The sequence below is a fragment of the Pavona decussata genome, unplaced genomic scaffold, assembly GCF_977016875.1.
Source record: "Pavona decussata unplaced genomic scaffold, jaPavDecu1.1 SCAFFOLD_16, whole genome shotgun sequence".
Lineage (NCBI taxonomy): Eukaryota > Metazoa > Cnidaria > Anthozoa > Scleractinia > Agariciidae > Pavona > Pavona decussata.
The window spans coordinates 76922-137869 of NW_028145439.1; the positions used below are offsets into that span (position 1 = coordinate 76922).

The following is a 60948-nucleotide window of genomic DNA, read 5'->3' on the forward strand; positions in this document are numbered from 1 at the left end:
TTCATGTGGTTTCATTTACTCCTTTTGGAGAAATCTTGTTGTCTACACCACAGGCGCAGTTATTGGAATACTTTCTCTATGTATCTCGTTACTCTCTTACTTGAAGATCTTTCTCACACTGCAACAACGTCAAGGCCAAGTTCAAAATCAAGCCCGGCATGAGCGAGCGAGAGGAGGGATACCACCCAACATAGCACGATACAAGAAAAGCGTTTTTAGTATTGCATGGTTGCAGTTGGCATTAGTTGTTTGGTATGTGCCATTTTATATCTCCGTTGTAATAATACTGGTGTCTGGATGGCGTAGTATGAGGGTGGATTTCATTGTGGCATGCTCAGGCACTCTTCTTTATTCCAACTCGTCTCTTAACCCGATTCTCTATTGTTGGAAGATCAAAGATGTGAGACGGGCAATGAAGATCACAGTCAGAAGCTTTGTATTGCTTCAGAGTTAGTTAGGCCACTTAGCCTTGCCAGAGATTCGTTTACAGTTTGATCAACCATGTGCGTAAATGACAGAACAAAAGTTTTCCGCACTGACTTTTATATTTATTACAATTTAGAGTTCTTCCCCTTATAAAATAGACTATCAAATGATACGTTTTTTTTTAACTGACGCATATCTTACCCAAGTGATTTTAAATTATGTCAGTGCTACCAATTTTAATGGTTTAGGAGCAAGAAAAGAAATTCTAGAATTATGCCGTAAAACCACACTTTAGTGGAATAAGGTATTAAAGCTGTTATCCACTAAGGATATCTCTCACTGTCATAGCCAAAGGAAGAAGAGATATTTAATATTCTTACTGTCCCACGGACAGGCTGATTAATACTTTCATCGTCCAACATTTAAATGAATATGCTATACAGTTATTTAATCGCTGGCTCTCTTAAGAGCGTTTATAGTATATAATAATCGATGATTTTAATTTCATCTCTAAATGTTTTTATTTTCTTTTTGCATTTTTTAAAGGTTCATAATCTGTAGGTAGTTATATTATACCACGATATGTCATTTATTTGTACCCACTACGATATATGGTGTTCATTTAAAGATTTAGCGGTCCATCTATCTATCTCCCTATCTGTTCTATATTACAGTAGTCATATTGGATTGTAATATAATATTTAAATTTAATTGAAAACGTTAAATGCGTTTTTAAGAGAGAGAAAGAGCTAAAAAGGCTAAGCTTCTGAGCATCAAGAAAATATTTGAATTATAAAATAGACCAACAAATGATACGTTTTTTTTTTTTTAACTGACGCAGATCTTACACAAGTGATTTTTAATAATGTCAGTGCTACCAATTTTAATGGTCTAGGAGCAAGAAAAGAAATTCAAGAATTATGCCGTAAAACCACACTTGAGTGGAATAAGGTATTAAAGCTGTTATCCACTAAGGATATCTCTCATTGTCATAGCCTAAGGAAGAAGAGATATTAAGAACGGTTTGCTGTAAGGACCGACTAAGCGTATACAAAATAGAAAAAAACCGATTTCCCCAAACTTTGCCAGAATAAAGGGCTTAGTGAACTACTTCTAAAAATATAAGTTTCGTTTTGTTTAGAGCTTTATTTATTTTGGGGGAATTTTTTTAAGATTTTACCCATGGAGGCGGGCTAAAATCACGCCAAAGTAGGCACTTTTGTAGAAGCTCCCTTTTATACAAGGAGCCTTTTCTAGAAAAGATTAACCCAACAGAAGGAACAATTTTATTTTCTTAGATGACTAGCGGCGTTAAAGTTAAATAAAACGTAAACATGAATTTTTGACCAATTTTTTTAAGTTGCGCCTTTTTACCGGTGATTATAACAACCTAATTTTGGCTAAATTCAAGGACAAAAAAAGCATTTTGGTACATCGCTTTGCCCCACGAAACTACACTCCGGGAAAACATAATCATTTCAACTAAACATTGATCGAATAAAAAATTGGGGTAAATTAAACAGCGAGTTCTCAGAGCGTTTTCAAGACATGTCACTTCAGCAATTAAGAGCGACCTTTGACCTTTTATATCGAGGGGAAATATAAACGAGAGCTCATAAACCTTGACTTTCCTTCACCGAAAGACGCTTATTTTTACTCTGCTGGCACATTTTGAGTAAAGGAAAACTACACATTTGCATTTGAAGTTATGTACTAGCTATGAAAGATAATTTGAAAAGTAAAATTAGCAATTCAATTCGACTTTGCGCAGGCGGTTCCGATTTGTTTACCATGAAATTGTTCCTTCTGTTGGGTTAATCTTTTCTAGAAAAGGCTCCTTGTATAAAAGGGAGCTTCTACAAAAGTGCCTATTGATTGCTGGAAATGGTTTTCCTACCTATACACGTCAGCATTTTCGCGCAGAAATTTTTAACTCTTGTACATGCGCATGAGCGCCTTTATATCGCATGAACGGTTTCGCTCACCGAGAGAAGGCCGCTTCTTAGACAGGCTTGCAACTTGCAACTGTTCATACTAATCGAGAAACTTTGTAAAGTAAAAAAGCAACTCAAATGTTTTCTGTCCACATTGGCATTTTGACATTTATATTGCGTGGTCCAGCACGTTTTGAAAACGAAACTTCTTCAGTCCAAGATTGGCCTTCGGTCTATAGTTGACCGACTGTTTTCTTAACTACATGCATACATACCGTCTTCTTTTGAATGGGATCATTTTGAAGTATGTTTAAATAATCAGATAATTAGATTATTCCTCTTAATTTTCTTCAAGCGATAAATAAATAATTGAAATTTGAGAATCGGCACGGAAGGAAACTATCTCTGAGACCTAAAGCTGATTAAAACTTCTTTAAAAATGTCTCCTCCGGCGATTATACAGACCAAGGTGACCCTTAGACAAATGATCGAAAGCTAAAGACATTGGTAGAAAAGATAAAATAAAAAATACAGCGATTAATTAAACATATATTTGATTATTTTCATTTTCAGGAATTGTTCACAATGGGGTTAGTGTGTGTGCAGCTTCTCATAATTGTTCTCGTCGCCATTTTGAATCAAACTACAGCCGTCATTGATGAGAGACACTGCTTCTTGAGACAGAACAGGACTTGCTACCAGTATTCACTCACAAGAAGGCAGAGCATGACCTGCTCCGTGACTGGAAATATATTCAAGAATTGCCAGCAAATCTGTAATGCGGGAAACTGCAATCTTACCTGCTCCTCACCAAATGCATGCAAACAACAATGCTATGGAAGCCTATGCAAGTCTCTTAAATGCAATGCTAAGAGTTGTAACCAATATTGTATTCGTGGGCGTTGTAACATGATGTGCACTTCTGAGGAATGCACCCAGACGTGCAACGTTGGTGGATGTGAAATGAAGAGTCCTGAAAATGCCAAACGTTGTATTCAGAAATGCACCCGAGGAAACTGCAAAATGCATTGTCCACCAGGAGTGCAATATTGCCAGCAAACATGCGAAATGGGACGATGCACGATGCTCTGTGAGGGTGGAGAATGCGCACGTACATGTCGGAGAAGCAAATGCATTTACAGTGCTAAACCTGAAAATACAACCGCTTTGACTGTCGTATCAACTTGCAATCAGGCAATAGCTCACAGGCAAAACATTTGCTATCAACACTGCATTAATGGGGATTGTGAAGTCGAGAGTGTTAAAAATTATTCAATGCAGAGTCAGGCATGTTATGGAGGTAACTGCAACCTTAGATGCAATGCAGGAGAAAAGTGCAGCCAGGTTTGCGTCGGACGACAATGCCAGCTGATCACTTGCACGTCGGACATTTGCATTCAAGAATGCATCGCTGGAGGATGCCACATGGAATGCTACTCAAGGATTTGCACTCAGATTTGCAGAGGGAGTAACTGCAAAATGGGCTGTTTATCATCCAGTTCAAAACTCTGTTACCAGACGTGTACCGGAGGAGGTTGTTTGACATCGTGTGAAGGAGAGAACTGCAATCCTAGATGTTTTGGCGGACAATGTAGTCACTCTGTTTACCAGCCCCCTGGTATAACAAGAAAATCATCTTGCGACAACATTGAGGATGAGACTTGCGTTCAAACGTGTCAATCGAAAGTGGGTTGTGCACTGGAAAACAGGCCTTCCAATCCTCTACAAATATCCAACCAGACTTGCAGCGATGGTTTCTGTCATTTGAGTTGCACGGGTTCTGACATTTGCCACCAGGATTGCTCCGGTAGGAAGTGTTACACGGCATCCTGCAATGCAAGGGAGTGTGAGCAGGTTTGCAATGGGGAAGATTGCGGCTTGATGGAGTGTGATGCAGATACGTGCACACAGAAGTGCTTTGGCTGGGGATGTCATCTAAAGTGCCACCCTTCTGTACAGGTCTGTAATCAGATCTGTATTGCTGAGAAAGGAAGGTGCTTTCTCGAGTGTTGGGCCCACCGATGTGTCACGACACTGCTATAACTTTTACATTAAAATCGCCGAAAATTGGAACTTGTATATAATTGTAATTGGAACTTATATATATGTTAAGGATCAGTTAAACCAGTGAAATTTGTTCAAAGAAGAGACATTGCATACACTAAGAAGTCAAGTTTCAGTTGGCTCAAGTTTCTTTTGAAGTGCGACCTTTTTCAATAGCTCTTCTTGGTGACTTCAATGATAGATGACTTCTTTGTCGTTGGTATCAAACGAAGAGGAAGAACAATATCCTCTATGAAAGATGGTTTACTGAACGCGCGTACAGGAGCATCTTGTAGCTCTTCGTTGTCCTATCAGTTATTATGCTCTGTTAGAGCTTACAAAAAGGGCAACGGCATTGCTATCGAACTCATTTAAACAGTAGGACTTAAGAGACATGGTGTATGTATTTGGTGGAGCTTCACGAAGTAGAATATAAGTTTTTATTTAAACCCTAAAGAAGAGAGTCACAAACTACACGCCATGTAATATTCCTCAGTTAACTCCTCGCAGTAGTGCAATAAAACTATCATATAACCTCTCTTCTTACATCATTGCTAGTTTGGGAATTCTGCACAGAATTTCTTGAATCAAATAACAGTTTGGCAATAAATTATAGTAGAAAGAAGAAAGAAAAGGTCACTTACAGTAAATAGGATAAGGCTGTTCGGATTTCAATGCCGCATGAGATGACCTAATAATAAAAAAAAAAAAAAAAAAAAGGAGAAGAAGAAGAAGAACACTTTTTGTTTTCTGTGTCAACTCTTTAAGCAATCAAAGACCTTCTATGTCGATATTAAAAATATCACAGCTTTCTTTGTTTTCTAAAAACTCTATTAAATCATCCAGTTCCTATCACAATAGGTTCATAGCTGAACTGGACGAGAAAGAAACTAAATTCGCCCCATTTTAAAGGAGACAAGAGCGACTTGGATTCCGGATTCCGCACCGCGGACACCGGGTTATAATGACTGGATTCCGGATTTCATAGTTTTACTTCAGATAGCAGTTCCTGCTTTTAATGTACGAAATTGTGTACCGTATATGATAAAATGGGGTTGACAGTACTGCGGGACTTACGCTGTTTGTCCATTGTGTTGATAAGAGACTTTATAGTTTTGCTTTAACAAGCATTACTTTGAGTGATTTTCCTTTTCTATAAGAGATCAAGGGAGGTTGTTTATATATCTCTCTGAGTACTGGTTGGTTTTGTATTAAATACTAAATACCATTTGTGCATTAGAATGTTTTCAAACATGCTAGTGATGGCTGAAATTGTGTCAGAAAGGGTAGAATATTTTCTTGTGCGTTTTCTGTTTTTGTGATAGAGCTTTCTATCTGCGAAGTGAACTTCTGAGAAGATTTTGCCCACTAGACTATCAGGATAACCTCACGAGATCAGGGGCGTTCTAAAGTCTTTAATGTTCCCCCGAAAAGTAACTCTAGAAGAGTTTTTCCTTAGAATCCCAAGAGCTTCTCCTTTCTCGAAGCCTTTTTTAACGCCCGCTAGGTGGCAACTGTTGTAGTTTGTGTACTGAAATGTTTCAGTATGTTTGTAATGTGTGCGTACGACGAGAATCTTTTCTCGAATCTCTCTTCGTTATAGACTGTTGTGTCCAAGAATATGTTGTTCCTAATTGTGAGACTTCAGCGATAAACTTTATAGTTGGATGGTAAGCATCTGCGTGGTCAATGAAATGTTTTATTTCTTCTTTGTTTCCGTCCCACAAGGAAAACACATCATGAACCTTTTCCACGTTAGTGTTTTTTTAAGGCACTGCAACTGAGATCTCCTTTTCTATTGATGACATATAGATATTGGCTAAAGCTTCGGCCATGTTCGTGCCCATGGCAGTTCTGTGTGTTCGGAGAAGTGAAGAAAATTCCTCAAGCCATTTTCTGCAGACAAAATTGATTAGCTTTTGTTTACGAGTCCTATATGTTTACGTTTTTTACAAGGGACGATTACCCAATTTTTGGGTACAGAGAAGGCAAGAATTTTTAACGTCGTCTTAAAATTGCCTTCGTCTCTATACAAGCCAAGGTGGTGGCCTTTGACAAATTGTGCTATTTTGCTGAAAGAAAAAAAAAGGCATTTGACTATTTTGATTTTTAAGGAATTGCCTACAATGCGGTTCCTGTACAGTTTCCCACCGTCGTCCTTGTTGCCATAGTTCTATATCGATCCCGAGTTTTTATAACCACAGCTACTTCTTCTTAAAAAGAACAGGATGTGCAATCAGTATTCATTTACAAGAACACAAACCATGACCTGCTCCGCGACTGGAAAGACAATCAAGTAATGCTAGCTGATCTGTAATACCGAGGACTGCAACTTCAAAAACACGGAAATGTGTGCTGAAATACAGAAGCCAAGCAATGAGAAGAATCAATCAATAGGATAGTTCGGTTTTAAAAGTGTTGACTCAAGCATCAGTATTTAACTAAAATTAATTAATTGTTTAAGAGAGTAATTTCTCGATATTCCCCCGTTATGGAGCGTATGCAGGTGACGTCGCCATGGTGGTGTACCGTCATGAAAGTTTCCCATTAGCTTATGGTAAACCAACATGGCTGCCACACAATTGGTCCATATGGCATGCTCCATTACAATGCGACGCGCCACCTAAAAAACAATGCCATTACAATGCGACGTAGCCACCCAAAAAACTTGTGTTACGTGTACTAGTTAGCTAATCAGGATACGCGAATTTGATTAACGGTCACCCCTCCTTGCAAAGTTCAACAGGCAAGTGACGCAACAACAAATTAGTAAAAAAAACATGTTTTGTATTTTATGAACAAGGAGGAAGATATCCTGATTGGCTAACTTGTAAAGAAAGTTTGTTGGGTGGCCACGGTAAGGTGCGTCGCACTCACTAAGATTTTGTTGTACATAGAAGAAATTGGTCTTAGTCATTGGAAACTCGACATTTAGGGAAAACATTATTTCTGCGAGTCGTCTTAATTACAAATGATTTATTGATACCTCGTCCGCTGCATGCATGTGAAGGCAGAATGTTGGACATTTCGTTTGGAAACTCAAAGGTCGCAAAAACCTTGAGTCACAAAAAGCGATTTCTTGCATAATAAAGTTCGAGAAATTCAAAAAATTAAATCAATGATATATATGATTTCTTGGCACGTCTCATATTCACGATACTTAATTGAATTGATAATTATATTATCTCGGTATTGTAAAATAAATATATATATATATAACTTTTTCGATGGTTTTTCCTATAATACGCGCGGAGATTTTGCGAGTTGTGTAGTATTTTTTCGAGTCCCGACGAGGCGAGGAAAAATACAAGCAATGAGCAAAATGTCTGCACGTATTATATGTAAAACCATTGCATAGGAGATTTATTATTCCACTACCAAAAAGATTTTGTTATTTTGGCTTCACTCATCTGGTAAGAGTGTTAAAATACACCCGGCTCTGTCCATCAGTATACGGCGTGTGCGAATGACGTAAACAACAGAGAAAGCGACTGAAATGGCTTTTTAAAATTTGATTGGTTCGTATTTCCTCTATGGTAAACCGGTCAAACCAGGACACTACAATGTATTGTGGTCTTAAATTTTGCGCTTTCTCTTGACCTTATTTGGTGAAATAAAAAAAAATAGTGGAATAATAAGAGGATTAGCCATCGTTATACTCCAATTCCTTCATTTTTCTTCGTTTTCAATATTATAGCTATGACTCAGTTTGATTTTTTTCTTAGGCCTTCTAACAGCAAACTCACATTTTACAATGACAACACTGCTCCAGCAGGTGATAATTTGAATATTCATTTCTGTCTTTCCTTTTAAATAATTTATGAGAACAAAAACGAAGAAGCCCTCATCACGAAAAGCGCAGCGGATGAATCATATTACGCGTTCTATCAACTGAGAACTTTTTGAGCTTAACTCCAAACGATGGCAACCGGCACCGACGGTCAAGACTACTGGGTGCCAGAATTAACAGCAGGGATAGCTATATTCCTCTCATCTTTAAACATTTTTCTTTCCATCACTGCAACCCTGGGCAATGCACTGATTCTAGTTGCTCTTCGTAATGTGTCTTCTGTTCATCCACCAACAAAAGTGTTGTTGCGATGCTTGGCAGTGACGGATCTGTGCGTCGGTCTAATTTCACAACCACTTTTTGTCAGCATTATCCTGAATTCTGTGACAAAGATTACCTTGAATATTTTACTTTCCAGTGTAATGTCCGTTTCAAGTTTTACTCTAAGTGTAGTATCCGTCTGCACACTGATGGCTCCTAGTGTTGACAGACTTTTCGCCCTGCTGTTGGGGCTAAGGTACAGACAAGTTGTAACTTTAAGGCGAGTTTTTGCAGCCATATGCTGTTTCTGGTTGATGGGTATTGCATGTGGTTTTATTTATTCATTTTGGAGCCACCTGTTTGTCTACATCACAGGCGCAGTTATTGGAATACTTTCTTTATGCGTCTCAATCTTCTGTTACACAAAGATCTTCCTCACACTGCGACAACGTCAAACCCAAGTTCAACTTGCGTGGGTGCAGTTAGCATTGGTTGTTTGGTATGCGCCATTTTATGTCTCGGTTGTAGTAATACAGTTGTCTGGATGGCGTGGTATAACATTGGATTTCGTTGGGGCATGTGCAACCACTCTTTTTTATTCCAACTCGTCCCTTAACCCGATTCTGTATTGCTGGAAAATCAAAGATGTGAGACGGGCAATGAAGGTTACAGTCAGGAGCTTGTTTTGCTTGCAAAGTTAGACTAAAGTTTACTTAGAATTGAACACTTAGCCTACCACAAATTTGCCGACATATGATAAATCATGTGGCTAAGTGACCGAACAAAAGTTTAACGGACTGCCCTGTATATTTATTATTAATGCCATCTCTTACACTCATTGCCTAAGCAACAAGAGAAATTTATTATTCTACCTTGTCATAGTGACAGGCTTATGAACTGGTTCATCATTCACAGTAATTTCATCTCTCCATCTTTTTTAAGTTTCATCACCTGTAATTATACCACCATATGTGATTCAGTCGTTCTGCTTCCAATATACGGCTTACAATTAACGGTTCATTGATCTACTATCCATCGATTCTTTATTAGTAATAAATGACTAATATGTAAATTTAATTCAGAACGTTAAATTTGCTTTTAAAAGGGCTAAATTAGTGATATGAGCAGAACCGAACCAACCTGGATTGTAAAACTTTTCTTACTTTACGAGTTTCGTTAGACTTTTGCTTACTTTCTCACGGAGTGTTTTACAAGCCCGGTTTACAAGGGATAGTTACATGCTTGTATATGGACACAGAACGTAAATCGTACAACTCGATTACGGATTTATAATTACGTAAATGTAAAAACTGACGTGCCTTTGTTTATGAAAGTATGCATCAATTTTGGGGATTTCCCAAAATTAAAAAGTACTTGTTAAAGAGTCATGTGGGAGTGTTTGTGTTTTCTTTGTTTTGTTTCTTTCTTTTTATATGTATATCAAAATCGTACACTAGTATAATTTCTCCATATTACCCAGTTATGGAGGGTATGCACGTAGCGCCATCGTCGCCATGTTGGTGTACCGTGTGTTAGCTTATAGTCATAAGCACTAAGTGTCCTTAACGTCTCCTCGCCACAGTTACAATCCGTTCTTTTGCGTTGTATAGGCGTAAAATTGTAACATGTAGGTCTGCCGTGTGACAAAATAAATAATAAATAATGATATAGAAAAAGACCATTTACTCATTAAAACCCAAGCATGGTTTATTTATCATTGGTGATTTAATGTATTTATTTTTCACAAAGTAAACAGGTACAGTGATTTTGGGTGTGACCCTTGGAATAAGAGACGAATAGGCATCATACTGCCTTAATGTTTTCATAGTTTTGACTATTTAACTATCGAATTTTTTTTTTCGTTCCATTTTTATTTCGATGAAGCACAACACCAGCAATAGAGCTACAGCAGGTGATAATTTAAATATTCATTATTGTCTTTTCCCTAAAATCAATTTACGAAGACAAAATTGAAGAAGCACTGATCACGCAAAGCGCAGCCGATCAAATATACCAAGTCCTATCAACGGAGAACTTTTGGGTTTAAAACTCCACAGGATGGCAACCGGTACCGACGGTCAAGACTATTGGGTAATAGAGTTAACTGCAGGGAAAGCTATATTACTCTCATCTTTAAACATTTTTCTTTCCATTACTGCAACACTGGGCAACGCACTCATTCTAGTTGCTCTTCGTAATGTGTCTTCTGTTCATCCACCAACAAAACTGTTGTTGCGATGCCTTGCAGTGACGGATCTGTGCGTCGGTCTACTTACACAACCGCTTTATGTCAGCATGATCCTGAATTCTGTGACAAAGAAAAACATGAATATTTTACATTACCTTTTCAACGCAACGTTTGCCTTGAGTTTTACTCTGAGTGCAGTATCCATCTACACATTGACGGCTCTTAGTGTTGACAGACTTCTCGCCCTGCTGTTGGGGCTGAGATACAGACAAGTTGTAACTTTAAGGCGAGTTTTTGCAGCTATATGTTTTACCTGGTTAATGAGCATTTTATTTGGCTTCAGTTACTCTTTTTGGAGACATCTTGTTGTCTTCACCACAGGCACAGTTATTGGAATACTTTCTCTATGCATCTCGTTGTTCTCTTACTCGAAGATCTTTCTCACACTGCGACAACGTCAAGCCCAAGTTCACTTTCAAACCAGGCATGAGCGAGGGACAGGAAGCATTTCACTCAACAAAGCACGATACAAGAAAAGCGTTTCTAGCATAGCGTGGGTGCAGTTGGCATTGGTTGTTTGGTTTGTTCCATTTTATATCGCATGTGCTATAATACTGCTTTCTGGATGGCGTGGTCGAACATGGGATTTCGTTGGGGCATGCGTAACAACTCTTATTTATTCCAACTCGTCCCTTAACCCGATTCTGTACTGCTGGAAGATCAAAGATGTGAGACGAGCAATGAAGACCACAGTCAGAAGCTTGTTTTGCTAACAAAGTTAGTTAGGACACTTGGCCTGTCACAACTTTCCACACGTTTTTCTCAGCCATGTGGATAAGTGCCAGAACAAACGTTTGACACACTGACCTTTATATTGATAATAATTTACAAGTCTCCATTTATAAAATAGAACAATAAATTATACCTATTTTTTCAACTAACGAATTTCTTCCCATAGTAATTTTAAAGTAAGTTAATGCTACCAGTTTAAATCAATAAGAAAGCAATTCTAGAATCATGTCGTGAAAGCCACAAATTAGACCAATAAGGTATTATAGCTGTTAGCCGCTAAGGCAATCACTTACACTCATAGCCTAAGGAAGAAGAGATATTTAATGTTCCGCCTTGTCGCAATGACGGGCCGATGAACCCATTCATCATGCACGATGTTTTAATTTTACCTGTCAGTGTTTTTTTTTTTAAATTTTCATTAGCTGTATTTATATTTTAACCCCATACGTAATTCGGTCGTTCTGACTGCAATTAACTTTTTTTTTTAAAATCAATGTCTAATTTTGGGGATGAGGCTTATTATTACATTATTTTAGGGAAATTTGAGCTTGAAAAGTTCTTAAGATGTCCTTAACACGTAGACGTGAGCAAGACACCTATCATTTGGATCAATTGGACAATATGGACTGAATTTTTTGACATGTATTATTTTATCAGTATTTATACTGCGTATTTTAAAAACCTTTGATCGTAATAAAAATTTTCTTCGCTGACTCTCATCCTGGGTAATGTTTTAGTATATTCTTAAAGTTTAGTTAATCAGCCTTAACGTTCTTATAAAAAGGTTCTTAAAAAAAAAAGTATTTATGGTTTTTGATTAACGATTTATCGATCTATCTATTGTTTATTCGTCATATCAGACTAATGTGTAAATTTAATTCAGAACGTTATGTGTTTTCAAAAAAGGCTAAACTAGTGAGCAGCACCGAACGAACTTCAATTGTTAAAATTTTTATCGTTCTACGCGTTTCGCAAGACTATTAGAGTGTGTTAGAAGTGATAGTTACATGTTTGTATATGTACACAGAACGTAAATCGTACAATACGTTTACGGATTTACGTAAAGGAACAACTCATGACGCATTTAGTTTGGGGAATTACAAAAATTAAAATTAATTGTTTAAAAAGAGCTGTGTTTGTGTGTGTGATTTTTCTGTAAATCGTACCCTGGAATAATTTCTCGATATCACCCCGTTATGAAGCGCATGCACGTAACGCCTAACACCAGCAATAGAGCTACAGCAGGTGATAATTTGAATATTCATTATTGTCTTTTCCCTAAAATCAATTTACGAGGACAAAATTGAAGAAGGACTGATCACGCAAAGCGCAGCCGATCAACTATACCAAGTCCTATCAACGGAGAACTTTTCGGTTTAAAACTCCAAACGATGGCAACCGGCACCGACGGTCAAGACTACTGGGTGATAGAGTTAAATGCAGGGATAGCTATATTCCTCTCATCTTTAAACATTTTTCTTTCCATCACTGCAACACTGGGAAATGCACTGATTCTAGTTGCTCTTCGTAATGTGTCTTCTGTTCATCCACCAACAAAACTGTTGTTGCGATGCCTTGCAGTGACGGATCTGTGCGTCGGTCTAATTTCACAACCGCTTTTTGTCAGCATGATCCTGAATTCTGTGACAAAGATAAACATGAATATTTTATTCTACCTTTTACGTGCAATGGTTGCCACTGGTATTACTCTGAGTGGCGTATCCATCTACACATTGATGGCTCTTAGTGTTGACAGACTTCTCGCCCTGCTGTTGGGTCTGAGATACAGACAAGTTGTAACTTTAAGGCGTGTTTTTGCAGCTGTATGTTTTTTCTGGTTAATGAGCATTCCATGTGGTTTGATTTACTCCTTTTGGAGACATCTTGCTGTCTACACCACAGGCGCAGTTATTGGAATACTTTCTCTATGCATCTCGTTACTCTCTTACTTGAAGATCTTTCTCACACTGCGACGACGTCAAGGCCAAGTTCAAAATCAAGCCCGGCATGAGCGATCGAGAGGAGGGATACCACCCAACATAGCACGATAAAAGAAAAGCGTTTCTAGTACAGCATGGGTGCAGTTGGCATTAGTTGTTTGGTATGTGCCATTTTATATCTCCGTTGTAATAATACTGGTGTCTGGATGGCGTAGTATGACGGTGGATTTCATTGTAGCATGCTCAGGCACTCATTCCAACTCGTCTCTTAACCCGATTCTCTATTGCTGGAAGATCAAAGATGTGAGACGGGCAATGAAGATCACAGTCAGAAGCTTTGTATTGCCTCAGAGTTAGTTAGGCCACTTAGCCTTGCCAGAGATTCGTTTACAGTTTGATCAACCATGTGCGTAAATGACAGAACAAAAGTTTTCCGCACTGACTTTTATATTTATTACAATTTATAGTTCTTCCCCTTATAAAATAGACCAACAAATGATACGGTTATTTTAAACTGATGCATATCTTACCCAAGTGATTTTAAATTATGTTAATGCTACCAATTTTAATGGTTTAGGAGCAAGAAAAGAAATTCTAGAATCATGCCGTAAAACCACACTTGAGTGGAAGAAGGTATTCTAGCTGTTATCCACTAAGGATATCTCTCACTGTCATAGCCTAAGGAAGAAGAGATATTTAATATTCTCACTGTCCCACGGACAGGCTGATTAATACTTTCATCATGCAACATTAAAATGAATATGCTGCACAGTTATTTAATCGTTGTCTCTCTTAAGAGCTTTTATAGTATGTGGTAATCGATGTTTTTAATTTCATCTCAGTAAATGTTTTTATTTTCTTTTTGAATTTTTAAAGGTTTCACAATCTGTAGGTGGTTATATTATACCACCATATGTAATTCATTTGTTCTGACTACAATATATGGTTTTCATTTAACGATTTATCGGTCCATCTATCTATCTCCCTATCTGTTCTATATTACAGTAGTCATATTGGACTGTAATAAAATATTTAAATTTAATTGAAAACGTTAAATGCGTTTTTAAGAGAGAGGAAGAGCTAAAAAGGCTAAGCTTCTGAGCATCAAGAAAAGATTTGAATTGTAAAACGTTTATTATTCTATAAAGTTTTCGTTCACTAACTTTATCACTGAGTTATTTTATAACTGATATTTACATGCATGTATATGTACACGAAACTAAATTTCTAGTCATAAGCATTAAGAGTCCTTTACGTCTCCTCGCCATAGTTACCATCTTCTTTTGCTTTATATACGCGTAAAATTGTAAAATATATGTTTTGCGTCTGATAAAATAAATAATCAGATAATGATATAGAAAAAGGCCGTTTACTCATTAAAACCCAAGCATGGTTTGTCATTGGTGATTGAATCTAAGTAGCGCAGTACAATGATTATGGATATGATCCTTGAAATAAACGATGGTCAGGCATGATTTGCTATAGACTCGAAATTCCTTAATTTTGCGTAGTTTTGACCATTTAGTTATCGACTGAGTTTGATTTTGTTTCTTGGGCGTTATAACACCGATGTCAGTCAAATTTACAATGACGCACAAATAATGTTACAGCAGGTGGTAATTTGAATTTTCATTATCTATTTTTAATTTATGAGAACAAAATTGAAGAAGCACTGATCACGCAAAGCACAGTCGATAAATCATAACACGTTCTATCAAATGAGAACTCTTTGAGCTTAAAACTCCAACCGATGGCAGCCGACACCGACGGTCAAGTCTTCTGGGTACCAGAGTTAACAGCAGGGATAGCTATATTCCTCTCATCTTTAAACATTTGTCTTGCCATCATTGCAACATTGGGCAACGCACTGATTAGTTGCTCTTCGTAATGTGTCTTCTATTCATCCACCAACAAAACTGTTGTTGCAATGCCTGACAGTGACGGACCTGTGCGTCGGTGTAATTTCCCAACCGCTATTCGTCAGCATGATCTTGAATTCTGTGACAAAGAAAAACATGAATATTTTACATTACCTTTTAACTGCAACGTTTGCCTCGAGTTTCACTCTTAGTGGAGTATCCATCTACACATTGACGGCTCTTAGTGTTGACAGACTTCTCGCCCTGCTGTTGGGGCTGAGATACAGACAAGTTGTAACTTTAAGGCGAGTTTTTGCAGCTATATGCTTTTTCTGGTTAATGAGCATTTCAATTGGCTTCATTTACTCCTTTTGGAGACATAATATTGTGTTCAGCACAGGCGCTGTTATTGGAATGGTTTGTCTAAGCATGTCGTTGTTCTCTTACTCGAAGATCTTTCTCACACTGGGACAACGTGAAGCCAAAGTTCAATTTCAAGCCCGGCATGAGAGAGCGAGAGGAAGCATTTCACTCAACATAGCGCGATACAAGAAAAGCGTTTCTAGCATAGCGTGGGTGCAGTTGGCATTAGTTGTTTGGTTTGTTCCATTTTATATCGCATTTTTTATAATAGTGCTGTCTGGATGGCGGGGTAGAACATTGGATTTCCTTGCGGCATGCGTAACCACTGTTCTTTATTCCAACTCGTCCCTTAACCCGATTCTCTATTGCTGGAAGATCAAAGATGTGAGACGGGCAATGGAAACCACAGTCAGAAGCTTGTTTTGCTAACAAAGTTAGTTAGGGCCCTTGCCCTGCCAGAGATTCGCCCACAGTTCGATCAACCATGTGGCTTAATGACAGAACAAGAGTTTGACGTACTGACCTTTTTATTTATTATAATTTATAGTTCTCCCATTATGAAATAGACAAGCAAATGACACCGTTTATTTCAACTGACGCATATCCTACTCCAGTAATTTTAAATTAAGGTGGCCGAACACAGTTTTCAGATGCCTGAGCCTTATTTGCTGGTATTTTCATGCTGTTGATACTTGGGAGCCATAAATTGGAGAGTGATAAGTTTAGTCACACATATTTTTATTTTTTGCATTTTGGCCCTGCTACATGATGTTGCCATGGTAACAGTGCTGGTTACAAACGTAGCTAAAAACAATAGTTTCGTTTGTTTATAGAAAATTCAGTCGTTAGATTTTTTTCACAAATAGCATGCAGTGAAGTCCCAAAAAATCCTTGACCTCTATAGGTGTTTAACAACATTTTAACAGACGGATTTTCTACAATTCTCCGTTTACCTTTTTCACGACAAATTTTGGATTCTTTTGAATTTCCTCTGTTAAACTTAAATTTTTTTACGACGGGGCGCTTGCATTTTTGCTGAATTATTTTCTTGCCAAGTTTAATGAAATTCTAACGAGTGGTTCGTGAGAAATCGGCGTGTTTCCGATGTGACAATCACAAAATTTTCGGTCTCAATTTTTCGATGAATTGCGCATGCGCATCATTTAACTGGCTTTCTTTCCTCGGTTCGATTCTTCGAGCGGGGTCACAACAGTAATACTTCTTTAGTGCAATCTTCCTTTGAAATGGCTTAGGATGCGATGAAGGACAACTGGATCAGTAGTGCCACGAGGAGTGCGACGAGTGGACGAGTTTCCTGATGATGTTGCTGGATTGGCCAGGATTGCAAGGAGGCCTTGTTCGCCATGTTTGTCAAACACGTGTTGAAGGTGTTCGTAGCCGATGCCAGAGTCAGCCAGTTTCTTCGCTAATCCATTTTTGATAATGCCAGTGTTACGGGAATTGCAGAGGGTTCCTTGGAAGGATTGTTGGAGAGAATAACTGTGGTCAAGATAGAGCATTTGTTCTACTGCTGATTCGAGCGTCGTTGTCTGGCTGTTGTTTACAATATCGCACAGGGAGGCGCCAAGAGGAGAGTGTAAAAGAATTTTGTGCAACGCTTTAACATCTTCAAGAGCATCATGGCCTTCGAAGTCCTCATTAAATAAAATTCTGTAAATAGCAGCTTGGTTTGGTTTCACAAATGACCCGTCTTCGGTTTTTAGCGCCTCGCATTTCTCTTGGATGAGCTTGCGAACGAAGGCAAGGCTGTCAGCAAAATGGACGTTCAGTGCCTTCATTTCAGGGATTAGATGTGGCGAATAGCGCAGCACAGTTCTCAGAAATACGGGAGTGTCGAATGAACAGGAATTGTGGCCGATCAGGATGATTGTTGTATCATTTGTCTGGTCTTTAGACGCCGCTATAAAATTAACAAACGACTCAAGACATTCGGCTTGTGAAACGGTCTCCAAGCGGATTCCACCACGGTGAAGAATTTTCTTGCCGCCGATTGTTGTTAGTTGAAATTTATTTATCCTGGACGCATGAAAAGAAATGTCTTTCGTTGGCAGAACAAACCTTGAAAATGTTTGACCCAGTTCATTTTGTGCTGCTAATTGGATAATCTCGGCTTCTTTTCCTCCACAAGTTGTTTCAGTGTCAAATGAAATTATAGCCAAATTTGTGCTTGGATGATCTGCATAGGAAGTGAAGATTTTTTTGGTTGGTCGCTTAGTAAAAGTAGGGACCTCTTTCTCGAACTGTTTTAATCGTTCCTTTGTGACACCAGTGGCTTGTTCAACGAGCTGGGGGTCAAGTGTTAGTGACACCCCACTTTGGTAAGTAACTCCTTCTTTGTTTTGATCGGATTGATTTCTCGCTTTCTTTTTTATGAAATTCTCTCTTCGTCGTTTCTTGAATTCAACCGAGGACTTTCTTCTTTTTTCAGCTTCCCTTTCTTTGTCCATTGCTGAAACGTTTCCATAATATTTCCTGGTTCTACATCTAGACAGCGTAGGGTATCTGGTAAATATTGCTTCCCCAAGTTTGTTTGTGCAACACCAGACGCAACCCTTTGGTCAGAACTTTCGCTCCCACCATAAAAGCGGATTTTGGGCGCTTTTGAACCAACCGTACTGTGCCAGCTCTCATTAACTTGCGAAGAAGCATTTGCGACCAGTTTGTTAATCACAAGGTCACTTGCATATATCTCGAACAAATCAGTTAACACTGTTCTTAAATTTTCACCCTGGAGATCTTTTCCATTTGGTAAATCTTTGTGATGATATTCCTCAGGATTCTTAGCATGGTCACACCAATTAAGTTTGTGCATCTGGCATTCCCGGTGGTCCCCAAATGCATGAGGAACAATTGCTTTCATTGTCACTTTCAACCTTTCTGCTTCTCCCTTGTTTTGACTAAGACAGTAGCTAAAACACTTGCGAAAGTAGTCAATGACCTTCTGGGAGAGAGGTGATTCTCCTAGTTGTTTTTTTCTTTCAGAACTGATCTTTTGTAAATGCCCTACAACTGTCCTTGTTGCATGGCTTATGTCAGACCACTTATCCACTTTATAGTGTACTTCTTCACGAATTTTTGCAATTGTTGCACTGTCGTCATCGCCGATAAACACTGAGTACTTAACTCCATGTTCGGGTGCTTGATTAAAAAGCTGCACACCCACAGCTGCTTCCATGGCTTTTGAAGAGCCTGAATGGTTCATTCGACAATCATGAGACACTGGTTGCTTGCCTTTTGATTTGGCTGCTGTGCAGACTCTACAGAACTTATTTGCGCACCCATAGTCTAGAATTTTCTTGGTTTCCATCCCTATAACGGCCCCATGTCCAGTTAATGAATTGTTTGCCCTGCCCCTTTTTAACCACTGCATGTCATATGATACAGACAATGGCATAAGGCCATCGTTATCAGGAATTTTGCCATTTTCCTCTGCAGCATTGATTTCATCTTGTGAAACCATCTCACAGGAGTTTGAAGCAACTTCTTCAATGGCCCCTCCAACTTCTCTCTCCCTCTTTTTGTAGGCACTTTTGTTCAGCGTTGGCACATTTAGTGTTGTTAGAAAATTGTTCATGTGGGTAAAACCGATACCATTGTCAATGGCACCAAGCGCAATTCTTGTGTTGACATCATATGCTTTTGGGCCTCGTTTCCCATATCGGTGTTGCTCACATGTAACTACTTTATTTTGTGTCCCACAATCTTCACATACAATCCATATAATGCTTGCACTTCCTTCTTTTATTTCCTTCACAGCATTCGAGAGAGAAAGACGTCCTAAAAGTTAAAACATATAGCGTATAAATTTTATTTTCAAGATGCAAGAACATGAGTCTTCCAAACAAGTGAGATGTTGTTCTTGCAAACTTGAAATTCATACATGTGTACCTTTGAGCTAATTTGTGATTTCATTTGTTTATTTTCTTTGCTAGTTTTGTGTTGTTTTCTGTTTATGAAATTATTGTACTTTAGTTTCTTAGAAAGCATTTCTGTTTAGGAAATCTGGCAAATCTGCAAATGTTTACAAATGCAATTTGGTGATAAGCATGTTTATGTTCATGTTAATAAATATCAAATGATTTCTCCACGGAATAGTAAACTATAATCAGTTTTTAGCGGTTCCTTTTCACAATAGGAACTTGAAAAAATTAGCCAAGCTTTTGTAAATTTATAACACAACATAACAATGAAGAATTGAAAAAATGTCACTTGTGAAATGTTCGTGGCTAGTCTGACGCGGCGTTTCGTCTCGGCCAAGAGACTCTTCAGAGACCTTTAGAATTTGTAGGCAAACTCGTTGAGCATCGCGCTCAAAGTCCCGTTTGCAAATTCAAGATGTTAGCAGTCTGGCCCTCTATCGCAGAAGGATTCCCAACCGCACGTACACGAGTTGAAATTTATACAATAAAGAATTGAAAAAATGTCACTTGTGAAATGTTCGTGGCTAGTCTGACGCGGCGTTTCGTCTCGGCCAAGAGACTCTTCAGAGACCTTTAGAATTTGTAGGCAAACTCGTTGAGCATCGCGCTCAAAGTCCCGTTCGCAGAGGGCCAGACTGCTAACATCTTGAATTTGCGAACGGGACTTTGAGCGCGATGCTCAACGAGTTTGCCTACAAATTCTAAAGGTCTCTGAAGAGTCTCTTGGCCGAGACGAAACGCCGCGTCAGACTAGCCACGAACATTTCACAAGTGACATTTTTTCAATTCTTTATTGTATAAATTTCAACTCGTGTACGTGCGGTTGGGAATCCTTCTGCGATAGAGGGCCAGACTGCTAACATCTTGAATTTGCGAACGGCACTTTGAGCGCGATGCTCAACGAGTTTGCCTACAAATTCTAAAGGTCTCTGAAGAGTCTCTTGGCCGAGACGAAACGCCGCGTCAGACTAGCCACGAACATTTCACAAGTAACATAACAATGATTGCCAAAATGTCAGTACACCAAATTTGTAGCATTGTTAATTTTTTTTTTAACGAAACTGTTAGAAAAAAGATCATTACTGTCTGTATTATAAGGAGAGGTTTGATTGTATAATAATAATTATTCATCTATCATTGTTAAGCAGTGGGAGGGGGAGGATGGCCAGACACCCAAATGTCATATGTTGGGCTTCCCCTAGATGCTCAACATTGGTAGGTGATAACTAGGGTTGTTAAATAAAACACAACCGTCATGAATTATGTGTTTGAATATTATTATGAGAATTTTATCTGATGGGAAAGTCTTGAACACATAATTGGAATAATGTGATGTAAAAAATGGAAAAAGCCATAAATTAATTAGCTCAATCAATAATGGCTTGCATTATTATACTTCCATGACAAAGTGATCTAGGAGGGTTGCTAAATTTGTCTCTAAATTAAAATAAATTGGAATAAATGCAAGAAAATCTAAGAAGAATACACAGCAGTTTGTTTGTATTCCTATTTGGCCATTTTTTTCTTTTTATGTCAACATTATTGCTATTAGGTGTTTATTATTTTTGTACTGATTTGATGTGTGTGTACTTTTTAAGCTCAGTAGTATGATTTTAACAGTGGTGGTTTTTCTTAGCAAGTGAAACCAGAACTACCAAAACTGGGTGCTTTTACAAGCTGATGGTCGATATTTTAATTAAAAAAAGGCATGTTCAAAATGTCAACAAGATATGTCAGGTTTTGGTTCTATATGTCAAAGGCAAGGCGAAGCCAATGGTTATTTTCACGTTTACAGGGAAACGAAGACAGTTTTTATGGGGTTTGACAATAATACAATTTTGATCTATTAAAATTCTAACTTGGCTGTGAGGCGTAGGGGAATAAAACAAAAGAAATCACCTTAAAATTCAGAGTACAATAACACATTGGTTGGCTTTGTTTTATTCCTCTAAACCTCAGAACCAAGTTACGATTTTAATTTATTGAAATAGGGATACAGTATTGTGTTTTCTGGAAAAGTGGTCAACAATCAAACTCAGTATAAGAAATCTCTCATCCTTGAAAAATACAATAAATTATATTGGATAAATGTTTTTTAAAACCAATAACTCAGCCTTTTCATAATGCAATTCAAGGTATATTTTACCGGAGTTACACTGTTGACAGGATTTCAAGCTCTGCTGCATAATTCTCAGGTCAGCTATTCTGTATCCATCCAGCAAAATGGACTCGGCTTTGTTGGAAGTTGCATCTTCTCTTCCGGTCAAAGACTAGTGTAAACAAGGAAAAATGTGAAATCGGGCAATTGAGAAAATAAACGACATGTAAAGTCTGACAACGAAGCTGCAGCCGGATGTTTTCATTTACCAGATCTTCAATACGTCTCTGAGAAGGGTTTTCTCGTAGGATACGAGGCTCGATCAGGACTGCAGGTGGGGTCAGGTTTTCTGCATCCTCTTCAAATAGTCGGCGTTTACATATTTCACCACGCGCTCTCTCCGTTTGTGCTTTTCTTTTCTCAGCTTTTCGTGCTCGAGAAAAAATAAAGCTTGCAGACGTCGTCGTTGCTTTCACGGGAGTATCATCTTCATTTCCACAGAAGGCAATTGGACTTAAAACAGCAGTGGAAACCAAAACAGCAAATGGTAACCCAAACAAAAGTGCATAATTCTTTCGAGGAAAATTTTCTGTCTCGCGATCGCGAGAATCATTTTCGGTACAGAGTCGTTGCAAAAAACACCACATGCTCTGAAAAGGGGCTTCACTTGTGAAAAAACGCGAACTTTTCTTGGTGCCAGCGAAATTAAACTGCATTTACTAAACCAACGCGAACAACGAGAAAACATTTTTGTCGCCGTCGACGCCATATTTGTTTGCCTTTTTAAAACCCGCGCCACATTTTTAAACAAAACCGCTGACCGCGCGGAAAACTGTGTTCGGCCACCTTAAGTTAATGCTACTAACGTAAATGGTTTAAAAACAAAAAAAAAATTTGAATCATGCCGTAAAACCACAAATAAGTGCAATAAGGTATTATAGCTGTTATCCCCTAAGGATATCTCTTACTCTTATGGCCTAAGGGAGAAGAGATATTTAATATTCTCACTGTCCAACCGACAGCCCGATTAATACTTTCCTCATGCAACATTAAAATGAATATCCTGCATAGTTATTTAATCGTTGTCTCTCTTAAGAGATTTTATAGCATTTTTTTTAAAGGTTTCATAATCTGTAGGTAGTTATATTATACCACGATATGTAATTCATTCGTTCCGACTACAATATATGGTTTCATTTAACGATTTATCGGTCCATCTATCTATCTATCTCCCTATCTGTTCTGTATTGTAGTCATATTGGACTGTAATATAATATTTACAGTGCGACTACTATTACCGGGGTCACTTAAAACTAGCCAATCTGATCACATTATGATACGAACAGTGAATAATTCGAAAATGGTAGGTTTGAACTGTTGTTTTCCGTCTACTCGTGATTGGTTCAGTCGGCTTTTGTTGAAATTCATTGTTCCTGTTCTGCAATCTGATCGGCCAGTTTTGTTTAAGTGACCCTGGTAACAGTAGTCGCACTGTAAATTCAATTAAAATAGTTAATGCGTTTTTAAGAGAGAGGAAGAGCTAGGGAACTACCGTTAAAAAGGCTAACCTAGTGAGCATCAAGAACACATTTGAATTGTAAAACTTTTATTATTCTATAAAAGTTTCGTTCGCTAACTTCATCACTGAGTTGTTTTATAAGTGATAGTTACATGCTTGTATATGTACACAAAACTAAACTTCTAGTCATAAGCATTAAGAGCCCTTTACGTCTCCTCGCCATAGTTACCATCTTCTTTTGCTTTATATACACTTAAAATTGCAACATGTATGTTTTGCATCTGACAAAATCAATAATAGATAATGATATAGAAAAAGACCGTTTACTCATTAAAACCCAAGCATGGTTTGTCATTGGTGATTGAATGTATTTTGTTTTTTACTAAGAAGAGCAGTACAGTGATTATGGGTCTTATCCTTGAAATAGACGATGGTCAGGCATGATTTGCGATAGACTCGAATTCCTTAATTTTGTGTAGTTTTGACAATTTAGCTATCGACTCGGTTTGATTTTGTTTCTTGGGCGTTATAACACCGATGTCCGTCAATTTTACAATGACGCACAAATCGAGCTACAGCAGGTGATAATTTGAATATTTATTATAGTCTTTTCTTGTTAATTTATGAGAACAAAATTGAAGAGGCACTGATCACGTACGCAAAGCAGAGCCGATGAATTATATCACGTTCTATCAACTCAGGACTCTTTGAGCTTGAAACTCCAAACGATGGCAGCCGGCACCGACGTTCAAGACCACTGGGTGCCAGAGTTAAGAGTGGGGATAGCTATATTCCTCTCATCCTTAAACATTTTTCTTGCCATCATTGCAACATTGGCAACGCACTGATTCTAGTTGCTCTTCGCAATGTGTCTTCTGTTCATCCACCAACTAAACTCTTGTTGCGATGCCTGGCAGTGACGGATCTGTGCGTCGGTCTAATTACACAACCACTTTTTGTCAGCATGATCCTGAATTCTGCTACAAGAAGAACATGAATTTCTTACATTACCTTTTAAATGCAACGTTTGCCTCGAGTTTGACTTTGAGTGGAGTATCCATCTACACATTAACAGCTCTTAGTGTTGACAGACTTCTCGCCCTGCTGTTGGGGCTGAGATACAGGCAAGTTGTAACTTTAAGGCGAGTTTTTGCAGCTATATGTTTTTTTCTGGTTAATGAGCATTTCATTTGGCTTTATTTACTTCTTTTGGAGACATCTTGTTGTCTTCACCACAGGTGCAGTTATTGGAATACTTTGTCTACTCATCTCGTTGTTCTCTGCAGCACCGAACCAACTTGAATTGCAAAACTTTTAATATTTAACGCCTTTTGTTAGAACATCGCTAACTTCAACACGGAATTGTTTTACATGTGATTGTTGCATGCTTGTATATATACACAGAATGTAAACCGTACAACACGTCTCAATATTATTTACGTAAAGAAAACAACTTTTAAAAACGCCTTTGCTTATGCATGACGCATTAATTTTGGGTATTTAACGAAATTAAAAATGATACTTAATAAGTGTTGTGTGTGTGTTTTAATAAAATCGTACACTGAAATAATTTCTCGATATTACTCCGATATGGTGCGTATACACGTGATGTCATCGCCGCCATGTTTGTGTACCTTATATTAGCTTCTTGTCAAAAGCATTAAGATTCCTTTACATCTCCTGTTTTTTTTTTGTTTTTCCTTTTTATACGCGTAAAATTGTAACATGTATGTCGCCGTGACAAAATAGATAATAAATAATCATATAGCAAAAAGACACTTACTCATTAAAATCGAAGCATGGTTTATCATTGGTGATTGAATGTGGTTATTTTTCACTAAGTAAACCAGTAAAGTGATTTTGGGTCTGACCCTAGAAATTGAAGATGGCGAGGCATCAAACTCCATTTACTTAATTTTGCCTTGTTTTGACTATTCCGCTATCGACGTCGTTTGATTTTGTTTCTTCGGCTTAGGAAAACCAATGTTCCATTTACAATGACGCACAACACCAAACATAGAGCTACAGCAGGTGATAACTTCAATATTCATTATTGTATTTTCTCTAAAATTAATTTATGAGAACAAAATCGAAAAAGCACTGATTACACAAATCTCAGCCGAGATAATCACATAAGCCTATTGACCTATTAAATGGTCGATAATACATCACGTGCAATAATAATCTTTATTTATTTGTGCTTTTTTTCAATTTACATGTTGATTCTTACAATCTTTTAGTGGTGTTATATAAATTAAATTAATTATTAGTTAGAAAAATGTGCAAAGCAAGGAAGCTAAATTAACCATTTGTTTGTCTTGTTAGCTCCCTGGCTAATTTAGGTTCTAGATAGCAGGCAAAAAAGAAAGGAAAAAAAAATGAAAAAGCAAAAGGAAGGAAGAACTTATTAATTGTAAAAAGTTAACGTATGTTAGGAGGTCAGCATAAAAGAAAATTAGTTCATTTGTTGTTCTGACAGTAAATAACGTATAATTTGTTTCGGAAAAGCAGACACACTTTGTATGAGTTTTTTTAAGGGAGTTGGAAGGTCTTTCCAAATATCGGTTGCCATGAAGGAGATTAATTGTTTACCTACATTAGTTCTTACGTGCGGCTTATAAATATTATGCTTAGCTGCATATCTTGTGTTGTAGACATGTATATTACTAGCATATTGAAACATGTTGTCGAACACTTCAGGCAGGAGGCCTTTATGTCATGAATGTAAGAATTTCAACACTTGTAGGCGATAAATATTATTAACTGTCAGAAGGCCTGGTAGATTTAGCAAAGGTTTGGCTTTCTCTGTTTCGCTGCCAAATGATTTGGCAAAAAATATTAATCTTACAATATGATTTTGTTTCACTTGAATTTTTCTTATATGTGTTTTGTATACACTTCCCCAAGTTAATATGCCATAAGAAATATAAGGAAAGATTAGATTATAGTTTATTTGTCTTAGTTGTTTAATTGAGAGGTAATACCTTAATTTCGATATTATTCCAGTGTTTCGAGATATACGAGAACACACAAAAGAAATGTGGTGTTTCCAGCTTAAAGACTCGTAAATGATAACACCTAGGTATTTTATACATTGCTTTCGTTCTAACGAATAAGAGGAGCCGTCGGTATTTATGCAGTGGCTTTATATTTATCGATAAACCTCTTCCTTATTAGAATACGGTGTTTTATCAGCTGATAAAACACACCTCATTAGTATGCGGTGTTTTTGTCGCAGCAAGTGTTTTATGGGGTCCTGAAAACCTGCGCCTCGTGGTTTTAAACCCGGTAAGAGTGTTGCTCGTTTTTTAAACATTACTTAAAACTCCAAACGATGGCAGCCGACACCGACGGTCAAGACTACTGGGTGCCACAGTTAACAGCAGGGATAGCTATATTCCTCTCATCTTTAAACATTTTTCTTTCCATTACTGCAACACTGGGCAATGCACTGATTCTACTTGCTCTCCGTAATGTGTCTTCTCTTCATCCACCAACAAAACTGTTGTTGCGATGCCTGGCAATGACGGATCTGTGCGTCGGGCTAATGACACAACCACTTTTTGTCGTCATGATCCTGAATGCTGTGACAAAGATAAACGTGAATATTTTATTCTACCTTTACAGTGTAATGATTGCCTCAGATATAACTCTGAGTGGAGTATCTATCTTCACATTGACGGCTCTTAGTGTTGACAGACTTCTCGCCCTGTTGTTGGGTCTGAGATACAGACAAGTTGTAACTTTAAGGCGAGTTTTTGCAGCTGTATTTTGTTTCTGGTTAATGAGCATTTCATGTGGTTTCATTTACTCCTTTTGGAGACATCCTGTTGTCTACATCACAGTCACAGTTATTGGTATACTTTCTCTATTCATCTCTTTGTTCTCTTACTCGAAAATCTTCTTCACACTGCGACAACGTCAAGCCCAGGTTCAATTTCAAACTGGGCATGAGCGAGCGAGAGGAAGGATTCCACCCAACACAGCACGATACAAGAAGAGCGTTTCTAGCATAGCGTGGGTGCAGTTGGCATTAGTTGTTTGGTATGTGCCATTTTATATCTCCCTTCTAATAATACTGCTGTCTGGATGGCGTGGTATGACGGCGGATTTCGTGATGGCATGCACAGGCACCGTCCTTTATTCCAACTCTTCTCTTAACCCGATTCTCTATTGCTGGAAGATTACAGATGTGAGACGGGCAATGAAGACCACAGTTAGAAGCTTGTTTTGCTTACAAAGTTAGTTAGGGCACTTGCCCCCAGAGATTCACCCACAGTTTGATCAACGATGTGGCTAAATGACAGTACAAAAGTTTGACGCACTGACTTTTTATTTATTACAATTTATAGTTCTCCCCTTATAAAATAGACCAATGAATGGTACTGTTTTTTTCTTCAACTGATCGCTTGACGCATATCTTACGCCAATTTTAAATTAAGTTAAGAAATTCTAGAATCATGCCGTAAAACCACAAACGACGGCAAGAAGGTATTATAGCTGTTAGCCCCTAAGGCCATCTCTTGCACTCATACCGTAAGGAAGAAAAGACATTTAATATTCCATGATGTCTCCCTGACAAGCTGATGACCAGTCTTTCGTCATGCAACATGAAAATGAATATCTTACATAGTCATTTAATCGTTTTCTGCCCTAAGTGCTTTTATAGTATATAGTAATCAATGTTTTTAATTTCATGTTTAATTTTTTATTTATTTATTTTTTTTTAAGTTCATTTTGTTTATTTTGTTTTTAAAGTTCATCACCTGTAGTTATATTATACCACCATATGTAATTCATTCGTTCTGACTGCAAATTTGGTTTTCAATTGACGATTTAGCGATCCATCTATCTATCTCCCTATCTTTTCTTTACAACCGTAGTCGTATTGGACTATTATATGTAAATTTAATTGAGAACAACAAGTTTTATTTGCATGACTATAACAAATACAGTATTGCAAGAGCTATTCATAACTAATTATTGATTCGTTAACTTATTCTTAAGAGAACGTAAAATAAAATATAATAACAATAATAATTATTATTATTATTATTGTTATTATTATTATTATTATTATTATTTTTATCATTATTATTATTTTTATTATTATTATTATTATTATTATTACTATTACTATTATTATTATTATTTTTATTATTATTATTATTACTATTATTATTATTATTATTATAATTATTATTATTATTATAAATAAATAAACAAATAAAGTAACTGAAGTCTTTGCTTATTTTAAACTATTTATACAGTAGAAGTTATCATTCCGGAGAGAAGTTTACCTCTCAATTCGAAGCACGAGGAAACAAATGTAGTTAATTGAGTGTTTAAAAAAAATTGTCAGGTTAGTTCGTTATATGCGATAGTAAAAGTTTCTTTTGCTAATAGTCGTGGAAATGGAAGGCTTGGTTCTATTTTAATAAAGAACATATCTCTTAAAGAAGAATAGCTTGGGAAATCTCATAAAAGGTTAATTTCATCTTCCATGGTTTTACGGTTGCAAACATTATACAACCTTTCATTACGGGGTAAGTTGTTGTATCTTCCTGTTTCAATCAAAAGCTTGCGGCTGCTTATTATCAGTTCCACTAATGTTTCCAAAACCGTTTTTCCTTGTGAGATCTAGGTAAGCAGAGGGGCCATACGTTTTTTGATTGTGTAATAAAAGTTGAGTTTGTGTGAGTGTTGAAAGCTTTGGTGCCAATAAGAGATATATTTCTTTTTTATAAGATTTATATATTGTTTGATGTTATTTTCATTCAAAGTGTAATTATTAAAGTTGGGTAAATTTTAGTATTCACTCATCTTCATGAGACTGAACTAAAAACTAGTTTGACCGTTATAATGAAGGTCAGCAGATAACCTAAGGGATTTTTTTACTATAGAATGTTCATCCTTTCCTTGGAGGTAGTGTCAAAATTAAGTATATTTTTATATATGTTAATGATTAAGGAAAATCTGCCAAGCTCAGCTCTACATGCAACATTGAATGACTTATTATGTACTTCTAAAAAAGGTTAAAGAAATGTAACTGTATTTTTTCAATTCCGGAGCCTTCCGACGACTTAAAATCTGATTCAACAAAGGCACCCCGCAATTCACTATTGTAGGTCACAATTGGCTAAATCATTGTGTCAAAACATTTACATGCACGGGAAGGTTTCAGTGTACTAAAATCAGTGTGTCGTCTTACTCTTAAGAAAGAATGAAGAGCTATTTGTCGAAGGTGTTCAACCGAAACTGTAAAATTTCCGGAAGAAGAGATGCGAGTTCCTACGTAAGTGTAGTCTTGTACTATATCTATTAATTCATTGCCTATGTGAAAGGTATAACAAAATATTTTTGAAAGAAAAAGGCTAAATCATTAACATATAGATTAAAGAGCGGAGGACTTAAAATACAGCCTTGTCGCACACCTCTACTGTATTGAAAAGATCGCGTTTGACTATTTTTAATTTTAACAGAACACGTAGAATTCGAGTATAAACGTTAAAAGCATTTTTAAGAAAGAGGAAGAGATAGCGGACTACCGTTAAAAAGGCTGAGCTAGTGAGCAGCACCGATTATATTTGAATTGTAAAACTTTTATTATTCTATAAGCGTTTCGTTCGCTAACTTCATCACTGAGTTGTTTTATAAGTGATACCTGCATGCTTGTATATATACAGAAATAAAATTAGTCATGAGCATTAAGTGTCCTTTACGTCTCCCCGTCATAGTTACCATCTTCTTTTGCGTTATTTATCCTGCCCCTCTCCAAATCATATATCAAAACAAGAAACACTACTGTTTTGGCTTGCTCTGTTTGGTGGGAAGGGTGTTTGACAAGGAATCGACAAACTCTCCAATTTTGGATAAACTTTGGCTTTGAGACTGGCCACATAGCCGCTTTAATAATCATTTCAATTCAATGTCACTTACAAACAAATGAAGGAAGCCCTACCCAGAAAAGGTGACGGCAAAAACCCGCCAAAGCTCACTTGGGTAAAGTGAAGCAACCCCACCCAAGCGTCAACAATAGCGGACTAAAGTCACATACTAATGCTAACAAGTAAGAAATAATAAATACAGCAAGAAGACTGTTGCCCCTGCAAACAATAGTATGTTATATAAATGGAAAGGACAAGATAACCCTAACCCAATCTCTCAACATAATCTCAATAGTCGCCCCTGCACACTATTGAGAATATAATACAGGAAGTGGCATGCACGATGGTACAAACAACTGTATGCTAGTAGCAGCCAATGAACATGATTTATACCAAAACGAAAATGACAACCTAGCCTAACAATGGTGACCCCTGCACACTATTAATCCAGTGCTAATAAAACTGTAAAATGTAATTGAAGGCAATATAAGAGAAGAACTAACATGGGCATGGCCCATGTTTATGTCAACAATGGCCCCTGCACACTATTGGGAAAATAAAGCACACGAGGAATGCAATACAATGAATCCGAAAGGCCAAGGACGTAGCAGTTACCCCTGCAAACTGCTCCACTACCAAGGTCCAAGGCGTATGTAACTTCAGCCCACAACCAAATTGCTCTCAAAACGATTACGATTAGTGTAATGTTTATCTGTGTGAAAGGCAAGCAAGGCGAATATACCTTTTAAAAGCATCCGATTTTCATCTCCCGAGTAGGCGAATTTGAGAATCAGAATAACCACATGTAGCTGCATGGGAGGCTGCACCTATCCTAAAACTATGGCCTTTATATTTTGTGGAATCTAGCCCGCAATGTGTTATTACCCTTGCCAACCACTCATTAAATTCCGTTCGATTAACAGCGAGCCCAGTCAGGTGTTGATTAAGGGGCACTGGCGCTGAGCCACGCAATGAGAAATATCTCAAGAGGTTTTCAACAGGGCAAACGCCTGCCTGGCGGGGTATGATTATGGAAACCGGGGCATGGTTATACTGGTTCTTAAATTGATGAAAGGTGAGCTTTACTGAAGCTATGAGGCCAGACGCAGTAGAAAGCATAGTAACCTGACTAAGTTGTATGACGTCAGGGGCCTGCTTGGTAGTAGTTATCTCGCCAATACGCAATTAAAGGCCTAAGAAGCAGTGGTATACATTGCCTTGAACATACATACAATGTATTCACAAACCAGAACTTGTGCACAAGTAGTACACATTAGTTCAAGGATGGAAACTGTGATAGGAAGGCGTGTGTCAAACCTTACACCAACTTTCCTATAGCCCTTCAGCATTTCCATAATAAAAGATACTTTTGTTTGGTGGTCAAAAATAACCAGCCGGTGGATATACCCAAGGACAGAAATATACGTATTCACAGTAGATGAGGCATAATTATGTTGGTACAAATAATCAATAAAAATGGCCAAATTGGAGGGTGGCAAAGGTAAAGGACAGGCAGACTGACCAAAAATGTCTATCGAGAAGGTATCAAGCTCGCCTATAAGTATTAAATGTGTTACCACATCTGCCAATGTTCTGGTTGTAGGGCGGTCGGGATAGGTACCAGAGAGAGCTGCATGTGTGCTGGAGCGAGGCGTCGAAATCTCTGAATCTGTAAACGGTACAAAGAGTCCGCCAGGTCATTCTTCATATCAGGCACATGTCGTGCACGGAATAGTACGTTATTTTGTAAGCACACAGGCACCAGTCTTCGCACGAATGACATGAGCAACTTATCCCGACAACTGTTTTTGTTAATAATATGGACCAAGGCCTCAGTGTCTGTAAAGAATGTGATACGCTGATTACGCATCAAATTAAAGAGCCCTAGATGATAACACTCGAGACAATTGGGTAAAATTCCAACGCAGCAATATTAAAAGACTTCCAAGAGTCAGGCCAAGGGCCATAAAATCATCGGTCGCTGAAAACAGCCCCATAGCCAAACGAACCAGAAGCATCAGTATAGAGCTGGAGACTGGGATTAGTGATCCAATTTTGATTTAAGAAAAAGGATGAACCATTAAAGTTTGATAAGAAAGCTAACCATGTTCCCTTATCAGACTTATCTGCCTGAGTCAATGTAATAAACTGTTGTGGACGTGCTATCCCTATAGTCAAGTCAATGAGACGACGCAGGAATGCATGTCCAGGAAGAACCACTGAACAAGCAAAATTCAGGAACCCTATTAGAGACTGTAATTCCCGAAGGATGACCTTCTTGCGTTTTAAATAGTCTGATAGCAGAGAGGCACAGCGCATTACCTTGTCACGGGGTAAGCGCGCTTCAAAGTTCAAAGTATTTGGCCCCTTACCGGCAAATGATAAGACAGTAGAAGGCCCAACAGTTTTATCAGGGGCCATTGGTATACCTAGGTAGGAGCAGAGTTCCAGGAAAAGGGCTAGCTCTCTAGAACACTGCTCATGGGATCCAGAAATAATAATAAAAAAATCATCCAAAAGATGTAACATGTAAGATATCCCTAACTTAGTCTGGGCAATCCACTGAACAGCTGTACTGAGGGCCTCAAAAGTCTTACAGGAACTTGCCAGGCCCATGGGCAAACATCGGTTAAAATAGTAATGACCTCGCCAATAGATACCAAGTAGATGGTAGTTTGCAGGCCGAATAGGAATAATAGGGAAAGCGCTCTTGATATGGGTTTTCGCTAAGAATCTGCCTACCCCAGATCTCAAAATTAGTCCAACAGCATTATCAATACGAGAGTAAGTAACACTGGAGTCCTCAACAGGGCTCCCATCGTTGACAGAAGTCCCGTAAGGGTATAATAAATGCTGTATGCAACGAAATGCACCAGGTGTTTTCTTAGGTACCACCCCAATGGGTGACAACCGAAAATTTTGAAATGGAGGGTGTGTAAAGGGGCCAGCTACTCGCTGTGCCAACGACTCCTTTGTTAAATAATGATCAAGCACACCAGGATGCTGTTCAGTTGATAACAAATTAGGGGAAGCAGTTGAAGAGGATGGGCTTTCAAAAAGAAATAGGAAAACCAAGGCAAAAACCATTAATCAAATATTCAGCAGCAGAATTGGAATACCTAGACAAAAGAGGAGCTAGCCTATTTATCCTGACTGGAGTTGGTAATGCGAGGCTTTGTTTGACTGGGGGGATTTAAGATCCTGGGGCATGAAAATTACACTCGGGGCTTGGATGGTGATGACATTTATGACATTCATGTTTAAATGAACAACCCACACAGTTACCTCCTCTGTGATATTTGCGACAATAGCCAAAAGGCACGTAAGTGCTACCCCGAGAGGAGCGAGATGTGTTAAGAGGCACATTATTATTCTTGCGCGGGAACTGCTGAGATCTTATCCAAAGCTCAAAGTGAATAGTGCCCCAAGGAGAATCTGCTGACTTTTGCTGCCTCAAATAGCTGAAATTGGTGTCATAGTAAATCCAATTTGCCCCTTTGTCTGCTAAGTCTCTCACCACCTCCCCATACTTCATTAGGGCTGGAGCTTCTGCGGGAAAATTAGAGGGGTATATTCCAACGAATACCTGGAGAGCAGAAGTCCAAGCTGCAATAGTGCTAATGTTTTTGGCCTTCTGAAGTGGCTCAAGTCACAATGTAGGCTGACCAGGGGATTCGGTAGAGGTGTCAATTGAAATATTAAACTTCTCTTCATTGGGTGTCACTGTGATTAGCTGCCCAAAATTGATAAATTCATTAGCCCAAATTTTGGCCTTTAATTTTGGTGTCACCCTGGTATCAATTGGCAAAGACATGGAAATAAATATCTCCCCTGGCCGGTGATGTGGTTGGGCCACCCCAGTTAAAGGCTACGGTTAGTGTTATATTGCTGAATATCTTGTTTCTATAAGCAGTATAATTTACTTTGTTCTTTATGCTCGTTATTTCTCTCTTTCACCAAAGATAAGCAGAATTAAATTATATGAAATTAGACAAAAAGACGATTAAAATAAATCTTAGAAGTAAAAATGTATATTAAGACTCATTTGGAATTATCTATTCTAGTATGCTATAATGTATAATAATTATCTGGATATGTCAGATTATACTTTGTTTATTTATTATAATTTATATATACCTGGATTTTTGAAAATGTAGCCCCCAGAAATTGGGCACATTTTGAGACCTTCTAGGCTGAAGGAATATGCTAGTCATTAACAAGACTTCAATTAGGGTTTATCACAAGATTTTAAGCAAAGTCGAAGAATAGTATGGGAGAGAAAAACGAAAGAGGCTTTTCTTTGGAATTAGACATGACACTAATTAAAAACATCTGCATGAAATGAAACATGACCTGTAAACTTCCTACAAAATGTGTCAGAATTTAGCAATGATTAACCGCGCCAACGCCTCTAAAATCTCGCCCAAAACCGGGTCTTTTAGCGCTCAAGTCTAGCTTTTTTCAACAGGATCGGCTTCTTGAGAGAAAGACAGCGTTTCAAATTGATTTTTTATGTTCATACTAGATTCATGCTGCACGCGAACTAGAATCACGGCGACCGAACATCTGCAGGAAACTATTTATGAAACTCGAGAGCGGAAATACCACCCAAAATCGCATATCTCGACTAATCGATCACTAGCCTAACGACGCTACAGTTATAAGGGTGAAAAATAATCGAATAGCTTTTCAAACTCACGCTTTTTGAAGAGAAAGTCCTTGCCCATCCTTGCTAGTGTTTTCCATACTAACTTAAGTCCCCGGATGTTGAAATCAACATTTGAAAAGGGAAGGGTTAGCGCCCTTTTCTACCACAAAAATATACTAAGTCTTTGGCTGGGTAACAAATTCGCGGAAATTCCACGTTGGCCGAAAAGAAATCATCCCTAAGACCTACTTTTTAAAGCCAAAGACTGTCACCTCCTCAAGCAAAGCACACAACATACTACCCTTAGTCCAGGTGTAGAGTTGTGAACTGTACGTTGTAATTGTAACAATAATGTCTTTAGTGTTAGTACTTATAAAATTGCAACATAGCGCATAATAAAAAAAATAATAAAAAAAAAAAAGTTAAAGGCTCACCTAAGAGAGAATGGATAACAGAAGCCACAGACCCCTGTACAGTAGCATCTGCCCCAAGGGTAACTTTAGGTGAGGTGTGGGTAAGAGCATCCTTGACTTGTGTTTCCATCAGTGTGGACGCCGAGGTAGACTGCTCAGACACCATAAATGGGGTCAAAGACTGGATAACTGCTTGCGATACTGCTCTGGCGATGCCCTGGACCATGTTTGAATTGGGGGTGGCTATGGATGTTGATGTGGAAGTTGATGTTTTTGTTGCCGTTGATGTAGATATGGATGATGAGGTCGAAGCCAAGGGTCCTGTGCGCACACGGCTGACACGTAGAGCCAGCGGGCCTCAACTACGTGGCACCTTTTTAGAGGGTGATGGACGAGGCATTATCCTATGGGAAAAATTGTAAAGGCAAAAACAAAACAGGCAACAGGCAAAGCAAGGCCAGACCAGATAATAATATTTGGGAGTGTTCGTTAGAGCCCAAATAAAAACAATACAGGATATTACAACACACAAAAACAAAATCTAATCAGCACGGTAGCATGGCAGACAATACAACACGGTGTCGCCGCAGAGTGCTACTTATTATGCTGCAAAAATATACTGTGCCGATACAGCGCCAGTGACATCATGCCTGATTGGTGGTATGGAAATATCATCATACCCCAAAATAGACAGAACAACAATAAATGTAGGACCAAAAATGTCCACAAAGTATAGGATCAAATTCCTAACACTAATTAAAAGTAAGGTGCCAGTTAATGCCATGGAACAATCATCACAGCCAATACTGACTACAGTAAAAATGACATACAATGAGGCAAGATGACAATATTATGTTGGGATTATCTACCTAGCCTAAAGTTGGTACAGATACCAAATTATAAATGAATAAAGGACATAAATGTGCCCAATTGTGTGGTAACATGCTCCACAGAAGTAAATTCATTGTTGACGTGGAATGAAAAATGCAGCACCAAACTAATCTAAATTCAACAGATAAAATTGATTATGATGATGGAATGATAGCATGGTCTGAGGAAAATCATATAATGTAGGCTAAGTTCTCGGCATACAAACATCTCATGTACTAGGCCTAATGGAAAGCATAGAAACGCCTTTTAATATAGTACCCCGGTAGTTCCGATATAGGCAATACTGCCCATGAGGTTTCAAATTAACGCCATCAGGTAAAAGGACTCGACGAGAAAGGGGCTGGATTTCCAAATGTTCCCACTCAAATACAAACTGTTGACCGTCAAAAAGCGGTTCAAGCATCTTATTGAACCGGGCGGCCCCATTGTTGAAATCCTCCTGAGGCAAACCCGTGCCGCGTTGCCGCCGAGGAACTTTGCAAATACCGACAACTGTACTGAGAAAATGCAACAGACTGAAGGAAATCGACCAAGTCTAATACCTCCCCAATTACAACCACGGGAGGTTGAGAACTTAGATCATTTGTCCCGATCTCAACGATAATGACCCTGGGAAGAGGCCCGTTAGCAAATAGAAGCCGTAATTCCCGGGCTAGTCGTGGAACGGACACAGTCGCGGTCTGAGTTAAATTGAAATCCACAGCGGCACGGAGATCAAAATTGGCATTGCAAATCATCGTGAAGTCTCTTCACAAAAGAATGACCCGCAACAAGGATACTTGAGAGAGGTGAAGCCATGGGACAAAAGGGAAAATTGGAAAACAAAGTTTTTCTAAATTTTAAGCGTGAGCTTAGAATAATAATCTCACCAAAGGGCGCCAATAGTAACAAATATGTCAAACTGGGAAGCTAAACGATAGAGAAAAACCCAAATATTCAACAAAGTCTCAAAACTGAGGAGCAACTAGAACCTCTGTGTTGAAGAACTACGACAAAATTACAGCACCAACCTGTTCAAACAGAGGTAAAGTAAAGTACTAGACGATCAAGCGCTTCTTTGCCGTCGAGTCCAAAACCACATGTAAAGGATAGATCGCCTAGAGGGTTCCCACAATGTTCCAATATGTTACACCCCCTATTGGAATACGCGAAAAAAATATTTGCGCGCTGTCTTAAATGCAACAACCATAAACTATATATCAGTACAAAGCTAATGAAATGTACCATCCGGTAAAAATTATTTCGCTTTGATTTTTTCTAGCCGTAAGGAGAGCGCGTCCCAAAAGCCCAAAACGACCGATGTCTCTTTGAGCGAATTTATCGGGTATGAAATTCGACCGCAGAATCAAAACTACTGCATCATATCAATCACAAGGCATTAATCTTCAAAACTGTGTGAGGCTTTTTCGATATTCCTTTTGGTTGCTTCGCAATTTTACTGTCAATGCTGCCGATACGTTTTACATTGCGGGAGATCAATGCTACAAAACAGAAATCCCTCACACAATTTTTTTGTTCGGTGTTTTGGGAATCTTCGGGCCAAATTTCAAGGCAATCCGTCAAATCCTTGTATCGTATAAATTACTTTACAGCGGTTACCAATAACACGCGACCTACCGCTTTCAAAAGACCCCGTTAAAGCTGCGTTTTGGTGGACGTCAATCAAAGAAAAGCCGTTGAAATTGTTTTGAATTCTGAAATCATTTCAAGGCAACAGAACGAAGAAATTGACAGTTTTATCCGCTGACGGATGGTAAACTTTATGAAAGTTGATTTCCAAGACAGGTTGTCTAAAACTGTGCATTGTCTAGACGAAGCCGTATTTTTTTATGAAACATTTGAAATCGCGACACCTGACAATTAAATCAGCGATGCGTGCAAGTGAGCAAATGATCACATGCAGTCAAAATCGAATTTTTAATTCAAAAATACCTTTAATTTGCGCTTGATCTGGCTGGAGAATCAATTTAAATAAACTTTACCTTCTCTAAACGAGATAAAATTCTTAGTTTCTTGCAAGGCTACCTTGGAATCTTGTCAGAATTCAAAATAATTTCAACGGCTTTTCCTTGATTGACGTCCACCAAAACGCAACTTTATCCGACTCTTTTGAATGCCTTAGGTCGCGTGTTGTTGGTAACCGCTGTAAAGGAAGCGCACTCGCGTAAAAACGAAGAAGGTTTTTTTCGCTTCTAAAGATTTACAAACATTTCACGCCCTAATGCCGCATATTTCAACACTGTGGATGCCGCCGACGTCGAAAGCCAATAGAATTACAGGAGACCTACTGCTGAGTCCCCTGAGATTACTAGTGTCGCGCCGGAAAAGTTGAGTGCGTGACTGCAGTTCTATTACCAGTCAGAATTTCTCGGATTTCCTCGCAAAAGCCGGGCAGAAAAATTATTCGAAGAAAAGGAAAACTGCAGTGGCCTCGACGGTGAGCCCCATTGATCCGAAAGAACAGCTGCAGGCAGAAATGCGGTCACTGGGGTACGTTGAAGGACTATTTACAGGCGCGTAGCTAAGGTTTCGATAGGGGTGTTCGTTGAGCCCCAAATCTTGCTGAGCGCCGGAGCTCTTACTAGGGGGGTTCCCCCTGAAAGTTTTGAAAATCTAGGTTCCAAGAAACCTTATTTCCTGCATTTTGAGACCCATTTTAGGCAAATCACAACTTTGTTACACAGCAGCTTTTTAAGCTATATACATCACTTCGACGGCATAATTGTTTCAACTTAAACAAGAAAGTTCAACGTACATTCCGCGCCCTGTCAATTTCTGATAGCTATTCGATCTGCTGATAGTCATACACCGAGCTGGTAAACTGCATCATTCTCGGGTGTAGGCCTTTGAACAAATTGACTATCTCGTCAAGATTGACAGGCATATCATATTTGATATGCATTAGAGCCAGGGCGGACAGCCTACTCTCTCCTCATTGCGCTTATGGAACGTTCACATTCACAAGTGAATGTTCTCAGGCGAACTTGTACGTAATTGCGCGTGAAACTCAACAAGGGTTGAACTATTAAGTTTGAAGTGAATCTCATTTCAGAACAATGCCGCATTCAGAGAACAAAACGTATCGCAAAGCATGCTTTTCTATGGCCCGGCTTTTTCGGGCAAAAAATGAAACGTCATTGAAATTAATCTCCAAGGGTTCTTGACAATTTTTATTTTACTGAGGATAAGACATAAGGCCTAAAGAACGGGTTTATATCTCTATTTTTCTTTGGTTGATGTATTTCGACCGTAGGAACTTTATTTAAAAGTTTTTCTTCCGCCATTATTGATCTTCAAAGGGGGTTCGTTCGAACCCCTCGAACCCCCCCTCCTACGCGCCTGATTTATATATACCATTATCCAGCGTTGAGCGCAATATGTAGGGAGGGAAAGGGCCTCAAAGAACTCGATATATCGATTATTGTACCTGGGCTTATGCGCTACGCGCTTATGCGGTTTCGCCAAGAGTTTTTCGCCATCCTTCATCGGAAACTTTCTTCTTTTCTTTCTTAGGACCAGTTTTCTTCTTAGTTTTCAACCACGGACTCTTCTCTTTCTTATATTTCGCCATACACGATACACAAAACGAACACAAGCGAAAACTTGGTGTGAATAAATCACAAGTTGCAAACGTAAAACAAAAGGAAGAGAGACGGCATGAAATGAACGGCTCGGGATGTTTTACCGCGACAAACATCACGAGAAGCCCTGACGCTGACAAATTTTAATTGGCTTATAGCACTCTGGCAGGTGATAGAATTTCATTTGAAAAAACTTTCTTGTTGACAATTCGCGCACGCCTCAAGATTTGTAATATATTTTTTTTGAAAATGAAGCGAGACTAGAAATGTTTAAGAGGCTGTCCACGTTAGAACGGATAAGGCAAATTCCGACTTTTCACCGATTTCGCTGATTTTTTCTATGAACATCAATCATTATATCCCATAAACAAGTATCACATTTACTGAGCTCAATGCTATCTTTTTCTTTGTTTACAAGATGACCTCAAAACTACCCAATTTACCTTCGGGGATTCTACAATTTATCTATACATTGCCGGTGCTGTTAAAACGTCATTCCTTGCTCAAACAGCTTGAATATTTTACGCGTTGAAGTTCCATTTGTCAATAATAATTTAAAGGTTTAACTTTTGTTTACTGTGAAATTTTTCACTGAGTTACCATTTTTTCAATATACCCCCGCCCAAACTTCAGAATGCATTAAACGTGACATACATGTAGTTGAAGCCTATTTTCACAAAAGTGGGACCTGACTTAGGGTTAAGTCTATTTTAACTCAAAAGCACTAACACCAATAAAATTTGTGGGCACTTTACGCTGCGTGCCGTAAAGAGTTCCGCGATATCCCTAATATTCACGGATTTCAATCGAAACTAAACATAAAGCCGTCAGATCGAAAGACACATTTCTGATCCGAACTCTTTTAGAAATACAATAATAATCGCTAGGTAAATATTTCTGGCCATTTAGCCATAGTTTAGAGAAGATCTATCCTTTTATTGGTATTTTAAATGAAACCTCTTGAGCTATTGTTCTTTTCCACGATGTGCTATAGCAGTGTTTGTTTTGCGTGACTGACAGTTGTTCATTTCAAGGTATACAAATTATTTAATATTCATTCTACACTCAATTTAAAGCGTTACCTTTTTTGTATGTATGAATAAAATCAGTAGTTAAAAATTTTCTGCAAGACAAAGAATTAGCTGGGAAAAAGTTCCTTTCTCCCTCTTATAGTATGTGAACTGGTTTCTTTACGTTTTGTGACGAAGACTCCGTTGTTCATTTCAGTCTTATTGAATTAAAACCCAGAGGTGTTAATATTTGAATATTTTGTCAAAACCCTCCTAGCACATTCCGAAAGGTCGGCATCACCTGCGTTACTTACAAATGTCTGCTATTCCATCCAATTGTTCCTTGCATGAAAAATTACAGACTCATTGTGGATGCAGCAGAGACAAGGAGAGCTTGCTTTCTGAAAGCAACTCAAATATATCGGCGCATTTGGCGAGCTGTTGCTTATCAAAATGCGGTGATATTAGCGAAACAGAGCTGATCTTGGGAAGAGAGCGGGTATTCGTGGCGCGTCAGCGTCCCGATTTGTGAGCTTGCCTATCTGCCCGCATGTTTTATTCCCGGGATTTATTAGGAACATTTTGGCGAACGATTTTGTTCTTGCGGCAAGAAGTGCAGATAGCTAAGTATATAGATGCACTACGACAAAATCATTGACATAAGTTCTCTCATCCATAGAATAGGATAAACACAGATTGCGTTAAATATTACAGGTAATACTTGAGATGGATGGTGAACAGGTGAACACTTTTTTTTTGAGGTCACAGAAGTAATTGGAACCACATTGGGCTGGTGTTGCCTAAGTGTTGTATATATACCAATTAATCTCGACCGCAAATTGATTTGTATAGTTTTTCGAAGAATGACGGTTCATCGATACAGCTTGTTTTCTTGTGCTTTCATATCCTCTCCAATCACTTCAAAAGAGCTCCAACGGCAATCCAGCCGTAAAAGACTAATCTTTCTTTTTGAAACCAGGTAAAAAGAAAACGCACTCCGACACTCGGTGCATCCATACCTTGAAATCACGTGTTTTTTTAGAGATTTGGTTTTCCTTAGAAATTATACATTGACTGGCGAGATAAACATTGTGAAAGTAGAAACCGAAAATAAACCATAGTGGAACCGGACGACGGAGAAAAGTACACCACAGCCTAAAGGAAAATCTTACTTACGCGAACCAACAGCTGCGATTTTGCCAAACATAAGAATCATTTCATCGACCACTCCAGTTATGACTTGTCTCCCCGCCACACTTACAGTCCCGGTGGGATACTTGGGTTCAGTTTTGCTGGGTATGTGCCGCTGGCCTCTCGGAGCCCCTGCCCCATTGTAGTCTATATTGCGGCCAGTTATAGACCCCATCTTAGTCACTTTTTGGGAAAATGTAATTTTCGCGATCCCAACTAAGTCACTCTCTGTTTATGCATCTACTTTCAAGAACGGAATGTACTGCGAGGTGATTGTTACATTTAATAAACAACAACTTTCTGAACTTTTTAACCGAGACCATTTTGAATCCATACTTATAGAATTTTCTTACCCCAAAAATCCGAAAATGTGCGACCCCATTCTAGTAACGTAAACTCTATTGAAAATGCAACCCCATTCTAGTCAATCCAGTCGTGAAAATGCAACCCCATCCAGCGGCACATCCCCATTAGCCTCTTATAAGGAAGTACCCCCCCTCCCCCCGGGCCTACAATCTTCCCAGCAAGTGTACTGGCACGACTTTGCCCATGTCCGTGTCTCAGGCAGATAGGCAAGCTCACAAACCGGGTCGCTGACGAGCCACGAATACCCGCTCTTTTCCCAAGATCAGTTCTGCTTCGCTAATATCGCCGCATTTTGATCAATAACAGCTCGCCAAATGCGCCGATATATTTGAGTTGCTTTCAGAAAGCAAAACAAAGCTCTTCTTGTCTCTACTGGATTGCAATTTTTCATGCAGGAAACAACTGGATACAATAGCAGACATTTGTAAGTAATGTCGACCTTTCGGTATGTGCTAGGAGGGTTTTGACAAAATATTCAAATTGAAACACCTCTGGGTTTTAATTTAATAAGACTGAAATGAACCACGGAGTCTTGATACGTTGATAAATAAACACTCCGTCACGAAACGTAAAGAAACCAGTTCACATACTATAAGAGGGAGAAAGGAACTTTTTCCCAGCTAATTCTTTGTCTTGCAGAAAATTTTTAACTACTGATTTTATTCATACATACAAAAAAGGTAACGCTTTAAATTGAGCGTAGAATGAATATTAAATAATTTGTATACCTTGAAATGAACAACTGTCAGTCACGCAAAACAAACACTGCTATAGCACATCGTGGAAAAGAACAATAGCTCAAGAGGTTTCATTTAAAATACCAATAAAAGGATAGATCTTCTCTAAACTATGGCTAAATGGCCAGAAATATTTACCTAGCGATTATTATTGTATTTCTAAAAGAGTTCGGATCAGAAATGTGTCTATCGATCTGACGGCTTTATGTTTAGTTTCGATTGAAATCCGTGAATATTAGGGATATCGCAGAGCTCTTTACGGCACGCAGCGTAAAGTGCCCGCAAATTTTATTCTATACATTAGTAGATTGGTGTTAGTGCTTTTGAGTTAAAATAGACTTAACCCTAAGTCAGGTCCCACTTTTGTGGAAATAGGCTTCAACTACATGTATGTCACGTTTAATGCATTCTGAAGTTTGGGCGGGGGTATATTGAAAAAATGGTAACTCAGTGAAAAATTTCACAGTAAACAAAAGTTAAACCTTTAAATTATTATTGACAAATGGAACTTCAATGCGTAAAATATTCAAGCTGTTTGAGCAAGGAATGACGTTTTGACAGCACCGGCAATGTATAGATAAATTGTAGAATCCCCGAAGGTAAATTGGGTAGTTTTGAGGTCACCTTGTAAACCGTCTCGCCAACAACGAAAAGGATCGCATTGAGCTCAGTAAATGTGATATTTGTTTATGGGATATAATGATTGATGTTCATAGAAAAAAATCAGCGAAATTTGCCTTATCCGTTCTTACGCGGACACCCTCTTAATTTGGCCTCAAAATTTTTTTTTGGCAAAAAACGACTCGCGAAGGTATCCGGTAACCTTAACCGAGGGGCAGCATAAAATTTTTTATTGTCTGGACAATAATTTCTATAAGTACGTGTAAAATTGTAACATGTATGTCTTGCGAGTGACAAAACAAATAATAGATAATGATATAGAAAAAGACCGTTTACTCAATAAAACCCAAGCATGGTTTGTCATTGGGGATTGAATGTATTTATTTTCAACTAAGTAGAGCAGTACAGCGGTTTTGGGTCTGATCCTTCAAGAAGATGGTCAAGCATGATAAGCTATAGACTCGAATTCCTTAATTTTGCGTAGTTTTGATTATTGAGCTATCCACTCAGATTAATTTTGTTTCTTGGTTGTCATAAAACCGATGTTCAATTTCACAATGAAACACAACACTTGGTGATAGCAGGTGATAATTTAAATATTCATTTATTGATGAGAACAAAATTGAAGAAGCACTGACCACGCAAAGAACAGCCGATAAATTATATCACGTTCTATCAACTGCCAAACGATGGCAGCCGGCGCCGACGATCAAGACAACTGGGTACCAGAATTAACAGCAGGGATAGCTATATTCCTCTCAACTTTAAACATTTTTCTTTCCATCACTGCAATCCTTGGCAATGCACTGATTCTAGTTGCTCTTCGTAATGTGTCCTCTGTTTATCCACCAACAAAACTGTTGTTGCGATGCTTGGCTGTAACGGATCTGTGCGTCGGTGTAATTTCACAACCCCTTTATGTCAGCATGATCCTGAATTCTGTGACAAAGAAAAACATGGATGTTTTACATTACCTTTTAATTGCAACGGTTGCTTCGAGTTTCACTCTGAGTGGGGTATCCATCTACACATTGACGGCTCTTAGTGTTGACAGACTTCTCGCCCTGCTGTTGGGGCTGAGATACAGACAAGTTGTAACTTTAAGGCGAGTTTTTGCAGCTATATGTTTTTTCTGGTTAATGAGCATTACGTTTGGCTTCATTTACCCCTTTTGGAGACATCGTGTTCTCTTCACCACAGGCACAGTTACTGGAATACTTTCTCTATGCGTCTCGTTGTTCTCTTATTCCAAGATCTTTTTCAGACTGCAACAACGTCAAGCCCAAGTTCAATTTCAAGCCCGCCATGAGAGAGCGAGAGGAAGCTTTTCACTCAACATAGCACGATACAAGAAAAGTGTTTCTAGCATAGCGTGGGTTCAGTTGGCATTGGTTGTTTGGTTTGCACCATTTTATATCGCATTTCTTGTAATACACTTGTCTGGATGGCGTGGTAAAACACTGGATTTCATTGTAGCATGCGCAACCACAGTTCTTTATTCCAACTCGTCCCTTAACCCGATCCTCTATTGCTGGAAGATCAAAAATGTGAGACGGGCAATGAAGATCACAGTCAGAAACTTGTTTTGCTTACAGACAGTACAGAGTTAGTTAGGGGACTTTGCTTTCCAGAGATTTGACCACAGTTTGAACAACCATGTGGCTAAGTTGAAGAACAAAAGTCTTCTCTTAAAATGGACAAGCAAACGATACGGTTTTTTTTTTCAACTGACGCATATCTTACCCCAGAAATTTTAAATTAAGTAAATGCTACCAATTTTAATGGTTTAGGAGCAAGAAAAGAAATTATTGAATCGTGCTGTAAAGCCACAAATGAGTACAATAAGGTGTTATAGCCGTTATCCCCTAAGGATATCTCTTACTCTTATAGCCTAAGGGAGAAGAGATATTTAATATTCTCACTGTCCCACCGACAGCCTGATTAATACTTTCATCATGCAACATTAAAATGAATATCCTACATAGTTATTTAATCGTTTTCTCTGTTAAAGGCTTTTATAATATATAGTAATCGATGTTTTTAGTTTCATTTATAAATGTTTCTTCTCTTTTTTTTTTTTTTTGCATTTCTAAAGGTTTCATAATCTGTATGTAGTTACATTATACCACGATATGTGATTCATTCGTTCTGACTACAATACAGTGCACAATATATGGTTTTCCTTTTACGATTTATCGATCCATTTATCTCCCTATCTGTTCTATATTACAGTAGTCATATTGAACTGTATTACAATATTTAAATTTAATTGAGAACGTCAAAAGCATTTTAAAAAGAGAGGAAGAGCTTAGGGACTACCGTTAAAAAGTCTGAGCTTGTGAGCAGCACCGAACAGATTTGAATTGTTGAACTTTTATTATTCTATAAGCGTTTCGTTCGCTAACTTCATCACTTAGGTGTTTTATAAGTGATAGTTACATGCTTGTATGTGAACACGGAACCAAACTTCTAGTCATAAGCATTAAACAGTCCTTTACCTCTCCTCACCATAGTTGCCATCTTCTTTTGCTTTAGATACGCGTAAAATTGTAGCATGTATGTTTTGCGTCTGATAAAATAAATAATAGATAATGATATAGAAAAGTTGACCGTTTACTCATTAAAACCCAAGCATGGTTTGTCATTGGTGATTGAATGTATTTTTTTTTACTAAGTAGAGCAGTACAGTGATTATAAGTCCGATCCTTGAAATAGAAAATGGTCAGGCATGATTAGCTATAGACTCGAAATTCCTTAATCTTGCGTAGTTTTGAACATTTAGCTATCGCCGCAGATTGATTTCGTTTCTTGGATGTTATAACACCGATGTCAGTCAATTTTACAATGACGCATAAATAGAGCTACAGCAGGTGATAACTTGAATATTCATCATTGTCTTTTTTTTTTTTAATACATGAGAACAAAATTGAAGAAGCACTGATCCCGCAAAGCGCAGTCAGGATGAATTATATCACGTTCTATCAACTGAGAACTCTTTGAGCTTAAAACTCCAAACGATGGCAGCCGGCATCGACGGTCATGACTATTGGGTGCCGGTTAACAACAGGGATAGCTATATTCCTCTCATATTTAAAAAAATTTCTTTCTATTACTGCAACACTGGGCAATGCACTGATTCTATTTGCTCTTTGTAATGTGTCTTCTGCTCATCCACCTCAAAACATGTTGTTGTCTACATCGATCACAGGCACAGTTATATTATTGGAATACTTTGTCTATGCATCTGGTTACTCTCTTACTCGAAGATCTTAATTCTCACACTGCGACAAAAAACCCAAGTTCAATTTCAAACCCGGCATGAGCGAGCAAGAGGAGGGATTCCATCCAACATAGCACGCGCTTCTAGCATAGCGTGGGTGCAGTTGGCATGAGCTGTTTGGTATGTGCCATTTTATATCTCACTTTTAATAATACTGCTGTCTGGATGGCGTGGTATTCCCGGGGGGGCGGGGGGGTACTCCAACAAAAATTGGGTTGGGGTGTGCGGCCCGCTTCCCAAAACCCTTGCCCTATTTATGACCAAAATCTGCGATTTTCCCTACCCTATTTATGACCTGAGTAGCTTCTTCTAAAAAAAAAAACCGATCCCAGGACTAGAGTGCAAAAATTTATATTTATTACAATTTATAGTTCTCCCCTTATAAAATAGACCAATGAATGATACCGTTTTTTTTTTTTCAACTGACACATTTCTTAAACTTACTAGTTCAAAAAGATCTCTAAGGTAAGAAATATTTATTAATCATTCAGTAGAATGAGGTTTACCTTGTAGTTGATGCCGTATTTGTGTTGTAAACAGCCTTTAAAATCGCAATTTCGTGATAAACAAATCGGAACCGCCTACGCAAAGTGGAATTGAATTGCTAATTTTACTTTTCAAATTCTCTTTTATAGCTAGTACATAACTTCAAATTCAAATGTGTAGTTTTCCCTTACTCAAAATGTGCCAGCAGAGTAAAAATAAGCGTCTTCCGGAGAAGAAAAGTCAGGGTTTATAAGCTCTCGTTTATATTTCCCCTCGATATAAAAGGTCAAAGGTCGCTCTTAATTGCTGAAGTGACATGTTTTGAAAACGTGAGAACTCGCTGTTTAATTTACCCCAAATTTTTATTCGATCAATGTTTAGTTGAAATGATTATGTTTTCCTGGAGTGTAGTTTTGTGGGGCAAAGCGATGTACCAAAATCCTTTTTTTGTCCTCGAATTTAGCCAAAATTAGGTTGTTATAATCACCGGTAACAAGGCGCAACTTAAAAAAATTAGTCAAAAATTCAAAGATACGTATTATTTAACTTTGACGTCGCTAGTCATTTAAGAAAATATAATTGTTCCTTCTGTTGGGTTAATCTTTTCTAGAAAAGGCTTATTGTATAGAAGGGAGCTTCTACAAAAGTGCCTACTTCTGCGTGATTTTAGCCCGCCTCCATGGGTGAAATTAACAAAACGAAACTTAATATATTTTTATATTAAGTAGTTCACCAAGCCCTTTATTCTGGCAAAGTTTGGGGAAATCGGTTTTTTCTATTTTGTATATGCTTAGTCGGTCTTTACAGCAAACCGTTCTTAAAATCTGATTCAACAAAGGCACCCTACACTTCACTATTGGAGGTAAGAATTGACTGAATCATTGAGTCAAACATTTTACATGCAAGGGAAGGTTTCCGTGTACTAAAATCAGTTTGTCGTCTTAGACTAAAAAAAGCATGAAGAGCTTTTTCTCGAAGGTTTTCAAGCGAAAGTGTGAAATTTCCGGAAGAGGAAATGCGAGTTCCTACGTAAGTGTAGTCTTGTGCTATATCTATTAATTAATTGCCTATGTGAAAGGTATAATCACATTTTTTTGTGCATTTTTGAAAAATCATTATCTTGGTTTTCGTACGGTTTATTTTTAGCATCCACGAGTTGCAAAATGATGATAAACTGTTAAGGCAATTTTGTAATCCCAATTTTGATCGTGAATATATAATTAAGTCATCTGTATAAAATAATGAACTGCCGGTTTGGTGCCATTTGCATTGGTACTACAAAGGGGTCAGAAAAAAAATATTGTTGAACGAAAAGGCTAACTCATTAACATATCGATTAAAGAGCAGAGGACTTAAAATGCAGCCTTGGCGCATAACCCTACGGAATTGAAAAGATCGCGTTTGACTATTTCCAATACTATCAGAACACGTAGAATTCGAGTATAAACGTTAAATGCATTTTTAAGAGAGAGGAAGAGCTTAGGGACTACCGTTAAAAAGGCTGAGGTAGTGAGCAGACCCGAACAGATTTCCCGAACATTATTCCCGCGGGCGTTTTCCGAAATTGTCGTACCCTTTCCTTTTTTAGCTAACTTACAATTGCGGAATGACAAATCGAACTAAAAAATACAAGCAAATTACTCAAAATCTTCGCCATCCTTGACGTCAAAGCGGCATTCCTGGTAGCCTTTTTACTACGCATTTGAAGCTTACAATCCACAGCGCATCTGAAGCCATTTCTGTGTAATTTCTTCGTTTACGAAAAACACGTGCGCTACACTCCGTGCTGAAGTAACTCGAGCTTCCAAGATCTGGTTAGGGATTTTCAAAGCCTGTTTTACACAAATCACGAGTTCGAAAATCGAACGTTCGATTGGGTTCGATTGATTTTTATTCTTTTCGGTGAGTTCGATTTCGTTCGATTGTCGAACTCAATTAAACTCAATCCACGGATTGAGTTCGATTGAGTTCGATTGAAATTTAGTTCGATTGGGTTCGATTTACTATGCCGGGAGATTTGAATTGTAAAACTTTTACTATTCTATAATCGTTTCGTTCGAGAAGTTCATCACTGAGTTGTTTTATAAGTGATACCTCTTGTATATATACATGGAACTAAACTTCTAGTCATAGGCATAAGCGTCCTTCACGTCTCCCCGTCATAGTTACCATCTTCTTTTGCTTTATATACGCGTAAAATTGTAACATGTATGTCTTGCGAGTTACAAAATAAATAATAGACAATGATACAGCAAAAGACCGTTTACTCATGCATTAAAACCCAAGCATGGTTTGTCATTGCGGGCTCAAGGAGAGACCGCAACCCTATTTTGCACGCAAGATCTCGATGTTGGAGCAAAATTGTTCTGCAAAATCGATCCATAAACCCTCTTAAACCAATCAGAATCCATTTCCACTCGAACAAGAATATTTTAAAAGATGGTCGCCGCGTCGGCCAGTTTATTCGACTTTCACAGCCAAAGTTTCGCTTCATTGGAGTGTTAACGTACATTTAAAAGGTTGACAATGGAAAGAAACAGTTTCTTTAAAACTCAATTCTCGCTGAGATGTCAAAAGAAGAGCAGCAAGCGCTGAAAACTTGTTTCGACGAACTTCATTTAAGATGCGATGCAAACCGTCAGTGGAATCGTAGATGATAACATCTACCATGTTCTTTTCACCTGAATACTCTACAAATATGGCAAACATAGGACTTTGGTTGGGCGTTTGCTACACAATTTCTTCACATGAACACTCCACAGATCTCGGAATGGGACTCAACATATGCGTCAGTAATATCACTGGATTCCAAAGCGCAAGCTTTTACATACTTGTACCTGCAATTTTGCCACAGAATAAGATATTAGACATTCTTTTGCATTTTGGAGGCTCTATTTAAGCAGTGCTGGCATGTTTGGCTTTATAAATTTGATTCAGAGCAGCCTTCCAATCGATCAACTCTTACACCGGAGCAAGATTGCGGCTTTTAGGCGGAATGTATAAACACGATCACTTCTGAAATATCTTCGCTGCGCAAGATTATACTTGATTGTACTTGAATCTTTCGAATGAAAACTTCGGAAAAAGCATTTCCTTATTTAAAAATGTACAACATTTACGGTAGAATTCGGCAAGGAACCGGGGAAACTTCAACGTGGCCGTTCGCTTGCCTTTGAGCAAACTTTGAAAGCCGCCGCAAATGTTTACATCTTAGGCGTAGCGTTACAAATTCGCATAAATATTATCGAGATCATCTCAAAAGACAATGTCACGTTTTCTTCATTTTCTATCAACTAATTTTAAATTGTAACCGTGTCTTCCTCTGAGAGATGACTGGAATACCTATCCACTAAACCCAGTATTAATGCTCCCAACCCATGAAAATATCGAACAAGATAACAACAACAAATGTATGGGAGAAAGGGGGTAGGGGATGAAGTGCTCGAGTTGCCAATATTATTGGAATCTTACAAGATGAGACAGGTACAATGTAAGGTGGTTGGGAACGAGAGGACTCACACAATAATAACATTTGTCACACAACAACAACCAGGCTAAAGAGAGGTCCTAATCCTCTCTCTGGAGTCCTAATCCCCAGGCCATGAGAGGTGGTAATCCTCTCCCTCTTTTTCATGAGTCCATCAAGTCCCCAGGCTACAGAGAGGTCCTAATCCTCTCTCTGGGATCCTAATTCCCAGGCCCCCTGGGGACAACCACAACAACAACAAAGGTTTAGCTCATTGTTACCATGATAAGAAGTTCATTGTTACCATGGTAACAAGGATATATGGGGGGCCCATTCTGCCACCAAAACTGACCATGTGAGTCTATGGGGCAAAGGGGCGACCTGTATGGAGCACTTCATCCCCAAAAATACACAAAGTGTACTCCCCATAGACGAACAGTAAGAAGAAAATAAGCTCATAAAATCAATCTAGAATATACAAGACTGCAAATGGAATTCGGCCATCGGAAAGTGGCCGACTAATGCTGTTGGTAAGTTTCGGGAAAAAACTTGGAACCCGGGCCCCTTTGTATCCAATATCTGCACCATACCTAAGACTGTTACATAAACTCAAGACAAATAAATGGTCTGGGTGGTCAATAAGCACCCTCTCTAGGTTATTGACATTAATAGGAGTGGGTAAGGACCCAGTGAATGCTTCACTTTCTCCGGGAAGGGTTGGAGTGAAGGGTTCCCTTGTGTCCATCCCTTGCAGTGTCTCGATCGTGTTCCCTGGGCTCTCGTAGTTTCCCTGGAAGTTTGGGGCAGTCACGTCCCGGGTGTGCCCCTGCACACTTGTTACAGACATGTTTGAAACTACAGGGGTCCCTGTTGCACCACCCACTACGGTTGAAGTTATGGCAAGTGCCTCTGCGCTCGGCCCCAGTTGAGACACTACTAGTTTGGGGTCCATTTGAAAAAAGAGGATACTCCTCCTTTAGCACAGATGGTGCCACCGTAAATATCGTAAGCCATAGCTGCTGGTCAATTTCCGACCACACACGGGTCTTATGTTGACCAGCTTTTTGGCGGAATTTATAATCATAAATTGCCCATCCTAGACCCTTATGTACCCGTGCAGCATACCTAATCAAGCTAAGGTACTGTAATAGCTCTTGGGAACGCAGAGGGAACTTCTGCGTGAAAACGCTCATATACGTCGTGAACGCGGTGGTCCACTGATCAATTTCTGTGATAGAGGTGGATGTTTTGCCTTTCTTTGAGACTCGAACAACTGAATTGTCAAGGGTGAGCACCAGAGTATCATCCTCATTGAACTCTGCTAGACTTTGTGGAAGGAGCTTTGATAACTCAAAGAACTCACCGGACTGTATATCCTTCACGTATTGCGCAGGGATGTCCTGGAATGGCGCCGCATGTTGACATACATTAGATGGAGTTGCTGTTTGCTGTAGTGTGACAGGCTCGATGGCTGGTGTGGCAGGAATGGGATTTGAAGCTGTTTGCGAGGAACTTGGCTGCAAAACCTGAACAGCGGCCAGAGCTGCTTCGTTGGCGAGTTCCCTCGAGGCAGCAGCGATAGACTCCTGAACCAGTTGGCGAATTGTATTTAACTGTCCTTGCGAGAAGGTGGCATCGTTCGCATTTGCGTTGACCACATGGTCTTGGGAATTTACCCCCACGTTGTTTGGTAGATTTGGTTCTCGCAGATTTGCGTTTGAAGCCGTGACTTGGGGACCAGAACCTCTTAGCCGGTTCAAAAGAGTGGCCCTGTTGCCGGTGGAACCAATCTTCTTTTGTCGGCACAAGTTTCTTAGTTGTTGGACCGAAAAACTGTTCAGAAGTGCGGCATCGGCGACCACATTCCTCTCTTGAACGCGGGACTTTCGACGAAGCGGCGGCATTGTCCTTGTTTGTGTACGTAGACTTGAACGGAAGTTCGTAGAAACAAACCAAAACACACTAAAAAACTCCGCTAGAGCGAAGTTCAGACGAGTAATAACGGCAAAAATTCACAATTAGCTACAATTTCTCAAACAGTCTCTGGGAGGTCAGAGAACTTGAAGTGAACTACAGTGTGAAGATACGACCGCATGGTCTTTGACTGACATGAAGGAAAAGCATGAATGTGATTGGTCTAGAGCTAACGCGTCACGAGGGGAAAAAGAGAATCTTGTCACGGTGGAATATTGCGTGACAAACAGTTTGTTTCAGAAGGGTAGCTCATCTCAATTCTCTGACCTCCCTTTCATGGTTGTTTGCATTAACTTAAATTTATATTACTTATAAATTGGCTATAAACAGTGAAGGAATCGAAACTAAAAGATTGCGACTTTTTCGGCCGTTGTTTCACAAACTGAGAATGGAAACGCGCCAATACGCTGGACATAATCTTTCGAATCAAAACTTCGAAAACAGCGGCGGTTTCCTTGATTATAAAACGCACAATAGTTTCGGGTGTAATCGGACATTTCAACCCATTGAATCTCGGATGTAAATGACAACAAACCCTCAGATTGCGCAGTAACAGAGCCATGCATGTTTTTTAAATCTAACTACCCAACGCGATGACCAACCAATTTCAATGCTCAACCAAAGCTTTATTGAAAATCCCTCGACTCAAAAGTGTTCTAGCCCGCACTTCCTAACCATTGGTTATTTCTAGTTGGTAATTGAATGTATTTATGTTTCACTAAGTAGAGCAGGTTCTGTAAAGTGATTTTGGGTCTGATCCTTGAAGATGGTCAAGCATGATGAGCTCTTGACTCGAATTCCTTAATTTTGCGTAGTTTTGACTATTGAGCTATCGACTCAGTTTGATTTTGTTTCTTGGGCGTTATAAAACCGATGATCAATTTTACAATGACGCACAACACTTAATGTCATAGAGCTACAGCAGGTGATAATTTGAATATTCATTATTGTCTTTTTTTTTTAATTTATGAGAAAAAAAAATGAAGAAGCACTGATCGCGCAATGGATTATTTCACGTTCTATCAGCTGAGAATTCTCTGAGCTTAAAACTCCAAACGATGTCAGCCAGCACCGACGGTCAAGACAACTGGGTACCAGAGTTAACAGCAGGGATAGCTATATTCCTCTCATCTTTAAACATTTTACTTTCTATTACTGCAACACTGGGCAATGCACAGATTCTTGTTGCTCTTCGTAATGTTCATCCACCAACAAAACTGTTGTTGCGATGCTTGGCAGTGACGGATCTGTGCGTCGGTCTAATTCACAACCCCTTTATGTCAGCATGATCCTGAATTCTGTGACAAAGATAAACCTGAATATTTTATTCCATCTTTTTATGGTAATGGTTGCCTCTGGTATTACTCTGAGTGGAGTATCCATCTACACATTCATGGCTCTTAGTGTTGACAGACTTCTCGCGCTGCTGTTGGGACGCTGAGATACAGACAAGTTGTAACTTTAAGGCGTGCTTTTGCAGCTGTATGTTGTTTCTGGTTAATGAGCATTACATGCAGTTTCATTTACTCCTTTTGGAGACATCTTGCTGTCTACACTACAGGCGCAGTTATTGGAATACTTTCTCTATGCATCTCGTTGTTCTGTTACTCGAAGATCTTTCACACACTGCGACAACGTCAACTTGAAGTCCAAGTTCAATTTCAAGCCCACCATGAGAGAGCGAGAGGAAGCATTTCACTCAACATAGCACGATACAAGGAAAGTACAGTGTTTCTAGCATAGCCTGGGTGCAGTTGGCATTGGTTGTTTGGTTCGTGCTATTTTATATCGCATTTTTTATAATAGTGCTGTCTGGATGGCGTAGTAGAACATTGGATTTCGTTGAGACATGCGCAACTACTGTTTTTTATTCCAACTCGTCCTTTAACCCGATTCTGTATTGCTGGAAAAACAAAGATGTCAGACGGGTAATGAAGACCACAGTCAGACTCAAAGTTAATTTAGGCACTTGGCCTGCCACAACCACTCACACATTTTGATCAACCATGTGTATAAGTGACATAACAAACATTTCTCGCACTAACCTTTATATTGATTATAATTTACAAGTCTCCCTTTATAAAATAGACCAATAAATTATACCTGTGTTTCAAGTGACAAATTTCTTACCCTAGTAATTTTAAATTAAGTTAATGCTACCAATTTAAATGGTCCAAAACGGATTTATCTTAATCTTTCCTAAATTTTCTTCATTTTCTCCATCTTGTGCTGTAAATGTTGTGTATATGGCAAAATAAATATTGTATTGTATTGTCCAGGACGCAATGCTAGAATCATGTAGTAAAAGCCAGAAATCAGTTCAATAAGGTATCATAGCTGCTAGCCCCTAAAGCAGTCTCTTACACTCATAGCCTAAAGAAGAAGAGATATTTAATATTCCACCTTGCCACACTGGCAGGCCGATCAACTCATTCATCATGCACAATTAGAATGAATATCCTTATTTAACCAATTTCTTTCTTCAGTGCTTATGTTTCTTTTTTGTTTTACTTTTCATTTATCTGTAATTATATTGTATCACCATATGCAGTTCAGTCGTTCTGACTGAAATACACTCTTTTTTAATAACAACGTCTCACTTTGGTGCTGAGGCTTATTATTATGTTATTATTTTAGGCAATATGAGCATTAAAAGTTCTTAGGATGTTCTTAAGACATGGACGTGGCCAAGACACCTACTATTTGGGTCAATTGGACAATATAGACTGAATTTTTACATGTATTATTTTATCCGTATTTATACTGTTCGTTTTAAAAACATTTTTTCGTAATAAAAATGTTCTTAACTGACTCTCAGCCTGGGTAATATTCTTCAGTTCAATTCAGTTCAGTTTATTGATTTAAAATAAGTTGTAAAAATTAAGCAAGAAAAATACTAATTATTTAAACACTAATGGCGAGGAAGCCAAAGCAAAGTCAAAAGGCTCATAAGGAATGGGCTCCCTTGGTTAAGTAATTAGAACAAAGTATTATCATAGCTATACATGGGTCCAAAATCAATGGCATAGCTACAGTAAATCTTAAAATATATTACATAGTCATATTAATGATACTTAGGCCAAAACAAAACCGAAAATGAAAATGAAAAGCAGAGGTAAATAAATAAATAAATAAATAAATAAATAAATAAATAAATGACTATCTATGATTAGAGGAATGCTTTTTTCGTCTTAAAGTTTAGTTAATCTCAGCCTCAACGTTCTTATAAAAAAGGCCATTATAAATATATATAAAAAAAGTGTATATGGTTTTCAGTCCGACGATTTATCGATCTATTTATTGTTTATTAGTTTATTGTTTATTGATATGTAAATTTAATTCAGAACGTTATTATTTTTTTTAATGATGCTAAACTAGTGAGCAGCATCGAACGAACTTGAATTGGAAAACTTTTAGTATTTAACGCGTTTCGTTAGACCATCGTTAACTTCAACACGGAGTTGTTTTAGAAGTGATAGATGCACGTTTGTATATGTGCACAGAACGTGAACTGTACAACATGTCTAAAGATTGTTTAGTAATACATAAAGAAAACAACTTTTAAAAGCGCCTCTGCTTTTACACGACGCATTAATTTTGGGGATTTGACGAAATTAAAATTAATAATTAAAGAGTTGTGTGTGTGGGTGTTTTAATAGAATCGTACACTGAAATAATTTCTCGATATCACCCCGTTGCAGTGCGATGTCATGATGTCATCGCCGCCATGTTGGTGTACCGTATATAAGCTTAACTTCTAGTCATAAGCCGCAGATACCATCTTGTTTTGCTTTGTATACGCGTAAAATTGTAACAGGTATAGCCGTCTGCCGTGACAAAATAAATAATAAATAATGATGTAGAAAAAGACCGTTTACTCATTAAAACCCAAGCATAGTGTATCATTGGTGACTGAATGTGGTTTTACAAAGTAAAGCAGGACAGTGATTTTGGGTTTGACCCTTGAAATGGAAGATGATTCGGCATCATAAGACTCTGGTGCCTTAATTTTGTTTAGTTTTGACTATTTAGCTATCGACTTAGTTTGATATATTTCATCCATTCTACGTCAATGACCCACAACCAGCCATTGAGATACAGCAGCTAATAATTTGAATATTCATTATTGACTTTTCTCTAAAATCAAATTCACGAGAACTAAATTGAAGAAAGCACTGATCGCGCCAAGCACAGCCGATGAACTATACCACGTTCTTTCAACGGATACCTTTTGAGTTTAAAACTCGAAACGATGGCAACCGGCACCGACGGTCGAGGCTACTGGGTGCCAGAGTTAACAGCAGGGATAGCTATATTTCTCTTATCTTTAAACATTTTCCTTTCCATCACTGCAACACTGGGCAATGCACTGATTCTAGTTGCTCTTCGTAATGTGTCTTCTGTTCATCCACCAACAAAACTGTTGTTGCGATGCCTGGCAGTGACGGATCTGTGCGTCGGTTTAATTTCACAACCACTTTTTGCCACCATGATCCTGAATTCTGTGACAAAGATAAACATGAATATTTTATTCTACCTTTTTATGGTAATGGTTGCCTCTGGTATTACTTTGAGTGGAGTATCCATTTACACATTGACGGCTCTTAGTGTTGACAGACTTCTCGCCCTGCTGTTAGGGCTGAGATACAGACAAGTTGTAACTTTAAGGCGTGCTTTTGCGGCTGTATGTTGTTTTTGGTTAATGAGCATTACATGTGGTTTGATTTACTCCTTTTGGAGACATCTTGCTGTCTACACCACAGGCGCAGTTATTGGAATACTTTCTCTATGCATCTCGTTCTTCTCTTACTCGAAGATCTTTCTCACTTTGCGACAACGTCAAGCCCAAATTCAATTTCAAGCCCGGCATGAGAGAGCGAGAGGAAGAATTGCACTTAACATAGCAAGATACAAGAAAAGCGTTTCTAGCATAGCTTGGGTACAGTTGGCATTAATTGTTTGGTATGTGCCATTTTATATCTCAGTTGTAATAATACTGCTGTCTGGATGGCGTGGTATGACGATGGATGTCATTATGGCTTGCGCATACACCTTTATTTATTCCAACTCGTCTCTTAACCCGATTCTCTACTGCTGGAAGATCAAAGATGTGAGACGGGCAATGAAGACCACAGTCAGAAGCTTGTTTTGCTTACAAAGTTAGTTAGGGTACTTAGCCTGCAAAAGATTCGCCCACTGTTTGATCAACGATGTGGGTAAATGACAGAACAAAAGTTTGACGCACTGAACTGTATATTTATTACAATTTTTAGTTCCCCCTTTATAAAATAGACCAATAAACGATACCGTTTTTTCAACTGACGCATTTCTTACCCCAGTAATTTTGCATTAAGTTCAAAACTCATTGTTAATTCATAAGCCCATTGACCTATCAAATTTTTGATAATACATCACGTGTAGTGACTTTATGTCGATAAATTTCCTCCTTATTAGTTTGTGGTGTTTTATCAGCTGATAAAACACTCCTCATTACTATGCGGTGTATTTCTCAAATCCTAATTTCAAACGTTGTCAAAAGGATAATTGTAATGAATTCCGTTGACACACCCGTTTCCAGGAATGTTTATGAAGCCGATCAAAAAACTCGCAACACGTGTTTCATTAAAAAAAAAAACCCTTACTCGATTTTTTAAGCATTTCTTAATGCTACCAATTTAAATGGTTTAGGGACAAGATAAGAAAATTTAGAATCATGCCGTAAAACAACAAATGATTGAGATAAGGTATTATAGCTGTTATCCCCTAAGGCCACTGATCTCTTAAACACATAGTCTAAGGAAAAAGAGATATTTAACATTATCACTGTCCCACTGACAGGCTAATGAACTCTTTCATCGTGCAACATGAAAATGAATATCCTACACAGTTATGTAATCGTTTAAGGGCTTTTATAGTATATAGTAATCCTTGTTTTTAATTTCCTCTCTAAATGTATTTGTTTTGTATTTTTTTTTTTTAGTTTTCATCATCTGTAGTTATATTATACCACCATATGTAATTCATTCGTTCTGAGTGCAATATATGGTTTCCAAGTAACGATTTATCGATCCATCTATCTTTCTATCCCCCTATCTGTTCTTTATTAAAGTAGTCACATTGGACTATGATATTGTAAATTTAATTGAGAATGTTAAATGCATTTTTAAGAGAGAGGAAGAGCTAGTGGCTGAGCTAGTGGGCAGCACCGAACAGATTTGAATTGGAAAACTTTTATTATTCCATAAGCGTTTCGTTCGATAAGTGATAGTTACATGCTCGTCTTCTCGACATAGTTGTCATCTTCTTTTGCTTTACATACGCGTAAAATTGGAACATGTATGTCTGCCGTGTGACAAAATAACCAATAAATAATGATATAGAAAAATACCATTTACACATTAAAACCCAAACATGGTTGTCATTGGTGATTGCATGTATTTATTTTTCACTAAGTAGAGCAGTATACAGTGATTATGGGTCCGGATCCTTGAAATAGACCATAGTCAGGCATGACTAGCTATTGACTCGAATAACTTAATTTTGCTTAGTTTTGACTATTTAGCTATCGACTCAGCTTGATTTTTGTTTCTTGGGCGTTACAACACCGATGATCAATTTTACAGTGACGCACAACACTTAATGTCATAGAGCTACAGCAGGTGATAATTTGAATATTTATTACTGTTTTTTTTTTCTTAATTTATGAGAACAAAATTGAAGAAGCACTGATCACGCAAAGCACAGCCTTTGTATTATATCACCTTCTATCAACTGAGAACACTTTGAGCTTAAAGCTCCAAACGATGATATCCGACACCGACGGTCAAGACTATAGCTACTGGGTGCCAGAGTTAACAGCAAGGAGAGCTATATTCCTCTCAATTTTCAACGTTCTTCTTTCCATCACTGCAACACTGGGCAATGCACTGATTCTAGTTGCTCTTCGTAATGTGTCTTCTGTTCATCCACCAACAAAACTGTTGTTGCGATGCCTGGCTGTAGCGGATCTGTGCGTCGGTGTAATTTCACAACCCCTTTATGTCAGCATGATCCTGAATTCTGTGACAAAGAAAAACATGGATGTTTTACATTACCTTTTAAATGCAACGGTTGCTTCGAGTTTCACTCTGAGTGGGGTATCCATCTACACATTGACGGCTCTTAGTGTTGACAGACTTCTCGCCCTGCTGTTGGGGCTGAGATACAGACAAGTTGTAACTTTAAGGCGAGTTTCTGCAGCTATATGTTTTATCTGGTTAATGAACATTTCATTTGGCTTCAGCTTCTCCTTTTGGGGACTTCTTGCTGTCTTCGCCACAGGCGTAGTTATTGGAATACTTTCTCTATGCATCTCGTTGTTCTCTTACTTGAAGATCTTTCTTACATTGCGACAACGTCAAGCCCAAGTTCAATTTCAAGCCCGGCATGAGCGAGCGAGAGGAAGAATTGCACTCAACATAGCACAATACAAGAAAAGCGTGTCTAGTATAGCGTGGGTTCAGTTGGCATTGGTTGTTTGGTATGTGCCATTTTATATCGCATTTTTTATAATAGTGCTGTCTGGATGGCGTAGTAGAACATTGGATTTCGTTGAGGCATGTGCGACCACTGTTCTTTATTCTAACTCGTCCCTTAACCCGATTCTGTATTGCTGGAAGATCAAAGATGTGAGACGGGCAATGAAGGCCACATTCAGAAGCTTGTTTTGCTTACAAAGTTAGTTAATTAACTAGTACGAGAAGGTAATATAGGTGTTACTTCCTAATGCCATATCTTAAACTCATAGTGTAAGGAAGAAGAAACATCTAAAATTTCTCCTTGTCCCACTAACAGGCTCATGAACTCATTCATCATACACAGTGACAATGGATATTAACTACATACAATATTAAATACATACTAACAGGCTCATGAACTCATTCATCATACACAGTGACAATGGATATTAACTACATAGAGTCGAATTTATTTAATCGTTTCCTATCTTATTTGCTTACGTATATATAGTACACAAAAAACTTGTTTTAAATCTCATCTCTCAGTTTTTTTTAACTTTTTACCATCTGTAATAACATTTTAAAACCATATGTAATTCAGCTGTTCTGACTGCAATATATGGTTTGCAATTGTCGATTTATCTATCTATCTATCTATCTATCTATCTATCTATCTATCTATCTATCTATCTATCTATCTATCTATCTATCTATCTATCTATCTATCTATCTATCTATCTATCCATT

At 38.3% G+C, this 60948-nt stretch overlaps 5 protein-coding genes and 1 long non-coding RNA gene across 7 annotated transcripts; 5 read left to right on the forward strand and 1 right to left on the reverse strand.

The window, feature by feature from the left end:
- Positions 1-2779: 2779 nt before the first annotated feature.
- On the forward strand, positions 2780-5140 carry LOC146487130 (uncharacterized). The gene has a single exon (XM_085085231.1). It carries the CDS (start codon positions 2946-2948, stop codon positions 4401-4403), a length of 1458 nt encoding a protein of 485 aa, XP_084941357.1. The 5' UTR covers positions 2780-2945; the 3' UTR covers positions 4404-5140.
- Positions 5141-12374: 7234 nt separating this feature from the next.
- Positions 12375-37055, reverse strand: LOC146487131 (uncharacterized). 2 transcript variants are annotated; one of them, XM_085085869.1, is made up of 2 exons: positions 35124-37055; positions 12375-13075 (listed from the first exon to the last, which is right to left on the reverse strand). In XM_085085869.1, exons 1-2 carry the CDS (start codon positions 35326-35328, stop codon positions 12978-12980), a joined length of 303 nt encoding a protein of 100 aa, XP_084941995.1. In that variant the 5' UTR covers positions 35329-37055; the 3' UTR covers positions 12375-12977. The 2 variants fall into 2 exon arrangements, with proteins under 2 accessions (XP_084941995.1, XP_084941987.1); XM_085085861.1 differs by lacking the exon at positions 12375-13075 and adding an exon at positions 23737-24131.
- Positions 13657-24684, forward strand: LOC146487132 (uncharacterized). Its single transcript, XR_014857176.1, has 2 exons — positions 13657-16225; positions 22488-24684. It is a non-coding gene; the product is annotated as an uncharacterized LOC146487132 (long non-coding RNA).
- Positions 26234-27553, forward strand: LOC146487133 (adenosine receptor A3-like). The gene has a single exon (XM_085085246.1). The coding sequence runs from the start codon at positions 26489-26491 to the stop codon at positions 27398-27400; it is 912 nt and encodes a 303-aa protein (XP_084941372.1). The 5' UTR covers positions 26234-26488; the 3' UTR covers positions 27401-27553.
- Positions 37056-44188: 7133 nt separating the features above from the next.
- Positions 44189-45513, forward strand: LOC146487134 (adenosine receptor A3-like). Its single transcript, XM_085085853.1, has one exon. The coding sequence runs from the start codon at positions 44189-44191 to the stop codon at positions 45107-45109; it is 921 nt and encodes a 306-aa protein (XP_084941979.1). The 3' UTR covers positions 45110-45513.
- A 13901-nt stretch (positions 45514-59414) lies between these two features.
- On the forward strand, positions 59415-60577 carry LOC146487135 (beta-1 adrenergic receptor-like). Its single transcript, XM_085085252.1, has one exon. The coding sequence runs from the start codon at positions 59509-59511 to the stop codon at positions 60424-60426; it is 918 nt and encodes a 305-aa protein (XP_084941378.1). The 5' UTR covers positions 59415-59508; the 3' UTR covers positions 60427-60577.
- The last annotated feature ends 371 nt before the right edge of the window (positions 60578-60948 follow it).

What these genes read in the sequence shown, in the direction of transcription:
- LOC146487130 (XM_085085231.1), top strand. Translation starts at nt 2,946, where the DNA reads ATGGGGTTAGTGTGTGTGCAGCTTCTCATAATTGTTCTCGTCGCCATT.
- LOC146487133 (XM_085085246.1), top strand. Translation starts at nt 26,489, where the DNA reads ATGGCAGCCGACACCGACGGTCAAGACTACTGGGTGCCACAGTTAACA.
- LOC146487131 (XM_085085869.1), bottom strand. Translation starts at nt 35,328, where the DNA reads ATGGTCCAGGGCATCGCCAGAGCAGTATCGCAAGCAGTTATCCAGTCT. An exon ending in TGTTATCCATTCTCTCTTAG is followed by an intron (nt 13,076 to 35,123) that starts GTGAGCCTTTAA and finishes TCTTTGTCACAG; the next exon opens with AATTCAGGATCATGCTGACA.
- LOC146487134 (XM_085085853.1), top strand. Translation starts at nt 44,189, where the DNA reads ATGGCAGCCGGCGCCGACGATCAAGACAACTGGGTACCAGAATTAACA.
- LOC146487135 (XM_085085252.1), top strand. Translation starts at nt 59,509, where the DNA reads ATGATATCCGACACCGACGGTCAAGACTATAGCTACTGGGTGCCAGAG.